This window comes from Saccostrea echinata, unplaced genomic scaffold, assembly GCF_033153115.1.
Source record: "Saccostrea echinata isolate AGI-Se365-2 ecotype Australia unplaced genomic scaffold, CSIRO_AGI_Sech_v1 ptg000019l, whole genome shotgun sequence".
NCBI lineage: Eukaryota > Metazoa > Mollusca > Bivalvia > Ostreida > Ostreidae > Saccostrea > Saccostrea echinata.
Genome location: NW_026889768.1, coordinates 650,496 through 722,584, shown reverse-complemented (window position 1 = coordinate 722,584; position 72,089 = coordinate 650,496). Strand labels below are relative to the sequence as shown.

The 72,089-nt window shown below is 33.5% G+C and overlaps 1 protein-coding gene across 1 annotated transcript; it reads left to right on the top strand.

The window, feature by feature from the left end:
* Nucleotides 1-40,577: 40,577 nt before the first annotated feature.
* Nucleotides 40,578-69,510, top strand: LOC133189527 (unconventional myosin-Ib-like). Its single transcript, XM_061324881.1, has 30 exons — nucleotides 40,578-40,732; nucleotides 41,734-41,849; nucleotides 41,946-42,040; nucleotides 42,339-42,443; nucleotides 42,859-42,905; nucleotides 44,001-44,064; nucleotides 44,198-44,211; nucleotides 44,608-44,692; nucleotides 44,782-44,888; nucleotides 45,030-45,177; nucleotides 45,598-45,716; nucleotides 45,859-46,011; nucleotides 46,204-46,308; nucleotides 46,607-46,669; nucleotides 48,498-48,692; nucleotides 49,173-49,287; nucleotides 54,156-54,211; nucleotides 54,833-54,898; nucleotides 55,363-55,430; nucleotides 55,748-55,964; nucleotides 56,133-56,282; nucleotides 57,331-57,399; nucleotides 57,546-57,632; nucleotides 59,525-59,686; nucleotides 59,838-59,969; nucleotides 60,253-60,359; nucleotides 64,729-64,867; nucleotides 65,364-65,516; nucleotides 66,205-66,341; nucleotides 66,502-69,510. The coding sequence occupies exons 1-30, from the start codon at nucleotides 40,598-40,600 to the stop codon at nucleotides 66,653-66,655; spliced, it is 3,363 nt and encodes a 1,120-aa protein (XP_061180865.1). The 5' UTR covers nucleotides 40,578-40,597; the 3' UTR covers nucleotides 66,656-69,510.
* The last annotated feature ends 2,579 nt before the right edge of the window (nucleotides 69,511-72,089 follow it).

Here is a 72,089-nt window from a genome sequence, read left to right as displayed (position 1 = left end):
AAACAAATCATACTGAGTGTCAGTTGCACAAAATGATTAAGATACGGAAGAATTAATTCTTGTTTTATAATACTTTTATTCCATGAATAACAACACAAAATGTTTTCTTCTGCAGACACACAGTTGTTTGGAATGTTTTATCTTCCACATCAAGTAAGAAAGATCTGAAAGAAAGACAAAAATCAGTCAAGATGAAGCACAACTGAAAATGACATATTTTTAAATGTTCTTAATCAGAAACATACTCTCAAGTTCATTGAAGCTGAGAAATATGCAAAACTAGAAATATGTCCATAGGACATGAATTCCTCTCCTAGGTTCATTAGTGATGTAACACAAAAATCTGTATTAGTGTAGGAGATTTGATAAAAATATCTTGAATTGTTTCTTTCAAACTGAGTTTAATACACAATAAATAGAAAAGTCATAGGTCATTGGGAAGTTCAAGGTAAAAAAATGGACAAAGTTGATAAATTCTCACCAAATAATGTATAAGTGCATAAGCTTACATAAAAAAAAAAATATATGGAATAGTTTCTTTGAGCAAAGAAACAAATTTGAGAAAAGTGAAGTCAAGATTAAAGGAAAAGTCAAGGTAAAAAATGTTGATGAAGTTGAATAGCTAACCTTATTATATATCAACATATGAAGTTTGATAAAAATATCTTTATTTACTTCTTTGAAACTGTAATAAACATAAATTTGAAGTCTCAAGATCAAAGAAAAGGTCAAGGTCAAAAATGTTGATGCAATTGAAAAGCTCTCATCAATATGTTTATGCATTTAAAGTTTGATAAAAATATCTTGATTTGTTTCTTTGAAACTATGCTAAACACAAATTTGAAGTCATGGTCAAAGAAAAGGCCAAGGTCAAAATATTGATGAAATTGAATAGCTCTCTTCAATATGTATAAGCATATAAAGTTTGATAAAAATATCTTAAATACTTTCTTTGAAATTTAGCTAAACACAAATTTGAAGTCAATGTCAAAGGAAAGGTCAAGGTCAAAAATCTTCAGGCAGTTGAATAGTTCTCACTAATATGTATCAGCAAATAGGTTTGATTAAAATATTTTGAATAGTTTATTTGAAACGAAGATTAATACCATTTTAAGACAAGTAAGGTCAAGGTCAAATGAAAGGCCAAGGTCAAAAATGTTGATGGAGCTAAATAACTCTCATCAGTATGTATCAGCATATGAAGTTTGATAATAATACCATGAATAGTTTCTTTGAATCATAGCTTAACACAAATCTAAGAAAAGTAAAGTCAAGGTCAAAGAAAGGTCAAGGTAAAAAAAAAATGATGTTGAATACTTCTTATCAGTATGTATCAGGATATAAGGTTTGATAAAAATATCTTTAACACTTTCTCTGAAATTGAGCTAATTAAGTGCAAATTTAAGAAAAGTAAGGTCAAGGTCAAAGGAAAGGTCAAGGTAAGAAAATATTGATGCACTTGAATAGCTCTCATCAGTATGTATCAGCATATGAAGTTTGATAAAAATACCTCGAATAGTTACTTTGAAATTGAGCTAAAAAAAAGTGTGATAGAAGGGGATAGAAGACAGACATGACAACACTATATGCACTGACAATACTCATGGTGGGGCATAAAAAGGCTATAAAAATCAATACATTATAGGACAATAGGAATATAAAACTTGACCTCTTCTTGATGAACTAAATCTAAGTCAAAGGCCATAATTATAACTTACATATTCATGTTACAAATTATAGTCTTGCTTGCTTTCTTAAGAAAAGTTCATACTTTCCTTCTGTGTCTCCACTTTAATCCTAGGGATCATGAATTGTCCTAGTTTGATGTCCACTATAAGAAGACGGTGATATATTCTAAAATTTGGCTATTCACAGATTTTGATTGCTTAAAAAATTCTTATATTTTAATACATGTATATAGAAAGTAACCTCAGTCTATTCTAAAAGTATCATGAATCTGCACTATATGGAGAAACTTGTATTTTTTATTTTTTACAAAATGTTGGACACGATGAACAGGAATGGGAAAAAATTTCACCCTCCTATATATACAGGTCAGGGTATGCTCAGTGGTTTCTAGTCTATAGGATCATAAAGTCAGAATTAACTGAGATCATAGTGTTTGTATGTACAAACAGGTGATTGATGAATGTCAATAATAACCTACAGTAAGTACTATTTATTATGCAAAGTTACATTTAGCAGCATACAGAAAGAGTAGACATTTGGAGTCCAAACATTCTTATTTAAGCAATTAATCATGTTACAATATTATAATCTCACTCTTTATGAGGAACAGGATGAGAAGGGAAAATAACAAGAGGCCCAGTGGCTACATCGCTCACCTGAGCACTATGGCCAGGAAAAGAAGAAAAATCAGTTTAGTATTGAAAAGCTTAAATGCATAAGTGGTCCCAACCTACCCCTAAAAGGGAGTGGGGGGTATGATTTGAACAAAATTAAATCTACACTAAGTAAGGATGCTTACATGATTTTTTGACTAACTGTGACTTTTTTCTCTACAAGTTTGAACTTTCATTGTGGCCCCACCCTACCCGGGGGGGTCATGATTTGAACAAACTTGAACCCACATCACCTGAGGATACTTCCATATAAATATTACCAATCATAGCTTTGCTGTTCTTTAGAAGAAGATTTTTGAAGATTTTTCCTATATACTCCTATGTTAAACTTTAATCTTCCATTGTGGCCCCACCCTACCCCCAGGGGTCATGATTTGAATAAACTTGAACCCACATCACCTAAGGATGCTTTCATATAAATATGACCAATCATAGCTTTGCTGTTCTTGAGAAGAAGATTTTTGAAGATTTTTCCTTTATACACCTATGTTAAACTTTGATCGTCCATTGTGGCCCCACCCTACCCCCGGGGGTCATGATTTAAACAAACTTGAATCTACACCACCTGAGGATGCTTCCATATAAATATGACCAATCATAGCTTTGCTGTTCTTGAGAAGAAGATTTTTGAAGATTTTTCCTATTATTCCTGTGTAAAACTTTGATTGTCCATTGTGGCCCAACCCTACCCACGGGGGTCAAGATTTGAACAAACTTGAATCTACACCACCTGAGGATGCTTCCATATAAATATGACGAATCAAAGCTTTGCTGTTCTTGAGAAGAAGATTTTTGAAGATTTTTCCTATATATCTCTATGTAAAACTTTGATCGTCCATTGTGGCCCAACCCTACCCCCTTGGGTCATGATTTGAACAAAATTGAATCTACACTACCTGACAATAATTCCACATGAGTTTCATCTTTCCTGGCCCATTGGTTCTTGAGAAGAAGATTTTTCAGTAATGCCATTAATTTTTTGTCATTTCGTAATTATCTCCCCTTGGAGGAGGGCGTGGCACTTCATTTGAAGAAACTTGAATCCCCTTCACCCAAGGATACTTTGTGCCAAGTTTGATTGAAATTGGCCCAGTAGTTCTGGAGAAGAAGATGAAAAGGTGAAAAGTTTACGACAACAACAACGCCGACGCCAACAACGCCGACGACGACAGACAACGGACAAATTTCAATCAGAAAAGCTCACTTGAGCCTTCTGCTCAGGTGAGCTAAAAAAAGAGGTTTATGTCATTCAAACCTCAACTAGATCACATGATCAAGTATTAAAAAAAACATACTTACTAGGTGTCTCTATTTTAAGGACTCTCTATAGACCAATGAAGTTTTTTGGACACTTGAGTAAATCATATGGTATAAAGGGTAAATATTGAGTTTTTCATTTTTGAAAGTAGGGTGCAAGCCATTTTACCCCACCCCATTAAGAGGAAGTGCATAATGGCACTATGTAACTAATAAAGATTCTGTGAGAGTCTCATTAAACAGGTCGAGGAATCTACCTTAAATGGATATTGTTGTCATTGCACACAGCGGTGCTTACAGCAAACAATTGTCCAATCCAATGAATGAGCTGAAAAGCATGATGGTCTACTATATGTTTACATGTGGGTCAGGCAAATTTAGGACACGATTTCAGAAGACTGCGGGAAAGTCAACTAATAATTATTTTTTAATGTTTTTGTGAAAAATATGAAGAATAAGTACTAATTAAGATTTCCCATGCTCACATTAACAAACAAAGCCAATTTTCCATGTTAAATAGTACGTTGAAATAACACTCATTAAAAGTCTTTACAAATAAATAATAATCCAGTTTTTATAACTTGATATTTGTAAATTTGCCATGCTACTGGTGTTATTTGTTGTTGCTTTATTATTCGTTTACTAGAAATTAAAAGTAAATGCATTTATAAAAAGAACGTTAAGTTTATTGCTGCACGGCATTTATTTTACACAGTAATTCTCATGTATTACACATTAATTCTCATGTACATTGATCATAGAACGTGTATTGAGTAGCAGATATGTCTTAGGAAACAATAACAATATGTGAGTACACCTCAGAGTCGATTGTTTTGGGCCAGGGAATAGTCACGTGAAATTCATATGCACGGGAAAAGCTGCCAGGCAATTGTCAACAAACGGTCTTGTACAATGGAGTGTAGAAAACCCAAATTTTACCATTGTAAAACATTTGTATGTAAATGTGAGCATAAAATTCGTAGATAATGATGTACATATTGTATTAAGTGTGTAAAATGTTTGGATAAATGCAACATGTCTTTCCGACTTTTGAAAACATACATGTATTTTTTGTAGTAACCCATAATGCAACTCATTTAGCCGATTGGTGGGTTTGTCAGTCACATTTGTGCCTCATTTAGCATGTAAATTTATTCTGACGTCACAGAAAATAGTTTCCTCGACCTGTTAAATTTTATTCAGTGGTGTATAACATTACATTTGTTACAGATTGCTGTAAAGTATATAATGAAAAAAAATAAGTATTTTCTTGATTTAACATTTTTTTAAATAAGGATACTGCAATACTCTTACATCTTTTGGGATTTTGTAATTTAAAAGTTAAAAGACATAGTTCTGTTTAAATTTCACTTAAATTAAAGGTCACAGTGACCTTGAAATAGGTCGCGACACACCTTCTACCTAAGATGCATATATTAGCCGAGTTTGATGATTCTAGGTCTAATAGTTTTCTAGTTATGAGCCGGACAGGATTTTTCCATATTTGGCCATAGCATCTTAATTAAAGGTCACAGCGACCTACTTCTAATGCGCGACACACCTTCTGACCAACATGTATCAGCTGACAAAGTTTGATAATTCTAGGTCTAATAGTATTAGAGTTATGAGCCAGACACAAAAAAGCTAATGGACAGACATGAACTCTGTAACATAATACGTCCCGTCTTAAGACGGGTGTATAAAAACCCATATGTAATAAAGATTCTGTGAAAGTCTCATCAAATTTTATTCATGGTATAGGAGGAATTGGGGATAAGAGATGGTTACCCCCCCCCCCCCCCCATATTATAGAAAGAAATTAGCAATGTCCATGTTTTGTTATGGAAAACCCCCACTATCTGTCCAATCAGGCCCAGTGGTTTTTGAGAAGTTTATTTAATTGTGTTATTAAATTTCTTGAATTTTCGCTAATTCTTAATTATCCCCCCCTTGAAAGAGGCCATGGCCCCATTTGAATCATCCCTTCAATCAAAAGATACTTTTGTGTCAAGTTTGGTTGAAATTGGCCCAGAAGAAGAAAAAGATGAAAACAAAGAACAAATTTTGATCAGAAATGCTCATTTGAGCCTTTAGCTCAAAGGAGCTAAAAAGAAATTAATAATTAAATTAATAATAATAAAACTACTACTGTTCAATGGAAACTTCTAAATCAATAACTTACACATCGAGTTTGGTGGAAAAATGTAAATCACACACCACAGAAAGCTTACCTTTCAGTGAGTTAAGTTTAACTGGTTGGTGAAAAGTATAAATCACACACCATGAAAAAGTTACCTTTGCAGAGTTAGCCAATTTAACCAACTGGTGCAAAAAGTGTAAATCCCACTCCATAATATGGAATCCAGATAAGACCACGTAGTTCACTATCACACTATTGCTCATTGACTATTGGGTTGATGGAGCAATGACATTAGATGATGCAATGACATGATACAGCAATTATGATGTGATGGTGCAATAACATAATGATAATGATGCAATGGCATGACAATGCATGATGATGGAACAAAATGCGATATAGTGATGGTAAACAAGGCTTCATTGTCAAGGCACAATGGCATCATAGTATCATCATGTTGTACCACAATTGCTCCTTCATCCCATATCACCATTGTCATTGCATTATTGTGCCATCTCTTTACTGTCTATTGCACCAATTGGCACTGTCATCACACTATGTGGTCATCTTCATTGCATTTTTGTGTCATCACACCATCAGCCAAAACCATGAAGATGAGATGGTGTGATATTGAACTATCCTATGGCCCTATCTGGGGTTCCATACCATGGAAAACTTATGTTTTAGTGAGCTGAATTTAACTTGGTGGAATGTAAATCACACACCACTGACACCTTACCGTTCAGTAAGGCTGAGTGAAGGGCTTAGTAAAATATTGTTAGTTAAGCGTTGTATAGCTTACCTTTAAGTGAAGCAGAGTTTAACCAATAATAGGTGCAATAGGACTGGTGGGTGGGCTACCCAGAGAGTTGGAGGTTCCCAGGAAGTAGTAAAACAGTGCAAGGGAAACTGTGTACAGAAAAAGTTGATATATACATCAGATCATCACTTTTTTACAACATGTATAAAGGTTACATCAATATTTATTACATGAAAATTTTCACGTATAGCAAAGCTTAGTATATGGGCTATTTGACCCCTCAGAAAATTTTCATTCAACTTTTAATGCCAATTTTGATTTCCTGCAATATGATTGGTTGTTGACTTCTCCAACATTGGAGAGTTCAAAAAATATATACCCCAGGGTATAAAATGTGCCATCCAATTCTCAGAAATTATATTTTATATCAGTATAATAAAACGCTTATCCACTGGCTGTGAATGTGATAGCTCTTTCATTAAACCCTTGACAGGAACTATCTCCTTAGGGCAGGCCCTCAGAGAATATAGTTCCTGATGCAGGTTTAATAAAAGAACTATCCCACTCAAAGCCATATAACCGTCATGGTAGCTCAGTCAGTAGAGCGCTCGCTCCATGATCGGAAGGTGGTGAGTTCCAATCTTGGTCGCAACAGACCCAAGTCCATAGAAAAAGGTAGCAACTGTTCCTTCGCCAAGCACTCGGCACGTTGAAGTGAAAGCTACAGGTCCTTTGGATGAGACCTTAAAAACCAAGGCCCGTGTCATGACAGGCGTTGGCACGATAAAGATCCCTCACTGCTCAATGGCCCCGAGTGCCAAGTAAAGGTCTAAATTTGAAGCCCTTCACAGGTATATGGTGATGTCTCTATATGAGTGAAAAGTTCTCGGATGGGACGTAAAACAACAATCAATCAAAGCCATATGCAGTGGATAGGTGTATACTATAACCTTCCAAAATATGCACTAATTTCCCTTTTTCCTATAAAATGTTATTAGAAATGGCCTAACAAATAAATTTATACTGAACCTGAATAACTTATAAGTATGTGTGTTATCATTATGTAAAAATTATAATAAAACATACCCTTTTCTTTAGTGTCAAAGGCTGATACAGAATGTAGTATGGAAAAGGGTATGTATTATTTTCTGTATATGTAATATTATTCATTCTGAATGGAATCAACTCTTGTCTCTTTTTATTTTCATTCTTTATTTCAGGAACTTTGCTCATTTTGATTAATTATAATGATCTTTGTGTGTTCCTATATTTAGGATACTACTACATTTGTGTTTCTCTCTTTCAAAGTTTAAATTATTCAGTCATCTTTTTCATTTAAAAGAGATTTTAAAATAATTTTTTAAAAAATTACTGTAAAATACTTACTGAGGCCAATGATCACAGTCTGTTTCAAATCTGTGATGGAATTAGACAGGCCATACAACTGTTCATTTGCAGCGTAACTGTTGTATAGAAGAGGATCATATCCAGCACCGCCAGCAACTCCACCAGGATAGATTGGCAAGGTCAGACTATTGCCTCCTCCAATCAGTGACTGACCACCGACCAAAGTGGACAAAATGGCAAACAGGCCAATGGTAATTCCCACGATCACCTCTGATTTCTTCATTGTACCCTCTTTCGACAGCTAAGACTGACTGTAGAGGGATATTATATTTAGGTCTGGTTATATATCACCTGTTATGTACTTCTCATGACCAGGTTCCTGAGGGCTTTAGGGTCCACTATAGAGCTTCATATACAGGGTTATTACAGAGGGAGACATAACTAAACATGAAAGTACAGCCATTAAGTGACACCCCTTTCATGGTCAAAGTTGTGGAAAGTCTGTTCAGAAATTATTATTTCTGCTGTTTAAAAAAGTTAAAATATTCATGGAAATTATTTTTTTTTTAAACAAGATCTGAAACTTTTTAAGAGCCCTCTATACACTGCATACTAAACAGTTCTGATTTTGTGGTATCTTTATATGCAGATAAAGTAATCTGCCCCTTGATCTAAATAAATTAAATTGAAATGTACAGTTTATTACTTAATTTGTGATCAAGCATTTATAAGATTGTAATAGGCCAAGATGAATGGATTGAACATTTCATTTTCATGTATTTTTTTTTTGGCCCACTTTAGTAAACAACAGTGATTTCTTCAATGTCTTTGAACATTTTTCCTGGGGGTAAATGCAAGGTACCCTATGTTGAAAATGTAAGGCCAGATAAAATTAAACTTAAGATTCTCATCCCTGCCCACCCCTCTCAAAGTGTCCTGCCCCGTTGTTTTTCATTTTGGTTTTTTTTGGGTATCAAAAGTATTTACATGTATTTTTACTCAGAAAGAATCACGATCAAAATTTAAGAGTTATCTCTCATCTGTATTAAAAGTCGTGTGGCGCTATTTACACCTTTATACAATAAACTTTTCTCAATGTTCAAAACATCATTTCTTTTAGTGTAAAAGATTTTTTTTTTTTTCAGAATCAAAATGAATCTATGCCAGGAGAGATAACTTTACTATATCTCATTCATAATTTTCATCTTGAACAAAGATTCATCTCCCATTTTTCTGCCCCTGGGATAACTTAATTAATTACCATGAATTTCATCTCCACTTTCTATTAGAAATTAGTCATTTTATTTCCAGAAAAATTCCATTACATGGGCAGAGGTTTGCCCCCCCCCCCCCAAAAAAAAACTTTAACATTTCAAGTTTGCACAAGGCATGGAACCATTCTCTCCAATACTCCCCTGACTTAACATTCAAACAAAAGACAATTCCATATACAAAATATACATGTACCTGAATTTATAAGAAATAACATGTAAATCATAAATCTAACGAAAGAATTTTTGAATGTCAAACATCTAAACAGAAAACATATATTTTCATTTTATATTCCATGTTATTGCAAGACTTTTATTTATAAATATTGGTTTCAATGTAAAATGAAGTAACCATTGATTAGTACATGTTACATTGCTTGTTTGAAACCTTCCCTCTGGCTTCCTAGTCTCAGACTAAAACAGGAAGTTACGAGACCCCAATGTAAGTCACACAGGAAAACAGTTAGGATAGTCAGATACCAAAGCTTATACTGACTACTGAGAATCAATCTCTTTAAAATCTAGCTCACTACAAATTTTCAGATAGTATTAGTTTTCAGATAGTCTAGTATAATTTAATTAATTGTACAATTTTTTTTTTATAGAATTTTTATTTTGGTTCGAATTCACAAAGAATGAAGGTTCAAGGCTTTGCAATAGTTTTCCTGGCATACTGGGACTCAAAATGAGTAAGTTTGTTATCACAATCTTACATCACCTAAATATGTCAAAAGATGATGTCTTGATTCCCCCCCCCCCCCATTTGTCATATTTCCTCCAGTTAAGATTTTTGGAAGATGTTACACATTTTTTTAGTTCATATTTTCCAATCATTAAAATAGTGAATGTTATACAGATGAAATAATGAAGAAAGTTTTGTCATGTGTCTCTCTTGTTGTCTTTGATTAACAGCATGATATTATTTTAAAACTGGAACAAGTATACAGCTAAAACAGGAAAATATGAGGGCAAAGTTGTATTACTTTAACAATATACATTTATTGACTGGGTTCGAGGGCAACATGAGTTTTGTCAGACCCCAAGAACCAAACTGTTTGCCTGAGGCCATTATGCAAAACACATTTTGCCTGAGAACACAGTCAATAAATGTTTTGTTACACCTTTTACATTTTATTTTGACATAACATGATGTAAATTTTGTTTACCCGCACTGTGGTTTCAACTTGGTCAATTCCGTAAAGTTCTATCAAACTCCAACGAATGCAAATAAGATACAGCTGACCCCACCCACACTGTGATGTAAGCGGTCCAACATTTCATCGACAGGTCCAATATCTCGATCTGCGGTCAAACATCGATTTTTTTATGACCGCACAGTAAAACATTGGAAATGTCAGACTTTTTTAGTATAGAGTTATATAGGAAACAAATTTTAAAGGTTTAACAAAACATTTTCTCCGAGACTAAATTATTATCAAATTTATGAACATTCAGCACCCACTGAAAAATCAGGGTTCTTCAAAATAAAGCAATAGAAACAGAAAAATGACATACCATCAACAGACAATATTTTCACATGTGTATATGTGCTTCAACTTCCTCACCCTATGATTGCTTTCCAGCACCTAATCAAGCTTAATCAAAACTGCACATATGCTAAAAGCATGCTGTACTCAGAATAGAAACTGGAAATTGCCAATTTCCAATAAATAATCTTCCCATTGGTGAATATCCCTTTCAAATACTGCCTCTGCACTGAAGCAGTTTACAGAGTGTCCTCACCCCCTGCTTCAGATCCCCACTGGCTATCTTATGACCTTGGGGGTTTTATGGCTTGGTCACTTGTAGCTTTATTATCAGGTGTCAAATTGGCGATTTATCACAGCAGGTAGCAATTAAATCGGAATATTTTCGGACAGTTTTCAATATAATACTAGAGTTGCGGAGATTCTCAAACGCTGGGTCAGAATTGGGAAAATTAATGTATCATCTGATATCAGGGAGTTATATGACTTTCATTATATGTTGGTTTATCATTCTTATTTATACAGAAGAAGAGTTAGGAAATCAAGTTAATTAACTATTAACAATTTAAGTCAATTTCATTTGTTAATTATAAAGTTGTTTATATCTTTCCTACAGAAATTCTAGCAAAAATGATACATGTAAATGTAACAAAAGAATTTTTTCTTGTTAAAATTAATGAATATATGCATACAACTGTTTAAAATCTATGCTACTTTAAGAATAGCTGAAAGATAACAGAGAGAAGGTGTTTGCCATGCAAACCACTCCAACACTGACAATGGTACTTACGTACAACAGTGACAATGGTATTTACAGAATGTACATTCTTTAAATTCAAAACTTTGACAGAAATTTGTAATTAAATTATAAAATTGATTTAAAATACCATCTTTTACTAGGGCCCATAATTCTATACCTCTTGCAAGTGATTTTCAGACCATACCCTTTAATTTTTTTTTTCTCCAGCATGATTAATGGTACTTCTCCACAAAAGTTTTCCATTTTGACTATGACAAACACTCCTAGGTAGATCTACCTGCCTGCATGTGCACACCCCATTACTACAGATATATGCTATTAATCAAGTTTGCTGCCGAGAACTGATAACATACCGACAGTTTATTCACCTCCATGTCCCGAGGTGCAGCTCCTTCAGGTAACTTTCATTCAGAAATCTGAGTCACACTTCCACAACGGAGACAGAGTAAACTTCCCTGAAAGTTTTCGTAGTCAATTGATCTTTATTTTAAGTTCTGAGTTTTCTGTCCACCCTTTGCATGGGGTTATTGTTATCTCATAACACTTTTCTTTTTAATGTACACTACTTATTCTTTAAATCAATATGAATCCAGCACAGTTTTTCTGAAGTAAAGTAAAATAAAATTTGTGTTCACAAGTTTATATCAATGTATTTAAAAAACCTACTGTATATATAGTTCCTTAATGCTTACAGTGATTGATGAAGCAGTTGTGTTAATGCATTGTTTATTTGGTACTTCCAATTAACCCTATGGAAACATGGCAGAGGTTTTTCTTTTTCATCTGATCTAAAATACCATATGTTTCATCTTTCCTTTTCATTGACTATCTGTTAGCATCCTGAATCTTTCATCCAATCTAATCAGTGCTTTACAAGTTTTTACCTCTGCCATTCCCTCTAAAGATATTGCAATTTCCGGGCTTTGAATTGGGAAGAGCATGGGGATGTAAATAAATTGTAATGACCCATAATTTGTCATTTAAAGGGTGAATCAGAGAGGGGGGAAAGTTAATTAGGATTCACTCAATCACTGTAGCAGGCATACAGCATTATATAGAAGAATGTCTATTATTCTAGCTCAATAATTAATAATCTCTGTCAAACTTCAACAGTTGCATTTTCTGTTTAATATATTATGTATAAACAAAAAAAACAAAAACAAAAACAAAAAACAAACAAACAAAGAATTGGAGATAAGAATCTCAGCTAGAGATTATACACAAATGGTGAAAACAGAATGCACTCATAGTATATCACCATAAATACCAAAACATCCCCTAAACTCTGAACAGGTGCTTGATAATAAATCTATTGCACATACTGCAAAACCTGCACTTTTGTATCTCTACTGCAATATAGACATAACATCATTCTATACTGCTGTATATTCATAGTCACAATTTTATTATGAATATATACGATCCAAGCTTGCAGCCTTACAGAGAAATTATTTTCATTCCCTGAAGTTTTAAATGATTACAAAATGTTCATCCCTGGCACTTCCCTATAGGTTTGTTTTACTGTATATCTGCATTAATTTGTTAGAAGCGAGCTTACCTGGAGAGGCCCCTCAGTATAAACTTCTCTTTCCTTGGATGACATGCTGACTAGTATGTACAGGAGCCTTGATTCAGTTGTTTGTATTACCTGTCAAACACATGGAGTAGACTTTTATCTCCTGAATCAGAGAGTGCCTCGTGTCTACAAGATCAATCTATTACATTTCCCAATCTCTATGTCACATTGCTGCACAATTAAAGTTGATGTAGTGTCAGGCAGCACAAAAGGATTTGGACATTTTAGGGGTCTTTTTCAGATCAAGTATTGGTGAACAATGTTTGATAGGGTTGTAGTTCTCTGATAGAATGACACAATCAATATAATTACTTTGGGAATGTCCATTCACTGGTCAAATATTTATCAAGATGTTTATCAATATTAATATATTATTTGCATTGCTATTAAAATCCTGATAGCTGTTTCTCTTATCGACAAAATAAATTCATACTTTGTCAGGCTTATATTAAATTGCTGTTAAATTGCAAATCTGTTTCCAAAACTACCAATCTTTAGTTGGTATGGTTTAAATCTATCAAATGGCATTCTACTAAATGACTTCAATGTCAATCTTAAAAGTATACATTTAATGATTTTGAAGTCCTACACCAGTAAAGAAGAGTCTTACACAAATATTTGGGGAAAAAAATCTGAAATTTTATTCTGTAAGCATGCTATTTTATTTTCCTGCATTAAGATGTTTAACACTTAATTAAAAAAGAATGTTTGGTGACAAGGAACATTATACAACATCAAAAGGAACACAGTTTTCATTTGATCACATTTATCAACCCAAATTTTTTGACAATTTTCTTTTTCTAGTGCTCCAACTCTTTGACATCACAAGCTTTGGAAAAATGCAAGCACATTATGCAATTTGTCCTTGATTTTGATAATATCATTTATTTGCAATGAAAGTCTTGACAACTAGAAATAAAATTTGAACAAGGATTTCCAAATTTGATATTGATTTGTTTTTAGAGGACACATAAAAATTCTGATAAATTTGCATTAAAATTTCTTTGTTGTATATTTACTATATGTAACTGCTTCATTTTAGATTTACTGTATGTTCATGTAACTGCTTTAGCTTCGATATAATATCACTATTAAAACTGGTATGTGACATCAACTTTTCTATCTCCTAAGAGAGAGAGCGAACTGTTCCTAGTTAATTAATTTGTTCTTTCAATGACAAAGTGACAACTTTTGACAGAATGTAATGAACAATCTTTTCAAGTTTCTCAAAGTTTGGCTGAGCAGCTTGTAACTTAGAAAAAGGAAATTTATTTTTAAACAAGAGGCCCAAGGTCCTTAACGGTCACCTGAGTATAATACAACAATTTAGAAGTTAAATACACTGACAGATGAAGCTTTATTGCCCTAAAGCAAGAGAAGTAGGAAGATCAGGATCAACAAAATAATTAGTCTAGTATTCAGTATCAACTCATAACTTAAGTTCTAATCTGTCCCCCACTTAATATTATCACCATGCAGACTATTAACAAACTATTAGTGCTTCTGTACTATTTTTAAACCCATATTAAGACCTCTAGCATTGACCTCTCTTATGGTCTTTGAAGAACTTTTAATAAGATAAGTTATTTTTGTCTCGTTTTTATTTATCTATTACTTACAGGTCTACCTGATTATTAAAACTAAGAAAGTACTTTTTGAATTATACAATAAACATTCTTGCATAATTATCTTATTCTATTAACCTTTCAAAAACATTATTTACAGTGATTAATTATCAAAGATGAATGGAAAAGGGGAATAACTTCTCTCAGTAGAATACAAATTAATAGAGCCCTGCCCAGGACCAGAATGCTTAGACGAATTGTCCAGATGTTCAAAAATCTGGTAGAAATACGCTTACTTATATCATTTAAACTTTTACTCAGTTTGCTTTCGATATGCCCAGAAGCAGAGAAGAATTTCACAGGTACAATGCATTTTCACTACAGATTCAACAAAGCCTTACCCTAACACCAGAACCCAAGACCAAAGGTCAAGAAATTTACAAATTTGGAAGAGTTACCCTCATCATCATAACTATGGACTTCAAAGAATTAACACTTTTCCACTATATTATCAAAAGCCCCCCCCCCCTTCCTCGTTATGCCAGAACCCCTGACCCTAGGACCACAAGATTTAAAAATTCTGTTCGAAGCTCCCATCTTCATCATAGCTAAGCAATTTATTTATCAGCTCAACACTAGGGAGCATACAGGATTAGTTAATGATTAATTAATAGAATTAATGCATTTTCACTATATAATCAATAGAGCCCCCCTCCCCCCCCCCCCCCTCCTCAAGAACCCCAAAAACTGAGGCCATGTATTTAAAAATTTTGGAAGAGGCATCCTTGCCTATCATAATCATGCACTTAGTTTGTTTAAATAATCTCCAGTAGCAAAGAAGAAGATTTTCATAGAATCAATGCATTTTCACTATATAATCAATAGAGCCCCGCCCTAACACTGGAACCCCTGACCCTGGGGCCATGAAATTCACAATTTTTAAAAAGGCATCCTTATGCATCATAACCATGCACTTAGTTTGTTTAAATAATACCCAGGAGCAGAGAAGAAGATTTTCAAAGAATTAATGCATTTTCACTATATAATCTATAGAGCCCCGCCCTAACACCAGAACCCCTAACCCTGGGGCCATGAATTTCACAATTTTGAAAGAGGCACTCTTCCTCATCATAACTATGTACTTAGTTACTTTATTTAATACCCAGGAGCAGAGAAGAAGATTTTCAAAGAATTAATGCATTTTCTTTAGATAGTTGATAGAGCCCCGCCCTAACACCAGAACCCCTGACCCTGGGGCCATGACATTCACAATTTTGGAAGAGGCACTCTTGCTCATCATAACTATGTACTTAGTTACTTTACTTAATACCCAGGGGCAGAGAAGAAGATTTTCAAAGAATTAATGCATTTTCACTATATAATCTATAGAGCCCCGCCCTAACACCAGAACCCCTAACCCTGGGGCCATGAATTTCACAATTTTGAAAGAGGCACTCTTCCTCATCATAACTATGTACTTAGTTACCTTATTTAATACCCAGGAGCAGAGAAGAAGATTTTCAAAGAAATAATGCACTTTCACTATATGATTTTTATAGCCCCACCCTGGGGCCAGAACCCCTGACCCTGGGGCCATGAATTTCACAATTTTGAAAGAGGCACTCTTGCTCATCATAACTATGTACTTAGTTACTTTATTTAATACCCAGGAGCAGAGAAGAAGATTTTCAAAGAATTAATGCATTTTCACTATATAATCAATAGAGCCCCGCCCTAACACCAGAACCCCTGACCCTGGGGCCATGAATTTCACAATTTTGGAAGAGGCTCTCTTGCTCATCATAACTATGTACTTAGTTACTTAATTTAATACCCAGGAGCAGAGAAGAAGATTTTCAAAGAAATAATGCACTTTCACTATATGATCTATATAGCCCCACCCTGGGGCCATGAATTTCACAATTTTGGAAGAGGCACTCTTCCTCATCATAACTATGTACTTAGTTACTTTATTTAATACCCAGGAGCAGAGAAGAAGATTTTCAAAGAATAAATGTATTTTCACTATATAATCTATAGAGCCCCGCCCTAACACCAGAACCCCTGACCCTGGGCCCATGAAATTCACAATTTTGGAAGAGGCACTCTTGTTCTTCATAACTATGTACTTAATTACCTTATTTAATACCCAGGAGCAGAGAAGATTTTCAAAGAAATAATGCTCTTTCACTATATGATCTATATAGCCCCACCCTGGGGCCAGAACCCCTGACCCTGGGGCCATGAATTTCACAATTTTGGTAGAGGGCTCAATGCTTATTACAATGATGCCAACAGTTTGACTGCTTGATGTCCAGGAGTAAAGAAGATTTTTAAAGATTGCATTATTTTTGGTGGTTTTAGCCCCACCCCTCAGGCCCCAGGGGGGCAGGGACCATGAAATTCACAATTTTTGTTCCCCTTCACCCATAGATGCTATATGCCAAATTTGGTTGAAATTGGTTAAGTGGTTTCAGAGAAGAAGCTAAAAATGTTCAAATGATAACGCACGACGCACGCCGACGGACGAGAACGGATAGCAATAGGTCACCTGAGTGACTCAGGTGACCTAAAAATGCATATATCATGTTTCCACAGAAACAGTGGCCATTTTAAAAATTTCATATGTAATTGCATGTCTAGATTATCATTTCTGTGAAGTTTCATTATGATTCTCCAAATCATCTGTGAGAACATCCACGGATTTGTCACCTATCATTTATATCCATGGCAGCAGTGCCATTTTGAAAAATTAAAATCTTTAATGCACAATTTGACAAGCGAAGTTGCTGATCATCATTTCTGAAAAAGTTTATTAAGATTGTGCAAAACATCTTCCAGAAAATTCTCTGAAAAAATTATAGGTTTAGCAATATCGGTATCATGTCATCCGACTTTGTTTGGGGTGACATAATGTAGATACAGGTGAGAGACCAGAACCCCAGGCCTTAGTATTAACAGTCATTCACCATGTAAAATCACTAAGAAATAAAACACTAGAATCACAGTTAAGATTGGACTTTGGTAATGTCACACACCATGTACTTCATGGTTATCAAATCATATGGGATAACATTACAACAGATGAACATATTACCAGTCAAAAAACATTAAAGAAACATTGTTAAAAATTTCTCAGTTTTTTACAACTTAAAAAAACTGAAGTCTTGCTTTATTGTTAAGCAGAAGAGGGAGGACTTTTAAATCTGGATTTAAAGAAATGTCAGCAGCTCATGAGCTGTCAAGTAAAATTGAAGTATACAAGTAAAATTGGAGAATACAAGTTATTAGGTTAACTGTATAATAAACAATAAATTTAACAGTTAAGACACTCACAGATAATAAATACATACAGTAGTACTTCATGGATCAGTTATTCCAGTAATCAACACGACTCAACTCATAAAACTTATTGTTAATTCTACACATCATAAAACAAATCTGAACGAGTCAACTTCATCAACTTATTTATTAAATTCTGATTAATGTGACTGCATAAATATAACTATTAAACAAAAGCCTACATGACCAACATAGACAGGTCCTCTAGATGTGGACACATGTAACATCAAAACAATATATAAACTTAATCACAGATAGGTATATATACTAGAACCTTAAAGAGTTATTTTTACCTTACAATCAGGATACGATCTGTTCATTCAGCAAACTGATTAGATCCAGTCACAACACAGTAAACCGCAAAATTGTCTTCATTGTTAAATTCCTGGGGAAGAAAATTGTTTGACCTTACGTCAACTGTGAAATCAGGTATTCTACAGAGGCCAGGTAAAGGAACACAGAACTCAGGTAAGTGGCCTGGATAACTTTAAACCTGTGAAATATGGATTAGATAAATAAGCATTACACATCAACTGCCAGAACAAATGTGGTTCTGTATTGCTTGTAACTCAATAGCAATGTTCATATATTAACAATTATGGATATTCAGGAATGTATTTATGGTAGTGCTAGTCTTCATTTGAAGGGGGGGGGGGGCTTTTTATGAGGGGAGCTGAATTGAACTTTGTAAAAAAATATTTTAGTTTGAAAGCAGGGGTGGTCCATTTCACAGCATTACAAGACTTCTATACTCAAGAAATTCTATTCCAAATCATTTCATCATCCGCCAGGATTACATTACTTTTAACAATCTGATCAATCATATTATATTTTGGGTTTAAAAATTTATAATGCACTTAAGTATTAGAAATTTGGAGAATTCCAACACTGAATCATCAAGCTACCTTACACTGTGTATATAACTTTTCTGACTCAGCTCTAACAGAGGTACCTGTTCATAGAGCATGTATGCTTGTAACAGTTTAAAAAAAATAAGTACATGTACATTAAATCATAATGTACAAGGAATCAACTTCATGAATATTAAATTTTTGAAAATACCTAAATGCCTGAATGTCTACAAATAATAACAATGAATGTATATAGCAAAAATGAATTTGATATATATTTCTCACTTGGGATAAATTCTTTGACCATCCTCCATGAAAACCTATTTACTGGTATGCGTGTAACAAATAAACAGGGATCCAAACCTCTGACATTCTACAGAAAAATTTCATAACAACACAATGCCTTGCATTTTCTTATCAAAGAGCAATAACTCTTTCATTTACTGGGGCTGTGTCAATATATATCGCTATGTACTGATATTCAAGAATGCATCATATAAAAAAAAAAATAACTTCTAATACGTATCAAGCAGGCAGTTTTTCTTACAATTCTATGAAAAAAATATAAAAGATTATATTTAACTGTTTTGAATTAAAACTGATCAGTAATGATAATTATAAACATTACGGAGAAAACACATAATAAATAATTATTACAAAATACATAGACAACAATATCTAAGCATGTTGGTTTTATAGTCGTTAAAAAGTTTAAATTTGAAGTTACTTTATATTATGACAGTGAGACAAGAACTTTGAAATGGCTTATAAAACACTCTGTTTTTATAAAATTTATGCATTAAATGATTTACAAGACTTTTTTTTGATAGACTTAATTGTTAAAGAATCCAATATATCGCATATTGCTTTATAAAATATCGTACCGTATCGAAATTTTTTTCTCAATACACAGCCCTATCATTTACACAAAATGTATTCAGTGAAGTTTGAAATGGAGCAGTGCCAGCTAGTACCTTAAATACTGTCTCTGTGTAACACTAACAAATAACCATATATCTTATATTTGCAAATGCATACAAATTAGCAAGAATTTGCTCTCAGTATACTGTGTTCTGGAACCATGCAGCTTCAAATATACTGTATATGAAACTAATAATAACTACTGATAGAAAGGGTTATCCCTCTTTTAAACATGCAGGCCGACTATCAAAAATTATAGACTAACATCACCACTGAGGAATTCAAACTGAAACCTGCACAATGGTCAAAAATTTTGTGTGTTCCAGTTTCCAGAATTCCCTAATTATTATATCAATAATACATGTAGTGGACACAAAGCTTTCATTCTTACAGAGAGCTGAAAGTAAAAATCTAAGAAAATAAAAATTCCTTCTATCCACTAAAAAATACCCTCCACTTCCTGAAATACTTTTATGGTTCCTTATACAGGATTATACCACTTTGCACTGATTTATTCTTGGTATGACATATCTACTTCTTAATATAGACCTGTTGATATTGTTTATGCCTTCTTAAATAAATGTGGCTGTTTTAAATTAAAAATGCATTTTGGATAGGGTTGCTTTTATAACTGTACAGTACATTTTTTGGTCTAGTTAGTATATAAATGTCATTGTTAATTCTTGTCTCACAATATCATTGCTAGAGCTCTCGAGTGCTAGCAACTACGTTAGTCTTTTTTACTGGAATACGCATGCTCGACTTCACAGTAGGGCATTCTGGGAATACAACTGTAGATAAACTGTATCATGTCATTTTCGTATCACCATCTGAAAATACATATGATCTGAAGTTTTGTGTTTTGTTGTCTAATATCTACATAAATGTACAAAAAGTAACAGTAACTTAGGTCTTTAATGCCAAGATTGTAGAGATCAGTTATTTCTAAAATTATAATAAACACCTAGCTTTTTTAACTATACCTTCCTTAATCTTCAAACTTCAGATGTGTTTTCCGAGCTTGCTGGAAAAGCCCAAAAAGATGTGATTGGTACAAAACAGTACCACACTGGAATATTTTAAACTAGATGCTCATTGGTATTACTGATCTCTTATTTTTCATCTCAGAATTATGGAACACTTCAGAATGCTTAATACATAGTTAATGAGAAATGTCATTGCCGATGTAAATCTCACTCTAGATTCAATATTCTGAATTGAGACCCACTCACCCACCCCCCTCCCCCAACACCATCCCAGTGCTCCACTGTGCCTTCCTATTAATAATTAATCAATTCAGCAAATTAAACCAATGGTTCAGATATATATACTTCTGTGTTTTATGATGGCTACAGCGCTAGCTCATCACCTTTTTAAAAAGATAATCTTGGTTATATTAAGCCTGCTCTTAATTAATAGCTGATTAACCCTCATTGTCACCAATGTCATGCACTTGAGACTCCAAAGGATGCACTTCTACATCATGTTTGTTTATCAATTAGCACTTTGTCTTCTCTTTCCTCAATTATAATCAATTTATTCTTGGAGGGTCTTTAATCTAAGTTACATAATGAGTCAAAATCAAGTGTTTCTTTTAAGATACAGTTGAACTTCAGTATCTTGAACACTGGTTATCTTGAATACCATGGATAATGACATTCCCAGACGAGTGATTGGATGTCCCAACTGCTTATTCCTTAAGTTACTGTATTTTACCCTGGATATCTCAAATCCTCCGATATCTTGAAGTATTTACCTTGGTCCCATTGAGTTCAAGATGATGAGGTTTGACTGTATTCGTATCATAAAGCAAAAAATTTATGAAAATTACAAGTATAGTGAAGTTTTGACAAACTCAACTGCACTGTAAAGCAGAAAAGACTAAAATTATATTAGTGCCAGATATACAAATGTCGTATCTACCATATTGTTATCATCCATGTCAAGGTAACACGACTTTTATTTTTAGTGTAAAACTTGTACACAACATTGAATCACAGCATGCAAAGATGATCTAAGGAATTTGTTCTGATAATCTGTTTTGAAAACTTTATCAAAATCCTTGGTCTACTAACACTCATTTCCTGGGTCTTCAACTTTTCTGCACAAGTGTGTACAATGAGGAGGAAGAAGCTAAGCAATATTTTTGTTTTGGGGCAGAAAAAAAAATCAAATTTTTTTTCTCCATAAAAGTAGCTTCTTTAGGTTCTGAAACTTGCAATTTTCTGAAACCTAATATTCTCAAGGACTGAACAGGTCTAGGTGGCCTCCATTTTCAGAGGATAGTTTTTATCCTCTGAAATCAGAAGATAGTGGTCTTGCTGAGAAAAAAGTGCCAGCTTTGAATAGATAGTAAAAGTGCCAACTTTGAAAATAAATAGTAAAAGATCTAGACATAGAATCTCAAATCGCCACATAAGATTGATAGGTTAATAAATGAATTTTTATTTAAATGTACTCTGGTCCATGCACTTTTCCACTAAGGGTAGGCAGGAGGCATTTGAAAATTACATTATCCTCCAAAATTGGAGGATAAGCTATCCCACAGTGCATTGCTATTTTCCATATATGGAAAGAAACTGGCTGCCATATTGAATTTGGGTTATCCTCCAAAAACAGAGGCCACCGAAACCTGTTGAAAAATTTAATGGGTCATGCAAAAATTCTATTCTAAATTTGTTAATTTCCTTTTTTTGCATCACAGAATCTCTTTAAATCATCCAGTTACTTTTTCTCAATTAATATCTTATTCAAGTCATAAATTGCATATATGTACAATATCTTTTCTAATGAACTTTTGCTTAACAGAGATCAATCAGTGTAAACACTACTTTCCCCCTATATTACTACTTAGTCTAGCTTTATGAGGAGTGTCTTACAAATTAAATCTATATGTGTAAATGTTCATTTTGTTTTCTATGACGCCCCAAATTATGGAAATACAGGAAGGGTACAAAATAGTCTGATGTCATTTGAAGGTTTTAAAATATTTACAGGTAAGTTACGAAGGATATAGTAAGAAAAATGAGTGTTACGCCGAAAAAGAGAGATAACTTTTAAAAATGTGAAAATCATCTATTGGGCCTAAAATGTGTTTGTGGGTCGAAGTGACATTGTGATACAAACCATCCCTCAGCTTGGAGTTATGATAATTACCTCGAATATTTGATACTCTGATAAATATTATTCAAATTATCTATACGAATATAAATCTATTAGATTAATTGCCGATTTCTGAGAAAAAAAAGTTTCTGTTATTTATCCTTAATAAATAATATTGCATAAACCTTCGATCCGTTTTCCCCCTAAAACTTCGATCTCCACATTGACATTCCCTCTCCTGAAACTTTTTAATAATTTGATCATGTCGCACCAAATGTCATTCATTCAATTTGCATTTCTTTTTCAGACTTTAAATAAAATACTAATGATTAAAAATGAAATATGACCTAGCATTTTTATGTCTTCGTAAATCATTTTCACTATCCGCAATTGTTTAAAAACGTATCAGATAAGTTGCTGCAACACTTGATTTTTTTGATCGAGATAACAAATATAACACACATGCGTAAATCAAATTTCCGGTTGATAGGAGACAATGTTGACAGTGGTGGCAACGAGAACCGAAGCGATATATCAGCTGATTTTTTAAAGACGACGACATTGAAAATTTGTGAGGTATGAGAAATATTCTTCTTGAGGAAAAAGGTAAACAGTTTTAAATGCAATTCAGGGTTTACAATGTTTCATCCATGCAGCTGCACTTGTCTTGGAACCGGTGCACTTTAAAATCCGATATCTAGGAATATGCAATCATTGATGCGTAAAAGCAGTCTTAGAATGAGTCATAATCCAGCTTTTTTTTTCCCAAAATAAAAATATTTCTTGTCTTGAAAATTTCGGAATTTATTATTTATTTTTACTTACAGAACGATTTAAGTTGCATATTAAACGGGTTGGGCACACCCCACCAAATGGTCATTTATCCCCCGTTTGGTGGACAATCTCCCATATCGGAGACGAATTTTACTGACCATTTGGGAGAGAAAAATGGTTGTGTTCAATTCCATAGAATGGCGTGGAATGGCGCATAATTTTAAACCATGTGGAATAAAATATAGATATTTATCGGTGTTTTGAGTGAAAAAAATCGGAAATTCAACGTGTAATTTTTTGCGCAGAGTCGTTCAAAAATTTGACAAAAAATGTCACGTATGTAAACAAGTGCAACGTTTCTCCGTTTTTACTTAAAAAAGAAAATTTCCTCCTTCTTCAACGATGCTGCACCTGTCAACCATGTTCTTTACTTTCTATTTCGATTATCCGGGCAACCGATCAAATAATGCAAACCAATAAAAACGATGATCTTTTTTAACCTGGTCAAAAGTCGGATAATACTACGGAGACACATTAGTGTCAATTTTCAATTAGAAAATCAAAAGAAAAATAAGTTTTCGCCTTTATTTCGTTTTATTTTGTACGCAATAGCTTTGTTCTCTATAAAAATAGTAAATGAAGTTAGATTATGATATAATTATTGTTTTAAAACGATGTACTTCGAACGAATACAAGAATAATTGCAAAAGTCACTTTGTAAATCTTTTATTGAAAATTATTTACCAAGTATATTAAATTCATCAGTAATATACATATTAAACCACAAAAGGTCGTATGGAATATGCAACTTCATCCTAAAAGAAAAATAACAACAGATATTACGTTCAAGTATAGAAAAAATTAACTTTATAGCAATAAGTGCCCACCATACCAGTAAAGTAATGGGGGGCTCGTGTTTAACGGGATTTTATGGAAATAAATATTGACGAAGATCCAAAAAGCGATTGAAACTTAATTTATCAAGAGTTCAACCACTGGATAAAATAGAATTTTTATCCTACTAGACACAATCAAATTTTTTTTGATCGAGTGATCAGGAAGTTCGGCTGTTACGGACAACTATGGGTATCGTTTTTAGGAAGTTATGGAGAAATTGCACATGGGAAATCGACCGAACTATGTTAATTGTGCGACGAATATGTTCACTAAAATTCCACAATGCCTAAGTAAATGCGCTTTTGCTTTATTTTAATAAAATTTGGAATAGAATAAAGAAATCCACCATTTGGTCAGTAAATTTCGTCTCCGATATGGGAGATTGTTCACCAAACGGGGGATAAATGACCATTTGGTGGGGTGTGCCCAACCTGTTAAAGATATGACAGATGTTATCTCTAGATTGTATAATAATATTTTAAAATGCAGATTAAAATAACACTAATTTAAGTGATTTTCATTCAGGGTTAGTTAGGGTCATTCATGAAAATTTGAACATGTTGATCAAGTATCAATGGAGCTAATAGCACTTTTCATTGAGATTAAACTTTATTTTCTTTCTGCTAATAACTTTCATGCTGTATGTCAGACATAAATCTTTATCATAGTTTTTTTTTTTCTGAAAATGCTTTAATTTATAAATTTAATGTATTGCACATACTTTTAAGAATTTATGCAGACAGGACCATTTAAAGTAGTGCAAATGAAACACCAAAATAATTAATATGTTGACGGGCTACCGTTAGGAGTAGGACAAGGGCAGATGTGTATTACTATATACCTATTCAGTTTTAACTTAGATCCTCCTCTTCAAACTGCATTAGGTACTTGGGACGTCTAAAATGTGACGTCACATGACATCCTATGTTAGTTGCATTACCCAAATCGAAGTCTGAAAATTGCCAATTTTTAATATAGATCGTTTAATCAACTATTCATCTGCAATATCAATTAAATACAGGTGAGTTTATGATTTGGTTAATTTTTATTGTTAGGCCAAACAAAAAAATATGTGTGGTTCCGGTTACACTTCCAAAAAAATTGGGGTAGGTAGGTAGGGATTTATTTATTTATTATTTTTTTTAACAAAATGATTTTCTTAATTTTTTCTAAATAATACCTATCACTGCTTTGCAAATGGCTTTAGATGAGGTGTGATAATATACTAGTCAATATTGGTAGGGGACACCTACATGCTAGCTTGCTTTGGATTTAACACTATTAAACACTTGCACTGTTTTGCAAGGAGGCTGTCATTGCTGAAACTAAATCTTGAACTGGAGCCATTAATGGAAAATTGGGGAAAATTCCGGAAAAAATATGAAAATTGCCCAAAAAAAGTTTAGGGTCGGGGATATAAAATAGGGAAGGTCGGGTAACCGGAACCACACATATTTTTTTATTTGGCCTTACCTTGAGAACCTATTTAGCAGCTAGATGCATTCACATTGCATTGGGTCTTGAGGTTACTGCAAAAAAAAAAATTCATTTGGATCAATGTGCACAGTCTGAATTTTCTCTTTGTCCAGGTGTTACTTTAAGGAGGAACTGGACCTTGAGCTGAAAAAAATCTAGTCAATGAATTTTTTTCATATTTTGTATATTTTTAATTTAGTATGTCCTACATATTTTAAAGCAATTTTGTCATCACTTTTCTTGACTTGTTTAAGAGATATCACCATACAAATATCGCTCCGTACAATGTCTGTATTAAGTTTTGGTTCTTCGTGTTTACGGGTCCAATATTGAGTCTATAATGGGAATTTTTAAGTACAAACGAAAAACATTAATAAGAACATGCAGCTCTTCAAATATTCAGAATATAAATAGTGTTTAGAATTCTTACGGCATTTTTTCTTATTCCACAATGTATATGGACTGGATAAATTACGCACTTTTCGAGACGGCTTCAACGACAAAAAACGCACTTGGGAAAAAATTCTGTCAATAAATATTTTAACATTTACGACTGAACTGAGGTCATTCTTCATAGAAATTAATTGTAGCAATATTGTAAGGTGAAGCTTACCTCTTTATCACACAGGACATATTTAAACAAGACATAAGCGTGGTAAAAACTCTTCATGTTTACATATTCCCAGCATGGGAAAACAACTGTGACGTCACATGAAACCTTGCACAAGCGAAATGGAATATTAATTCAGATATTCTCTGCTACCAAACACGTAAAAATTATTATTGTAATTCCTGCTTCAAAAAATTTATCACGATGCATTGACTGTAATCTGTTTTTAATGTTTTAAAACTGACCAGGTAATTAACGTGTACTTGATCTCACTGTACTGAGAGATCATATATTACATCACGGATATGTTAGACTGCAGCATAAAGAAACAGAGGGGTGGATCAATCGATTTCACAATTTTTAAATATTTACATGATCGTATAAAATTCTTAAATATTTTACATAAAACGTTTAAGCTCAACAAGTTGAACAAAAATTATACAAATACAGGTGATTATAACAACGTTTAACACCAACATTAATGGTGACTATGACGTAGTCGATTGAGTCATGTGACATGTGTCCTGTCTCCCCTTAAGAGCTTGCAGTGTCAAGCAAAGCACATACAACTTGCTGCTCTCACTTCTAATATGTTTTAGGGTGTGACTATTCCAAATTAGGGAGAGCGCATTTGTATACCATCAAAAACCATTTAATATAAGCTTATGTACGCTTTTAATACATAGCTTATGTACACTTTTAATACATAGCTTATGTACACTTTTAATACATAGCTTATGTACACTTTTAATACATAGCTTACGTACACTTTTAACTGTGATCCACCTTTTTAAACTTGCAACCACAGGAGACACAGTCTAGGTTGTGACCGCACATGACATTATATGTTAGTCGCATAAATAGTCTAAATATATAGTTCAATTAATTCTTTAATAAAAGCCTCAAAAAGCATTGTAGTATATCGTTTTTTTTTAAGCTCTCTGAAGAACTAAATCTTCCTGCGTTACCTTGTTACTGCAGGCCTGTTATATTCATCTTTATTGCATGGAATTGTGGTAGTGAAAGAATTACAGTAAGGTTTCACACAAAAATTTGATTGAAGAATGTACAGATTTAAGTTTGAATTTCCTGTGTTCTTACATGTAAGTTATTAGAGCTGGCTTTGCGAGTGGTGCAAAAGGCTGCTAGCTCACTCACTATAAAATAGAAAGTTCTGCCAGATTAACAAAGCTTTATTTATAAAAGAATTCACACTGTTTGACTTGTTTGTACTCTGTCATAAGTTTATGCAGAAAGCACAATCTGATATTTGATAAACACAGTAGAGGTTCTGGGTTTATCTGATTCTGTGACAGATAGGCAAAATTTTTTTCCTCAGAAGTGGCAATATCAAACATTGGCTTTTTAGAGGAGTTTTAGTTGTGACATAAAGTGGGTCTGCCAATATACCATAAAGTATTTATGAGCAGATTGTGTTTGCAAAGCTATCAATATTTTGGCAGAAAACTTCTTGCCCCTACATTTTTGTAAGTGTGAACACACAATTATTATATTTTACTTTCCCGAGGGTTTGTAGCTCACCTGAGCCGAAGGCTCAAGTGAGCTTTTCTGATCACATTTTGTCTGTAGTCTGTCTGTCTGTCTGTCCGCCCGTCCGTAAACTTTTCACATTTTCGACTTCTTCTCAAGAACCACTGGGCCAATTTCAACCAAACTTGCCACAAAGTATCCTTGGGTGGAGGGAATTCAAGTTTGTTCAAATGAAGGGCCACGCTCTCTTTCAAGGGGAGATAATAAAGAATTTGTGAAAAATTAATAGCATCTTTTAAAAATCTTCTTCTCAAGAACCACAAAGCCAGGGAATATGAAACTCATGTGGAAGCATCCTCAGGTAGTGTAGATTCAAGTTTGTTCAAATCATGACTCCCGGGGGTAGGGCAGGGCCACAGTGGAGGATCAAAGTTTTACATAGAAATATATAGGAAAAATCTTCTTCTCAAGAACAGCAAAGCCATGATGAGTCATATTTATATGGAAGCATCCTCAGGTAGTGTAGATTCAAGTTTGTTCAAATTATGACCCCCAGGGGTAGGGAGGGGCCACAATGGAGGATCAAAGTTTTACATAGAAATATATAGAAAAAATCTTTAAAAATCTTCTTCTCAATAACAACAAAGCCATGATAAGTCATATTTATATGGAAGCATCCTCAGGTAGTGTAGATTCAAGTTTGTTCAAATCATGACCCCCGGGGGTAGGGCGGGGCCACAATGGAGGATCAAAGTTTTACATAGAAATATATAGAAAAAATCTTTAAAAATCTTCTTCTCAATAACAGCAAAGCCCTAATTGGTCATATTTATATGGAAACATCCTCAGGTAGTGTAGATTCAAGTTTGTTCAAATCATGACCCCTGGGGGTATTGCGGGGCAACAATGGAGGATCAAAGTTTTACATAGAAATATATAGGAAAAATCTTTAAAAATCTTCTTCTCAACAACAGCAAAGCCCTTATTGATCATATTTATGTGGAAGTATCCTCTGGTAGTGTAGATTCAACTTTGTTCAAATCATGACCCCCTGGGGTAGGGTTGGGCCACAATGGAGGATAAAAGTCTGAAATAGAAATATATGGAAGATATCTTCTGATGAAGAACTGCAAAGCCATGATTAGTCATTTTGATATGGTAGCACCCTCAGGTAGTGTAGATTCAAGTTTGTTAAATGATGACCCCAGGGGATAGGGATGGGCCATAATGGGGGTTCGAAAATTTTACATAGGAACATATAGGAAAATATTTTCTTCTCAAGAAATGAAAATCATGTTTAGTCATTTTGATATGGAAGCATCCTCAGGTAGTGGAAATTCAATTTTGTTCAAATGATGACCCCCAAGGGTAGGGTGGGGCCCAATAGGGGGATCGAAAGTTTTACATAAGAACATATAGAAAAAATTTCTTCTCAAGAACAGAAAAGCTATGTTTAGTCATATTGATATGGAAGCATCCTTAGGTAGTGTAGATTCAAGTTTGTTCAAATGATGACCCCTGGGATAGGGAGGAGCCACAATGGGTGATCAAATTTTTACAAAGGAATATATGGGAAATTTTTTTAAAAAATCCTTTCAAGTACAACAAAGCCATTTGTTATATTGACATGGAAGCATCATCGGGTAGTTTAAAATTCAAGCCCCCCCCCCCCCTCCCCCTGTAATCTTTTCAATACTGAACTGATTTGTGCTTTTGCCTTGCTAATGTGCTCAGGTGAGCGATGTGGCCCATGGGCCTCTTGTTTTTCTTCCTTTTTTCCCTTACAAGACAGAGACTGAAATTAATTTGACTTGTTTATTATTTTTATTTTCCATGTTAATTATGACGACCAACACATGAAAATTACAAACATTAATTCTCTTAGCAAAAATGGCATGTATTTCATAGATGGTTCACATTGTTTTCATTCTGAGTTAGCACTGGTTCCCTGCCCTTGATTCTAGCTGCTGCTGCTAGGAGGTACACATCTATATTCATAGTCTCGTTCAACCAGACTTAGCTCTCTCCGTAAACTCTGACGAGCAGAGAGTCTGGTAAAGAACCTCCACAATATGAAACAAATACATGATAAATCGACAGAAGAACAACTTAAAGATTTAAAACTAAAAATATCTAAAAGTTATAGCAGTAAGAAAGAAATTGTTTATGGAATTGCCCACTAGTTATGTTACGACTTACAGCTTTATGTTTAGCGGCGTAACATTGTGGGGCTCCTTAATCTGAATGTTGAACGAAAGACAACAGGATATAATTTGTTTTTAATATTTTATTAGATTTTATTCAATAAACATACAAAAATATTCTTCTTTGGCTCTGCTGTCCTCACCTGAAATAAAAGCAAACCAACCACCCTTTCCAACAAATGTTAATTTATAAACCACCCTTAAACAAACCCTTTAATGAGTGTAAATAGACCTAATGCCTTTAGGTCTTGAATAAAGTTCCAACTAGTGATTTCTTCACTTAGTGAGTATAAATATAAAATGTCAGGTTATAGCAAACAACTAATTGTATAGGGACAAAAAGTTATGCTAACATCTCAACAAAACTCAATACAATGCACCATGCATTTGTTAGTTTGTTGTTAATAATAATGTCAGGAGTTATAAATATCACGTTCAGGTCACTTCTTGTGCCTTAGTAAATATTATTCAACAATAAACAATAACGAGTCCAGATCACTACTTGTGTCTGAATAAAACTCATTAAACTAATAAAGCCATCAAGTGTTGCTAACAAGTCAATACAAATTGAGGGATAATTACCCATCTAAACTCTTCTGAGCCTTGTTCTTGTATGGTCATCGTTATCTGACAGATTTGGCGACCGCACAGTGAGTGAGACAGCAGACGTCTGACTGTCAGAGCCCGGGGAGCTCGTATATAAAGCCTTTTACACCCATTATGACGTATATTGCATGAGATTTGGCGCCATAACTTCAAATAGCCGGAAAGCTTCGGATACATTTAACTATTATACGCATCCGAGGTGTTCCGAATGTACTTTACATCTTTTGCCGCTTAGTATGAAAAAGCAGAGTGTAATTGTCAGGTTTTTACTCTAATTATCAGTGAATGGATTTATTAATTACCCCAATTATCAAAGGTAAGAATATTTAGTACTATATAAAAGCATTTGTAGACCAGTGAATGGTTTATTTACGTTCCGTATTCCTCAAAACGTGGAGGAAATTCGGTACCTGGTGAACAATTTGCACCTAGCACATCATTAATTTCAAATAACTCTAATAAATAATAACAGGTAAGCAAGAATAAATATCAATACATCTCATTCATTCAATTATCCATCGAATCATCATTTTAATGACTCATATAACAAGAAACATCTTGTTTACTTATGCATAACAATAGTGGAGAATGTCAAATTCGTAACAGTTATAAGTGTGTTTTACAATGTCTAGCTAAAATTATTTTCGGAAGCAAAAGCGAAAGTAGTGAAGTCTACCTGTGTAATACTCATTTCTGCGATTGATATAATTGTTATTACAGTGCGGACTCGTTATTACGGTGACGGTTTTATAAGATAGAACGCTTATTACGTTGTAAATTCAAAGCACAAAACCATTTCTTAACCAATCTATACAAAATAGAACTGTTTATTACGATGTCCTAAAATGCAGAGACTCGGTATTACGATGTAAAAATTCTGTCCAAAATTTTTTTTCACCCTATGTTTATTCAGTGTTGATCGACTGTAGACACTTAAGGAGACGCTAAATAAACATTGATACACCTGTGCTCTGACAGAGTGTTAACTTGCAGGGCCGTTAGGTGATTAGTGACGCTTGACTGCACACACCTTGACTGTTCTAGCGATGTCAGCAGAATTGGGCGTGCCAAAGCCATTGTTAAACAATTAAACTGTTTATTTATAAATGTAGTCTCTAGTTTATCTATCTCTGCAAAGTTATTTCATTTTTTTTTTTACTATGGATAGTAAGTAAAATTTATTTTTTAAATAAAGGGTTACATTTAATTGTATGCATGTATGTTAAATACCAATGTGTAATTTCGTTTGCAGTTAAACAGCGGGAATTGTCTGCTTGGGTATCAAACATAATTTTGGCAAAATTTGAACTCCACTAACGTTTTAACAGCTTGGATAGTGGCTTGGACTACCTCACAGGTGTCAGCAGAAATACAAATTGATAATTGCTGAACTGCTAATTGAACTCTGTTCAGTAATTTAGAAATTCAAATTTATTTTGACATTTAGCTTGTGTGTTCTCAAATCCTGTCCAGGAATATGCCTATCACACTGCCCACTTTCATCAGTTGTTCACTGCAGCTCTAAGCTCATTGAACACCCAAAACCGCCCAGTGATGTATTAATTGTTGTTATTTATGTAGTAACGATACGAAGACATTGAAAATTTTACGAACGCATTATCTAGACAGAAACAAAAGTAATAGTAAAAGGAAATGGCGGCAGATAAATGAAGATTGCCAAAGTTTTTAGCTCATCTGAGCTGAAAGCTCAAGTGAGCTTTTCTGATCACCCGTTGTCCGTCCTCCATCCGTCCGTCCGTCTGTCTGTCCGTCCGTCCGTATGTAAACTTTTCACATTTTCAACTTCTTCTCAAGAACCACTGGGCCAATTTTAACCAAACTTGGTACAAAACATCCTTGGGTGAAGGGGAGTTTAAATTGAAAAAATGAAGGGCCAAGCTCCCTTCAAAGGGGAGATAATCAAGAAAAGACAAAAATTGGGTGGGGTCATTAAAAAAATCTTCTTCTCAAGAACCACTGGGCCAGAAAAGCTGAAACTTATGTGGAATCATCCTAGGGTAGTGTAGATTCTAAATTGTTCAAATCATGACCCCCAGGGGAAGGGCGGGGCCACAATAGGGAATCCAAGTTTTACATTGAAATATGAAGAAAATATCTTTAAAAATCTTCTTCTCAAAAACCACTGGGCCAGAAAAGCTGAAACTTATGTGGAATCATCCTGGGGTAGTGTAGATTCTAAATTGTTCAAATCATGACCCCCAGGGGAAGGGCGGGGCCACAATAGGGAATCCAAGTTTTACATTGAAATATGTAGAAAATATCTTTAAAAATCTTCTTCTCAAGAACCACTGGGCCAGAAAAGCTGAAACTTATGTGGAATCATCCTGGGGTAGTGTAGATTCTAAATTGTTCAAATCATGACCCCCAGGGGTAGGGCGGGGCAACAATAGGGAATCCAAGTTTTACATTGAAATGTATAGTAAAAATCTTTAAAAATCTTCTTCTCAAGAACCACTGGGCCAGAAAAGCTGAAACTTACGTGGAAGCATCCTGGGGTAGTGTGGATTCTAAATTGTTCAAATCATGACCCCAGGGGGTAGGGCGGGGCCACAATAGGGAATCCAAGTTTTACATTGAAATCTTTAAAAATCTTCTTCTCAAGAACCACTGGGTCAGAAAAGCTGAAACTTATGTGGAATCATCCTGGGGTAGTGTAGATTCTAAATTGTTCAAACATGACCCCCAGGGATAGGGCGGGGCCACAATAGGGAATCCAAGTTTTACATTGAAATATATAGTAAAAATCTTTAAAAATCTTCTTCTCAAAAACCACTGGGCCAGAAAAGCTGAAACTTACGTGGAATCATCCTGGGGTAGTGTAGATTCTAAATTGTTCATATCATGACCACCGGGGTAGGGCCACAAAAGGTATAACAACGTAGGAAATCAGGTGAAGAACAGCAGGGCCAAAGTTACTCAGGTGAGAGTTGTGGCCCATGGGCCTCTTGTTATAAAAAATGTGCACATTTCTTTTAAAATGAAGGAAATAGAAGAATTAGCATCATGAAGATATCTATTCAAGATAAGTTATTAATAAATCATATGTATATAGCGTTTTAATGAAGAATTTGAACAGAAGAAGGAAACAAAAGGAGAAGAATACACCTCCTAATACAACAACAAGCTTTCAAAACGATGTTTTATGGATTTTATTGGGAACTTTTATTACGTTGCCCTCGGTATTACGATATTTTACCGTGACAAAATGAACATTGTAATAACGAGTCCGCACTGTACTCGTTTGGTAATTAATTAGCACCCTCTAACGGTTACAAACACTAGCGTGCTTCTTTACCAGACTCTCTGCTGGTCGGAGTTTACGGAGACAGCCGAGCATCTGGTTGAACGAGACTGCTATATTCAGAGTCAACTACGCCAATGAATTTAGGTCATTCTGTAAAGCATTTAAGTGCACAAGACAAAGTTTGTATAAAATATAAAACCAAAGAGAAAAAAAACCCCAGCAAATTCTGAAAAAGATCGTTGTTTGTTTTACTTGCTAAATTTTGCAGCAAATCTTTTAGCTCAGCTCACAGTTTTGATTCACTCACATTTAGCGAGTATTTCTTTTTAATTTTGACCCCTTCTTGGTCGTCATTGACATTAATGGATTTGCAGATGTCTCCTTTAGATTTATCATTCTTAAACAATGAATCATTATATGTACTTTCAAAGACTGCTGTGCATTAGTCAATTCTTTTTCTCCATTTGTTAAAAGCCTTTGATTTTAAAGTATAGACTTAATATACAGAGTAATTATTGATTTGTATAAGAGGTAAAGTTGAAGTATTTCCCAGATTTTGGCACAGGTTTACCTGTATTGACATTACGGGGATATCCTTTCCTACAGGTAGGTATTGAATGACATCTTTGTTTAGAAGCTGAGGCAGTGTTTCCTGTGATTAGCCTGAATTTAGAGCCCCTCAAAATAGCCTGCTATGTATACACTACATTAAGATAAGGCCTGTCTTGTCTGCCGCAGGTGTATTTTCCGTGTTTGATGTTTGCAAAATGGATAAAGCATTAATTATTACTCATTTATGATTTCTTTATCAAGGTTTTGTCAGAAAAATCAAGTGTAAACAAGTTAATGCCCATAGAAATCCTATCACTTTTGGTTTCTAGAGGTGGATGATGTAGATTACTCAGGACTCTATCTGAATTCTTGATTGATATTAAATTAATAGTCTTCAAAGATTGCTTGTAAGATTTGTTTTAGAAGAGTAAGTGGGTGGGGTTTTTGTTCATTTTTTATTTTTGGATCCTTAGAGCCAGTTGTTTTTTGAGAGATCTTTAGTCTTGAATTTAACTAAAAATATAATAACATGATGTACGACCTTCATGTTTTGTAAAAGTCAAGGTCAATATGTGTCAGGTTAGAAATTTTGTTCGTTTATTTGTTAGTTTTCTGGACTTTTTTGGTTGTGCTTTGAGATTGGGATCACTCGGATTATTTTTAGTAGTTTTTTAAAAGTTTTAGGAGATGTTTGAATTTTTTGAATTTTTTTTTTTTTAATTTGACCCAATTTTTACAAAGTAACAGCCTTTAACCTAAATAAATTATTTGGTAAATAATGGTATAATGGCAGTACTCTTCAGAATTCATAAGGGATTTTTCTTTTGTTATCCCCTTGACCAACAAGTCGCAGAGGGGATACAGCTTATTGCAAATGTATGTGGGTGTGTGTGGTGTGTTTGTGTATAAGCTTATGGGCTAGATTGAAAGAGAACCCTGTACTTAAGATCACCAAACTTTGCACAATTCTTTTGCATTGTAATAGGTCTAACGTACTCTATTAATTTTTAAAGTTAGCCAATTATTTCTCTGGATATTGTAAAATTACAACTCAAATTCTGTGTGCAAGTTTACAAAACAGAATAATAAATGAACAAGTTAAAAAGTATGACTTTCTCATAAGGAAATATTTGTTTTGTGAAGGAATGCTCCACTTGGTGATGATGCTCTTGTTATACCCGGTATTTAGATTTCCAAGATGGCTGTCAATCCTGTCATGATTTCTAATTGGCTGAGCTATTATAAATAAAGTTTTTCCCAGAAACAGTGGGTACCATGTAATTATACTTGGCAAAAATTGTTATCTCTGATGATTTGTAGAAATTCTTATTACATTTTTTCAGTATATGATGATTGGATTTTTCTTAGGTTGAAGATATAAAAGGGCTAAGCTAGGTTCCTCAGATAGTTGTTTCAATATTATTTCTGTATTTTTGTCTGTAGATGTAACTTGCTAATTAGAACCCTAAAATGATCAATTTCTTCATGTAATACATACTGTATACCAACTTTTATTCACATGAAATAAAAAAACCATGAGTTTTGCTCCCTTCTTGAATATTTATTGCGCAGACTATTCATGTAATTGTTATTTATGTAGAACATTTCCTAAATTGCAAAAAATTGCAAACAGAAGAATCATGAATCAAAATTGTCTTGAATAATAGTTGGTTTATCTGGCAGCACTATGATTGCTGTATTGTTAAATATTATCTATTCTTCTTTGCTCTGTTTTATTTCTGTGATCTGTACAAATTGAAATCACCCATGAAATCTGTTGTCAGTTCGATCTACATTGATACAGCTCTGCAAACTTTTACCATAAAGATCAGTTTCAGTAAACAATGATTTTCCTTGTTACAGCCAGAAGCTTCCTGACCTTGAATTCCTTTAATGCTGCAGATATGGTGCATTGCTCTTCAGAGCTGCAAATCAGATTACAGGGTTGACGAAGTCGGAAGCTACTTTTTTCCCCCTTCAGAAAAAAACACACCTTTTAATGCATGTCATGTAAAAATGGATTTATAATCTGCAGACTATTGAGGAAACCTAATTTACAACTCTTTTTTATATACATGGATTTTGAAGTGGTATTGCATGGTGTTGATAAAGTGTTGATATTTCTGGGGCTCTCTATCCCTCTACCTGTTAAATGCTTTTATCATTTTAACAAACTGTACTAGACTAACATATAGCACACAGTGACAGGGTATAGGTAAACCTCAGAAGTTTTCTTGTGGATCCCCAGAAAATGTCTGTTTGCTTGGAGAGATTAGCCATTCATGACTTGATGTAAGGGAGAGCTAAACTTAACTTTAAAGAAGAAAGGTAAGACTGGCTTTTGAAGTTCCGTCTTTAGTTATTTAATGGAAGAGTTTTAACCCATTTGTAAAAAGCTTTATTCTAATAATGAATTCATTAATTTTCTTTACCTTTCACCTTTGTGAAAGTTTTCTAGATTTGATCAGGTGTGTATTGATCGTTTGGGGGTATTTCATTCATGCATACCCTGTATTATGATATGGATATTACAGACTACACTTATACTTTAAATATCATTTTACAATTTGGACTAAATTTCATTACAAGTTTCTTATGCAATTGGATATTTATAATATTGAAACATTAATTATAATACCCTTTTGTTAAAGTAACTTGTCTATTTAATACTACAAATGTTGCCTACAAGTTAATACCTGCTTTTAATTTGAATATAAGCTTTTTGTGTATTTGGAGATCTATGCAATGTAAATGTTGTTCAAATCATTATTTTTGATTTCAATTATTTAATCCTATAAAAAATCGCTGTCAAAGACAGTTTTCTTTGTAAAATGAATTCTTTATTTCACAAAAATGTTTTTAGAAATGTTGTTTTTTTTATGAGGAGTTATACGGCCTACCATGGTTTATTTTCGGTTTTAAGTCTGGTTTATTTTTGGATTTAGGAGACTATCTGACTGGTTTACATCGTTACCACTTATGGCTACAGATGAAAATTAAATGCTGGAATGAGAAATAGATCTGTTTTCATATTGTTTTCTCAAGATGTCATGTTTATATCATGCTGTAATGTATAAATAACAGTGTGATGGTTTTAAGTGAAGTTAATGGCCTGAAGTGGAAAACACTTTATCTCTTTTTGTGATACAGTGGAAAGCTAGCCTTTTCTGCCAGACAAAAATACTATCTTGTGTATCTCCCTGTTTTCTATTTCATCAGGAACACTCAGGAATTTTCACAGATAAAACTTAATTTTGTATGAAGCTGGAGAAATCAAGTAAGTATGTCCAAGTCTGTCAGAAGATTAGGCTTATATGTGTTAACAAATGAAAGTCATGGAATTGATCTTAAATTCTTGCAAAAGAGAGACTGTATGTGATCATATCTTTTTGCACACACCATTCAAGGGGAATTAATCTCATTCTAAGCTGTGGATTCAATAGTTCTAGTATTACTGTCTTGAAGGATTATCGTTTTAGTATTACTGTAGGATAGGACAAGAGTTTTAGTAGTACTGTCTTGAAAGACTGTAGGTCCAGTGGTATTGTAGGAAAGGACTATAGTTCTAGTGGTATTGTAGGGAAGGACTTTACATGTAAAATGGGTGTCACATTGCTTAGGATATGACTTGGATTTTATAGTAACATATTTGACATTTATCATTTTGTTTCAGCAGTAAGAGATTTTGTTGTTTATTGTGAATATATGAAAGTATATTTAAGTATTCAATTTAGTAGATATGCAATGTATTAGTATTCATGTATTTCATAAAAGATCTATATAACACATGATTGCACAGTGTCCTCTTTCAAGGTCAAATTTTTGGTAAATATGTGCTGATGACATGACCCAAATTGAATCAGACAATTAGCATTCAATTAAGATACGAACAATTATGTATGCCTGTTAATTTATTTATATAGTATTTCAAGGTTGCCTTATGCTGCCATATATAAATGCATCCCATTGGATAATAAAGATCACAATGAGTTTAGTTACAGTCAAACAGACTGTGAACAATGGATATTAGTCCTCATTCTAAAATCATGTTCATGATTTGGGGGGGGTGGGGGGGGGGGGGGGGCTAATGTTCATGGATTTCATGTTTCACATTTACCCACAAATTAACATTCACACGAACAATATCTCTGTCATCCACAATTTCACAACCCCAAGAACCAGCAAAATTTTGGTCGTCCATGAACGTAGCCCTCCACAAATTTAATCGAGAATGATTCCACAGTAGTATGCTTTACATTGCTAAAATATTGCAGGAATGTCTCTCTCGCTCTGACTTGATCTTTGATGAAGCTGCACTGTTGCCTTGACGATGCTGAAAATAAAAATGTTCTGCAATTTGATATAAAAAGGATTCATGTATTTTGAGAATTAAAAAGATAATGAGGAAATCACAAATCTTTCAAGTTTGTCTATAGTCTGTATCACAGAGTGCTTATTCACCTGCTGTTATTGATTTACTCCTAGCTGTCTATAATAACTGTATGACACTACTTTATATTTTAGTGACACCACAATAATGGTCGTGTATAATGATAATCAGCTTAATGAATTGTGTCAATGTGTCCAGTTTCTGATTATTTGATTCTGGTCCAGATTATCTATTGTTGTTTGACTGGAAATATTGATACAGGGTATCATTAGGAATATTAGAACTGTGAGCTTTGTCTTTGGAAATTGAGATTTTCTCTGATGCTGCAATTATAGGGTGTGGCATTTAGTGTCATCTGACTTAAAATTATCTCATGTTTTATTGGAATCTTGATGGATTTTGAGTTTCCTTTGGTAATCATTGCAGTATCCATTGACAGTTATTTCTTTGTGGATATGTAGCTACCAGTAATTTACTTTGGATTTACTTGCAAAACTTTATCATGTGGACCGCATTCTTTGAGTGAATTATTTTAATGGAATATGGTTCTCCATCAAACTGGTGATGTTGGGTGTGATGCAGAAAGATAACAAAGTTGGAGGAATATGGAAATAGAAATGGGAAGAAAGTGATAAAGTATATTCCTCTACTTCCTATATTTATGTGTGACACGGTTGTCTGATACTGGAGTAGACTAAGTGTATTAGATGACTTAGTGTATTCTTATTTTCTGTGTCGCTTTGATTTTCACAGAATACACAGAATTATTTGGCTTCTTAGTATCCTAGGTATGTACCTTTGAACTGGACTTGATTTTAGTAAAAAAAGAGTGTTTATCAGGATGCTTCCTAGTCAACAGGTGTCCTGTGAAAGTATTTGATTTAAGGACCTATATGTATCAAAAATCTGCACCTTATAACTTGTGGTTCAGACGTTGTAATCAGGCCATTTTTTCCAAGCTTTAGTATGTAGAAGATAAACTGTAAACTTTTGCATTTTTAACAGTTCCCAAAAACGCAGTACTTTGAAGTAAATGACTTGGAAAATCAATTTATATCTTTAAGAGTGGCAGATCTGTAGAAATTAAAATTTAATCTCTAATTCTTTTGTTATATTTAACATATGCATTGAAAATTGCTGTTTGCAAAGGATTGGTTTAAACATCTGGTAACTTGAGTTTTAAAACAAAGTCTGCAATAGTTAAGGAGTTAATTAAATCTGATGACTGTGTCATTTGAAGTGGGTGAGTCAGGGAGGCAGAAGAAGAATTGTTTACAGAGCTTATGTAGGAGGCTGTCAGGTCATGACAGACAGACTTTAGAACATTGCTTATAAGACATACATTCTGGACAGTCTGACAGTGGTAGTGGATATTCTATTAACCTAGGAAAAAGTGTATTAATTACCATTTAATTACTATAAGTTTCAAGAAAGAATGAAAATTGGGATACAAGAATTTTTATGGTTTGGCATCTAAGTGTTCAACAAGGAAGTAATATTGCATGTATAAGTATGCAAATCTTCAGAGTCTGTGACTAATTTGAAGTTTTCTTCATTCTAACAGAGTGAAGTGTGACCGTGACAGCCAGCATGGCGCTACACCAGGGTTCACTGGCTATTCTGGAAAACAATGTGGGGGTCAGTGATGCTGTGCTGCTGGACCCCATGACAGAGGATGCCTTCATTGAAAACCTCAGGCTTCGATACCAGCACAACCAGATCTATGTAAGTATACAAAACCAACATAACCAGATCTATGTAAGTACAAAACCAGATCTATGCAAGTATAAAAACCAGCATAACCATGCAGTTCTAAGTAAGTAGACACCAACATTACCAGATCTATGTAAGTACTAAACCAGCATAACCAGATCTATGTAAGTATTAAACCAGCATTTTTCAAATATGATGCCAGCATATTACCAGATTATGACCAAAACCAGGTCTATGTAAATATGATAATCTTGTACACATAATTCTGTCTACAGTTTTTGTCCAATTTCAATGAAATGTTGAGGTAGTATCAAGATACTTAATTGTACACAACAATATCTAATTTCACTTAAGGGTGTTGCCATGCATGGTTACTAAAAGTTGAGTATACTGTTGAATTATTTTCATAATGGTACTAATTATTCTTCATTGCATTTGAAGAAAACCTGGTTAAAAATGTTTACATTGAGATGCATTTATCTAAGCACTACTTTCATATGTTGAAATAGAATATGAAAACTTTTTCAATAATATGTATCCTCTACAGTACCTCCCTGTCTAATATCTGCCATATGATTGTGTAGAAGAGGTTATTGTTAAATTATTCTGTTATTCAAGCTTTGCTACGAAGGAACCATATATTTATTCTATTACTGTTAAGACTAAGGGGAAAAAAAAAACTCTGAAATTTAATACTTAGAAATCATTACAAAATGCAGCATCTTTATGAATGATTTAAAACAGGAGGTGTTATCACTGTTGAAATGCATGACAATTATTATGTATTTTATTAAGGAGAAGAACTAGTAAGTTAATAGAAATTGTTTCTGATCCGATTGTCAATAAAATATGTTCAAAACAAAACTGTTGAAAAATGTGAGACTCAAAAGAGAATTCCTATTGCATCTCCATGTCTAGTTCATTATAAAGTCCAATCGAAGAGAGCTGTAGTCTCATCAGAGACTTCTGGTTTTTCCTAATTGTTAATTATGTATTATGAAACTATTTTTCAGACTTACATAGGAACAGTGGTGGTTTCTGTCAACCCTTACAAGACAATCCCTCTGTATACACCAAGCATCATTGAGGAATATCGCTCCAGGAACATCTATGAACTCCCACCCCACATGTATATAAAATACTCTTTTTAATTCATAAGTCTAGAATTCAGATCAGGATTAAAATTCTTTCTATAAATAATATATTGGTATGTCTTTGTATTCAGATATGCCATCACAGATGAGGCGTATAGATCCATGCGAGACCGACATTTAGATCAGTGTATTATCATCTCCGGGGAAAGTGGCGCTGGCAAGACAGGTGAGTATGGTCATGTCTGCAGTCAAAGTTAATATAATGAAATACAGGGGACACTTGTACAAAAAATTTTACTTTTGAAAATAGTTTGAAACCATGTTAAGGTCAAATATCAAAATTAAATCATTTTACCAAAATGTTTCCCAAACATATCATAGCAAAAATGATTGAGATCGAGTCATCTGTCTGTAATTATTCTCCAGATTTTTGATTTTTACAGTAATATTGAAGAAAGATACTGAGGTTGAATTGTGAGTATACTCTGAGCTTAAATATATAAAGATTTATTGTTAATTTTCAGAGGCCAGTAAAGTAATAATGCAGTATGTAGCTGAAGTATCAGGGAAAGGAGAAAATATTGACACAGTCAAAGAACAACTGCTGCAATCCAACCCCGTACTCGAAGGTAATCTGATAGGTGTAGGGTTAAAGGTCACTTAGCTCCCTAGTATCAGTGACAGAAATGTGAGCACTCAAGGGAGAGTGGATATCAAAATTAAAAATATGTACAGTTTGTACACTGTGGACCTTGAAGACTATAGGTGTCTTTATTGAGGTCATGACTAAGCCATCTATTTCAATTATGAATCTGTTAATTCACTTTTAAACTATCCATTTCAATAATGAGACTGAGAAAATGAATCTATTTACACACTACATGTATAAGCTATCCATTTCAATAATGAACTATTAACACTCTCTTAACTATCCATTTCAATAATGAGACCAGGAAAATGGATCTATTAACGCACTCTTAACTATTCTTTTCAATAATGAGACAGGGAAAATGAATCTATTAACACACTCCTAATTTATTGCAGCATTTGGGAATGCAAAGACTAACAAGAATGACAACTCTTCCAGATTTGTAAGTACCTTCATGTTAACCAATGGCCATCATATTTTATCTGTCCAGAGACCATGAAAATAAAGTAATATTTACAAATCTGTTCAAAGATACATTTGTTTGTTTTTCTAAGCAATTAAATCAATATGATTTTATTCTTTGATTACAGTACACAAGGTAGTTATTTTAGGCCTAATAAAATTAATAACTTGGTTCTCAGGTCAGTTTTCTCAAAAATAAATGCGAGAGGGAGGCTTTTTTTTTCTTTTTATCTCATAAAAACAGATGCGGGATTTTTTTTTTTAAGGATAATTTATTTCCTGCTTCTTTCTCTTTTCTCTTGCATTTTCTACATTCCGATGATTCATGTAATGAAACGACAGCATCCTAACAACCAGACGTGTTAAAATTACAGAACCCAATACTTTTAGTGATGCAACTGGTCAACTGCTTATGTATCACAACTAATCTAATAGTGTTTCAGCACTATAAAAAATGCTTATGATTTTATTAAGCACTGTCAAATTTATCAGTCTTTGGTTTACCCACACTAAATGAAATCAGCAAATTTTGCTGAAGCTTTTCTGGAAACATCCAAGTTACGAGGTTGAGGGAGGAGTCCTCTTTGATAGCGTTATGGAGTTCTAGGATGGAACAACCTTCAGAAACCCCTACTATGTGCCATGGAAGTATTACAGTCATTCCCTTATGAATTTGCTCTGAAATCAATGCCGTCATGACCAGATTTAACCTTGACACCTTAATCTGTTAACTCGACAGCCATATTTGCGATTTTAAACTAGGCCAAAAGTCTGGATCATCTTTATGTTTGTCAAATGTTTTACTGAAAGGAGTATCTTAACTGTGGTCAAAATGCGGTTGGGGATTCCGGATTTTTTTAGGCAACTTACGAGCGCATGAGAGAAATTTGATTTTATTCATTTGAGAATAAAAATGGGTAATGTGCATTGTTAAATGAGATGTGGGCAGGCCTTAAAACCAAGTTAATTTTTTTAGGCCTTATGTCTACCAGTGTAAGATTTTGTTTCTTATCAATGGCACTGCTTTTGTAGATATGTTGTGTTCACAGTCCTGGCTTTTTCTTTTTGATTTCAGGGAAAATACATGGATATAGAGTTTGATTACAAGGGGGATCCTATTGGAGGAGTTATAACAAACTGTAAGCACTTAATAAAATCTTCCTATTTGTATTTCCTATAGCATATCCTTTTTTGATGGAGAAAAAAAACTTGAAATTTAAAGATGGCAATTGAATATCCCGAGAACTACAAGTTAATTTATTTTTTTTTCAGATTTATTAGAGAAGGTATGTCAATAATTCTTCTTCTCTAAAACTGAAAGGAGGATAGGATTTCATAACTAAAACAAGAAGCTTAAACAAAATTATGTTTACATCTTTTTGTCAGTTAAAATGGAAGAAGTAAAATCATTTTTTTAACCAGATTTCTTCTGATACTAGTTCTGTGATCTAAAATCTTTGATTTGAATGAGTCAGAATTTATTGATCTTGGAAAAAGCATAAAAAGAAATAGAAGAAAATAATTTATTGAAGCATTAAAAAAATTCAAGTGGAAAAAAATTCTAGAAGTTGACAGGAAATGGCAAAAAAAAAAAAAAAAAAAAAACATTTTAGTGAGACATCCAGGATGAAGAACTTTTTCTTGAGAGCCTATACTATAACAGGATGTTATATGTATTTCAGTCCCGAGTAGCAGTTCAGATGCCTGGAGAAAGGAACTTCCACATATTTTATCAGCTGCTACAGGGAGCAAAACTAAACACACTTGGTAGACATCATTTATAAATCTCTAATTAAATGACCTTCAAGTTGATATATTTACTGATAAAAATACGCAGTTTTGATATTTCTTTTTAGAGTCTCTAAAATTAACACGGGAGATAGATGATTACAATATATTGAAAGGGACTGTTGATGCTGATGTTGCTACTATGAATGATCAGAAGAATTTTGACACTGTAATGGTAAGGCTTTGTTGTAATGTTCTGCTACAGGTCATTACATACCTCAGTAATGGGGTGAATTTAACAACTAAGATGCACAAGACACACTATAAAGATATTATACAATGATTATATTCTATGAGTTTTAAATTCTAAATTCAGCATGGTATGGAAGTGATAGGGTTTTCATCTGAGGAAGTGACATCATTGTTCCAACTGATTGCCAGCATCCTTAAGTTAGGAAACGTGGAGTTCTCTCACAGAAGTAATGAGGATGGTACAGACGGATGTGATCTAAGTAACATGGCAGGTTAGTGTCTCATGTCCATCACTTCCACTGTAAATCAAACAAATGAAAGTATGGTGAAATCACATTGTAAAATAGGTCTTTTTTTTTTTTGCTGCCAATTTTAGCTAAGTTTTTATGTTTAATAGGACTGTAAAAATATGCGTGTAAAAATGAACAGCATTGATGAACTATGTACAGATGTCATGCATTACAGTCTACAGCAGTGGAAGGACTTCATAAAGAATTTATTTTTCATAAATTCATTATCATGTTTGTCAGCTCCTTAATCATTAAAACCATTACCTCTTGGGAGCATTTTTGTAAAATCTGCAGCAGTAAAAATGACCCATGATATGGTACATGTATGTCACTAAAATGTGAGATAATTAGATATTGTTGAGGATATATGTATCTCTGATTTGTGCAGTTTATTCTTTGTAGCACTGGATGATGCAGCAGCCTTACTGGGCTGTCCATCAGCTGATCTAAGTGTGGCCTTGACCCAGAGGAAAGTAGAGGTCAGGGGTGAAAAGGTGAAAAGAGATCTGAGTGCAAATGATGTAAGTGATTTTGTGTATGTTATGTGTCACTCAGCAAATATGGCATAATTATATAACATGTACTCCTTGTCACATTTCTCTGTTGATAAATTAGGAGCTGATAAACATGATAAAAGTGTTTAAAGACTTTATTTGTTTACAGGGAATGTATGCGAGAGATGCTCTGTGTAAAGCTATCTACAGCCGCATGTTTTCCTGGCTGGTAGCTCGTATCAATGATAGCATCAAGGTGACCTCTGGAATTAGGACAGAGGTCATGGGTGTCCTTGACATTTATGGATTTGAAGTGTTTGAAGTGAGTTGTCCAAACTACTTTTGCAAACCCTCAATATATTTTAACACCTGACTATTTTGATGTAAAGTTATGTGTATGTACATTATGTAAATACTACATGTAGCTTATTCTAGTACATGTACTAATTCACAGTAGTAAATTATTCAGAGAAGGATAGTTAAATAAAATTTTTATAAATGCACTCCATTGTAGGAAAACAGCTTTGAACAGTTTATCATCAATTATTGCAATGAGAAGCTCCAACAGATATTTATAGAGCTTACCCTGAAAGAAGAACAGGAGGAATATATAAAGGAGGTAGTACCCTAGTAGATTTAGTAGATTATTCAGTCAACATTAGCTTTAAGAATACTTAAAGGAGATATGCTAGTATGTTATTCAATTTACCTAGCTAAAAGGAGGTACACTAGTGTGTTATTATTTAACTTTGCTAGGAGGAAAAATAAGGAGATTTGAGAATCGTTGAGTTCACAGAAAATCATTAATCTGAAGATTTATTTTCTTTGCTGGTGTATAAAGGACACAATAATACTTTGCTATTTGAGTTGGCAGAGCAGGTGCTTTATTATGACTCTGTATTTTTTCTCTGTTTTAGGGAATTGAATGGATTCATATAGAGTACTTCAACAATGCAGTCATCTGTGACTTGGTTGAGAAGGTGAGGTGTTCTCTTACCACACATACATAGACATGTAAATGTATATCTAATTTTAGTCAGCAATAAATAAACCTCAAATCATGCATGGATTAATTTGGCATGACAGTAACAGTAGATAAAATTTCATTGTAACTGAATGTCTGTTGTACTTAAAATTGTTATTACCAGTAAATAATATGCTATATATGTATGTGTGAAACTTTTTATTGCATGAGAAAGTCATTTTCTCATACATCAGTTTCTTTACACTTGAGTTGTTATTGAATTGTGATTAATGCCTGTATATTGTATAGGTAATTGCTTGATGCTGTAACCTTGCATGATTTATTTTCAGCCCCCTGAAAAAAATAGTGTAAGTCAGTAGTTTGCACCTTTTGTTTAATGTATGTGTCCAACTAGATCATAGCTTTATAAGACTTAACAGAATTAATATGTTTCTTATTAGTAGTTAATACTTGTGTATACAATCTATACATACAGATATAACACAATTATAATTAGATTCTTTGATGCATTCATATTAGGTTGCTACACAAAGAATTCAACAACATCCCATGGGTTCAACTCAGATTGATTTTTTACCTAGATTTAGATGCCAATGAAAATTTCAGTGACAAGATAAATTTGCAAATGAATATCAGTCTTACACAAGCTGTTTTCATTTTGAAGCAGCCATTCAGCATGCTGAGGATTCTTTTGATGACCATTTGATTGTGTTCAAAGTCTTGAAGACAGGAGGAATTGATTGGCATTACTTACAATTAATGGGTTTTGTCAGTTAGGTCAGTTGTTCTGAATGAGTTCCCTTAGTCTTACCAACAGCGTGGAATGTGACATGCTGATTGGTCAGATGAAAGGTCAATCTGAGATGAACCCAAAGGGATATGGTTACCTCCATTGTGTAGTGATGTATGCCAGTAGATCAAAGGTCTAATATAAGTTAAATTGAACTTTTATAAAGAATTGTCTATAAAAAGGATTAATTAATTTACTTACGTAAACAGTTTCTAACAGTAACCCATTTGCAGTCTTATACCTTGTGGTGGGTTTGCTTTTAGTGTTAATAAAATTTGAATTTGCCATGAATGGAAAATTATGGGAGAATTTTGCTTTTTTGTACTGTCTATTTCTTGTGGCATTTTTACATTTATATTGTTAAAATGAATGGGAATACTGTAAATAGTATTAATTCAAGGGATGTCTTGTGTGCAGTATCAACCAAGAAATGTACATAAATATAATATTGATGACATGGAAACAATTTATACTTTTTCATTATTTTGCACAGCCATAACAATAATATAGGTTAGAATCATTCTAATTTGCACAGAACAAGATATTTTAACATTTTGAAAGTTTTATATGAAGTTTGACTTAATACCAGTTTCTACAAGGTATAGGAATGAACCTAGAAAATAGTTTTATAATACAAGTGTATTGCAAATCAAGGTCGAAATTTTTTATCTCTATTTGAAAACTGATGCACCTTGCTTTGCAATGGTTATGTTATATATTGACATGTAATGCTTGGTAGCTATAACTGATTAGTGAAGGATAGGTAGTGTGTGAATAGGGGAAATAACCCTGGATCATGGTGGTTATAGCTACATCAAGTACCTGTCATTATATTATGTGTACAGTGAAATATTTTAAAGTAAACATGGATACTGTAAAAATGAAATCCTTATGATGAGTTAAGTATCTGTTCTCTTAAAGCAATTTCTGATCCTTGGAGTTTTTTTTCATACCTTTAAAAGTTTTGTTGTATTTTAAGTTCAGATTTATTTTAAATCTTTAAATAAGAAAATTGCTTGTATTGTTATTACAGTCTAATGTTGGGATCCTGGCCCTTCTGGATGAGGAGTGTATGCGACCGGGAAACCCCACCGACTTGACATTCCTAGAGAAGTTAAACCAAGCGTGTAATAATCACCCTCACTACGAAAGTAAAGCACTGAAGAAGTGTCAGAACGACAAAACACTGACCCATGGCACATTCCGACTCAAACATTACGCAGGCAATGTAGGTATTTACTGCCACAACAACAGGAGTACAATGTCAACATCTCAAATTCAAGTTTTCCTCTGTAAATAAGTAACAGTAATAATTTATGACAAAGAACTATATGCTAAAGGCATATCCCTGCCCCCATAAAAGTAAAATTTGCAAATCTCTTGAAATGAGCACAATTTTATACACATGTATATTGTATAAAGTAAATCAAAATTAACAAAATGTAAGATTCATTTATTATATAGTGCAAAAATATTGGCATGTTTGTTGCTGTGGTGTCACGAATTATTGAGATTTCATGTTGTTTTTTTTAAAGTTAGAAAATGCATAAATTTTGTTCAATTTTGACTTTAGTTTCTATAAAGTGCAAACTTGCTCAGGAACTATTTTCATGTAATTCATTTATATTATTGTTTTACACATAGCAAAAGATGGAGTTTGGGCAGAGCTGCTCTCAATATTTTTCAATATTTTCCATTATTTGTGTAGGTAACATACAAAGTGGATGGCTTTCTGGATAAGAATAATGACCTACTGTTCCGACATCTGTCTCAGGCTATGTACCAGTGTAAACACTGCCTCATGAAAGGTCTTTTTCCAGAGGGTAAGCTTAAAATGTTTCCTATCCTTTCACAGTTAAAAAATGGTAACTACTGTATAGGGGTAAAAACAACTCACGGTGTTATATTCGCTATATTCACAGTGTTAATAAATCCGTGAATTCAAGAAACAATGAATATGTTTTCAATAACTTCCATGTTTTATTTGGGAATTTGAGAATATACTACGATAGGTATATATACGTGCAGTACATGGTCCTTCAGTAATTATGAGTAGTACTTGTCATTCAATGATTTTAATTTTCACGCTTTACTTTAATTCAAATCAGAAAATAATAACCTGTATTTGTTAAAAAGCTGTTTTAATAGCGAAGTTCAATGCTACATGTTTCATCAATTAAAACACGTGGGTCATGGGTTTCGATTATCCATGCATAACTAATGTTACCACATGTATGTGTTACCTGCATTATCATACGTATTAGTTTTTAGCTCTTCTGAGCCAAAGGCTCAAAGAGCTAATGCTATTGCCATTTGTGCGGTGTGCGTAAACTTTTTAGAATATGGGCCGTAACTCAAGAACCCCTTGGCCAATTATTGTCAAATTTGTCACAGGGTATCCTTGTCCCAAGGGCTTCCGTTTTTACCAAAACTGGGGTTGTGACCCTTAAACAAGGGGAGATAATTAGGAAAATAGAAACAAAAGTACTGGTTGCTAAAAAATCTTCTTGTCAAGAACCACTGGGCAGAATCACCAAACTTACACAAAAGGATGAGGATATATTGTAGATTAAAATTGTTCAAGGCATCACCCTGGGGCAAAGGGTGTGGTCTCAAGGTCACTTCAAAGTTAACCAAAAATTATATTTTATTAAAATGTTGATATTTTGCTTACTATAAGGACTAGGATCATCAAATCTTGTCAGTTGATGCATCTAAGGACCTCATATCATGTTGACTTAAAAGTAGGTCACGGTGACCTACTTTTTAAATTTTGCCGCCATTCTTTATCAAAATGATTTAGAGGCATATTTTGAACAATTTAAGGCCTATGATCATCAAACTTTGTCAGTTGATGTATCTTGGGTCATCAAAGTACGTCAACTAAAAAGTAGGTCATCTTGACCTACTTTTTGAATTTTATGGCTAATCTTTTATGAAACAATTAAGGTCAATAATTTGAATACTGAGAGGTTTAGAATCATGAAATCTTGCAAGATTATGCATCTTGGGGCCATAAAGCATATGTTTAAAAAGTAACAGTGACCTATTTTTTGAACTTTGCAGGCATTCGATTTCAAAGCGTTTTAGATGCATAATTTGGACATTTTAAGGCCTATGATCATAAAACTTTGTAAGTTGATGCATCTTGGGTCATCGCAGTAGGTCAACTGAAAAGTAGGTCACTGTGACCTACTTTTCAATTTAAATGACTATAATTTATACCCCCCGCAAATGAAGTTTAGAGGGGGTATATTGGAATCAGCATGTCTGTCCGTCTGTCTGTAGACGAGATGTTGTCCGAACCATTTCTTGGAAACTGTTGCAAGGATTTGTCTGAAAATTTGTACACTTATTATTCGCCATATGAAGGTGTGCACCTGGTATTTTCATCATGATTGGATAATTTTTTTTGCATTTTACAGGTGTTTTTTCATTTTTGTTATGTGGTTTTGTCAGGATCTGTTCCCAGAGACTATTGCATAGATTTGTATGAAAATTTGTACACTTATTATTTACCATATGAAGATGTGCACCTGGTATTTTCAACATTATTTGATAATTTTTCTGCATTTTACAGGTGTTTTTTTTTTTTTCATTTTTATTGACTTAGTCATTTTGGGTTCATGTCTAAGATTTGAGACATAGAATCTAGAACATCTGTACAAAAATGTGAACTAATATAGCTTAAAACTACTCATTAGAACTGAAAAAAATCACAAAGTATTAAAAACAGTTTTTACATTACACAGCAGATATTGTAAATCCATTTGTCCCTTGGGAGTAATGAGTGGACATGCATCCAGTTAAAGATTAATTAATGAGTTCAGTGTGGGAAGCTTTTAGGGCATCTCTGATCAAGCAGGTCTTATCTATATCTCCTGGGAATTGGACAGAAAGAAATAAAGATCTCTTTGTTTAAGTCTCTTAATTGTAATTTATGTCTGTCAAAATACATAGTTACTGGAACCAGCCTTTTATTTTTAAAGTGAGTTTGCTTTATTAAGATCAATTTGATTTTGTGTAATTAATTATGATATTTTTTTGCAATTTGCAGAGTGTCATGTCTCACAAAGATGACAGATAGTTGCAAACTATTTTTTCAATGTAATAATAAACATTGTAATTATTAGTATTGATGTTTTATTAGGCTGCACCTTAGTTTCATTCATTAAAAAAATATAATGAGTAATTAAATTTTCACTCTGAATTTTTAAGCAAATTGTGAACACCTCTCACATCTAGAAAACATTAGTGATTTGGTACCTTCTCTGAAAAACCCAGTGGGGGGTATTTGTCCCTTTTGGACAGTTCTAGTTAAATATTTCAGGTACGAATTGGCTTAGAATCATCAAACTTTGTCAGTGGTTGATGCATCTTGGGTCTTCGGAGTAAGTCGACTAAAAAGTAGGTCACCATGACCTACTTTTGAAAATTTATGGCTTTAATTATACAGTGCAGGAAACTAATTTTGTTACAGCATCGATGCTGATTTGAATGCTTCCTTTGCTTGCTGATTTGAATGCTTCCTTTGCTTGCTGATTAATGCTAGTAATCCTTATCCTGATGCTGTTTTATAATTAAGTCAATGCTACCGGAAGTAGCATCATGCTACCGGAAATAGATAATGAATTTCAGCATTGCCGTTTAGAGCAATAAAAGTGCCTTTTACAATTATTTGATCATAATATCTCACTATGTATCAATAATGTGAATACTTTAACCAATATTCTTTCTTTCTTTTTTAATTTTTTACTGAATTAAAACTCATTGATTTTCTGATGCTAGTAGGATAATGCTGATTTTATGTAGGTCAATGCTGGTTTTATCCTTTGCTTGCTGATGTTGATCCTGGTAATGCTGTTTTTTAAATGCTGAAGCTGATGCTAGCTCGATCCTGATGCTACTAATGCTTATGCTGATGCTGGTTTATGTAACAAAATTAGTTCCCTGCACTGTATATTTCAGGAACCAATTTGCTTAGAATCATCAAACTTTGTCAGTTGATGCATCTTGGGTCCTTGGAGTACGCCAACTGAAAAGTAGGTCACCCTGACCTACTTTTGAAATTTGATGGCTGTATTTAATATTTGCGGGTACTATTTGGCTAAGAATCATCAAACTTTGTCAGTTGATGCATCTTGGGTCCTCGCAGTAAATCGACTGAAAAGTAGGTCACCGTGACCTACTTTTCAATTTATATGACTATAATTAAATATTTCAGGTACTAATCGGCTTAGAATCATCAAACTTTGTCAGTTGATGCATCTTGGGTCTTCGGAGTAAGTCGACTGAAAAGTAGGTCACCCTGACCTACTTTTGAAAATTTATGGCTTTAATTAAATATTTCAGGAACTAATTGGCTTAGAATCATCAAACTTTGTCAGTTGATGCATTCTTGGTCCTTGGAGTACGACAACTGAAAAGTAGGTCACCCTGACCTACTTTTGAAATTTTTTGGCTGTATTTAATATTTTTGGGGTACTATTTGGATTAGAATCATCAAATAGAAGTGATAGGTTTTACAGTTTATCAGAAGAGCGATTCAAGGCCCTTCGGCCTCTTGTTATGGACATTTTGGTTAAAAAAAATCATTTAAATAACTATCGATCTTACTGAAGATGTGGAAGGATATTATTTCGTCGACCTACAATAACACATTTATTACCGTCCAGTGTTTTTTCACTGCGATGTGATATCCCTACAGAAAGAAGATCTTGGGGTGTATGTATGCACTCATCATAATAGCATATAGGAAAGTCATTCAATGTTTATAGTCAGGGACTTTTAATCACTGCACTTGTTTTATTTAATCATCAATTAATTATTAAATTTAACTATTTAATATAAATCTATCCTGTTGTTCGTGAACTAAATACATAACACTGATTAATATCATTCTATCTATGCTATGGATTAAACGGATATAGACAAGGGAGGTAACTTTTGTTATATAAAATATGAAATATTATATAATTCCGCGAATTCAACAAACCGCGATCGTGTCAGAAGAGAAAAACGTGAAAATTACAACCCGTGAAATTAATCCCCTATAAAGCATCCCCTTAATTTTTGAGGGGGAGGAAGGGAAGAAAGTTCATTGTGAAGGATTGCTATAGATTCCTAAATATACAGGAAGAATTAATTATCACGTAATTTCACGAGAAACACCACTCGCAAAATAAAATTACTCGCTTTTATTTTTATGGTGCTAAAATCCATGCAAAATCCCTTGATCAACCATCCACTCACGAATTCTTGTTCTCGCGATTTAATGTTAAAGAGCCATTTCACGATGATAAGTACTCTCAAAAAATAAGGAAACTACAGTATTTGACTAGTGTAAAGAATATACATGTGTTGGAAAAATCTTTCAGTATAACACTTTTTTCCTGAATGATACTTTTTGGCCCATCAATGAGATGTGATACAACTCTTTGAATAAGTTACTGTTAATATATATTTATCAAGTAGTATAGAACTTATATTCTCAGAGCCTTGATGAGACCACAATAAGGGGCCAATGTTTTACATGAAGAAAAGTATAATTTTCTTCTCAAGAACATGATCTACAATATCCAGATAACCACAGTGTAGAAGCAAGCAGAATATTAAGTTTTATAATATATCTTTTTGTAAGGTCAACTTGAGAATTCATCATTGTTTAAGAATCAAGTGTTTATTTTTACAGGAAATCCATCTCAGAAGTCCTTGAAAAGGCCAGCAACAGCAGGCTCACAATTTAAGGTGACAATTTATAATAGCTAAAGTGGGCTCACAATTTATTGTAAAAATTTATCTGATCATGTACGTATAAAAAAAAATAGCTACAGCAGGCTCACAGTTTAAGATAACAATTTATCTGATCATGTACGTAAAAAATAGCTAAAGTGGGTTCACAATTTAAAGTAACAGTTGTATAAATGGAAAACCATGATTATGTTCTTTATTTTACCTTGTTGTTTGCATTTACAGTCAAACCTAGTGATTGAGTGAAATTGAATTAAGGCTATATCATGTTTACAGTCAAACCTAGTGATTGAGTGAAATTGAATTAAAGCTATATCATGTTTACAGTCAAACCTAGTGATTGAGTGAAATTGAATTAAGGCTCTATCATGTTTACAGTCAAACTTAGTGATTGAGTGAAATTGAATTAAGGCTCTATCATGTTTACAGTCAAACTTAGTGCTTGAGTGAAATTGAATTAAGGCTATATCATGTTTACAGTCAAACCTAGTGATTTAGTGAAATTGAAGTAAGGTTATATCATGTATGACACTCGTGTCTGACAGGACACAGGTTAATGGAGAGGTGATGAGAATTAGATAGTTTTGTCATGTCTTTTGTTTTGGTTTGTACTTACAGATATCTGTGACAGAACTCATGAAGAATTTGTCATCAAAGAATCCAAACTACATTAGGTGCATTAAAGTATGTTTTTATTTTGTTATTCAATATAATAATTAATTAAAAGTGAAAGTAATTATAACAAAGGAATAAGTGATTTAGATTATAGCACTACTGTGAAATCACTAATTTCTTGAGGGATCAGTGGGGGTCACTCCCGGGTGGGTTAATTTTCATCGTTTTTGTGGTATGAAAACACTCACAGATTAATGTCCTCCACTAAATGTTGATTTCCAATGTATCACAGCTCATTACTTCTTCAAACACAAAATCAAATCCCCATGAACAAGCAATTTTTCCCTGAAAACCACGGAAATTAGACCCCACCAAAATTGAGAACTTTTTAAAATTATTGAATTAAAACATAAAACACTACAATCCACTGTAACATTTATTTTATCAAGTGTTAAATACACCAACATATATTTTATCAAGTGCTGTATACTTTGTATCTCATTTCATCAAATTCAATTGTATCTAATTTTCAGCCGAACAATTCAAAAGCAGCCAACAACTTTGATGAGGGTTTGGTTAGACATCAAGTGAGATATTTGGGGTAAGGTCATTATGCAACATCAAACAGTGTATCTTATTGACCATATCAATGAAATCATCATTTTATATTATTGACATCTGCAATAATATAAGTATATGTAAACTAAAATTACATGGTACTGCATTTATTCTGCCTTCTTATTTTGATGCTGTATCTGACCTACATTTTCTAGATCATAAGTTGTGTCTCTTAAACACTGTAATTAAAAATGAACTAATATTTCTTGTCAAACATTCATTTGTTGTGACTGTCTCCCTTGCAGGTAACATTTGTCAAATTGAGCAAGGTAATCTGTGATTACGATGTTTTCATTACAGTCTGATGGAGAATGTGCGAGTGAAGCGAGCTGGCTATGCCTTCAGACAGATCTATCTTCAGTTTTTGTATCGTTACAAAATGTTGGCAGGTCCTACCTGGCCAAGGTGGGCTGGGAAACCCCAGGAAGGGGTCAGAATTCTTCTGGAAGCTCAGGGGGTTCCAGAGGATGAATATGCATTTGGCAAAACAAAATTATTTATTAGGAATCCCAAAACAGTAAGTTTAACATCCAGAAAAAAAGGAAAAAACCTTATGTTAGTTTTTTGTGTCTAGATTTGACAGACATATTGAAATCACAGTAAAATGCTTTTTCTTGGCAGCTGGCAAGTTAGTTTGAGAATATTCATGTAGACAAACAACCTGTACGATTGACTGTAATTTTAGTTGTTTGACATGGAGGAAAAACGCAGACAGCACATGCATGTTTTGGCGACAAAGATTCAGTGTGTGTTCAAGGGCTGGAGACAGAGAACTCTGTATCTACTGATGAAGAGAAGCCAGGTCATCATCAGTGCTCGCTTCAGAGGATACTGGGTAAGTAAACAAAGAATGCTGGGTAATATCAGTGCTACTTCAGAGGATACTGGGTAAGTAAACAAAGAATGCTAGGTAATATCAGTGCTACTTCAGAGGAGACTGGGTAAGTAAACAAGGAATGCTCGGTAATATCAGCGCTATTTCAGAAGATACTGTTAAAGTAAACAAGGGATGTTGGGTTATATCAGCCCTCAATTCAGAGGCTACTGGGTAAGAAAACAAGAATGCTGGGTAATATCAGCACTCACTTCAGAGGAGATTGGTAAGTAAACAAGGAATGCTGGGTAATATCAGACCTCACATTAGAGAATACTGGGTAAGTAAACAAAGAATGCTGGGTATTATCAGTCCTCGCTTTAAAGGATACTGGGTAAGGAAGCAAAGAATTCTGGGTAATATCAGTCCTTGCTTTAGAGGATACTGGGTAAGGAAACAAAGAATGCTGGGTAATATCAGTTCTTGCTTTAGAGGATACTGGGTAAGGAAACAAAGAATGCTGGGTAATATCAGTCCTTGCTTTAGAGGATACTGGGTATGTAAACAAAGAATGCTGGGTAATATCAGTCCTTGCTTTAGAGGATACTGGGTAAGAAAACAAAGAATGCTTGGTAATGTCAGCACTCATTTTAGAGGATACTGGGTATGTAAACAAAGAATGCTGGGTAATATCAGCAAGGAGAAAAGTTGCAAAGAATGCAGCCATGTCCCCCAAACATGATTGCTATTGTTCCAAAGAATACCCATTTGTAAATTATTTCTTGCACAGTCTGTTGTGAAAAATAAGTGGTCTTTTTCCTTGAATAAGTTTTTTAACAACAGTTATAATAATTGAATCATGGAATATCTTTAATTATACTTGTCATTAAGATTTGCTTAACTTTTTCATTACTTGTGCATTTATTCCATATATCAATACATGCTTGTAGCTGTTTTTACAACATAAGAAATTTTGAAAAACTTGATCATTTTTTTCCCCATCATTTAAAACTGAAATGTGCTTTTTCTAAAAATACACTATAACAAAACCTCTTCTCAATCATTTTAGGGACAGAAAATGTACAAAAGGACGAAACAAGCTACCCTTGTGTTGCAATGTTTTGCCAGAGGTTGGAAGGTATGTAAACAGAACAGAATAGTTATAGGATAACTCATCATGAACCTTTAAATATAGGAAGGACGTAACACATACCTTTTAAACTTCACTGAAGTAATTATGGAATACATAAGAACAGAATTTATGGAGTATCATTATTTCTTCAGGCAAGAGCTTTGCTCAGGAAATTGAAACGAGAGAAGCTTGAGATAGAATCGGCTAATGTGATCAGGAAATTCTACTTGGGTTACAAAGTAAGGAAGGAATACTAGCCCGTGGGATTGCTGGGCCAAATATATCCAGATTCTTATATATAGTCTTGAACACCAAATATATATGCACATGTTGTCACCACTAATTCTAACAAAAACTAACTCCCAGACTGAAGAGTTCTACAAAATAATATAAGAATTATCATACTTAGAACCAATTAGATTGACACTCTTTATGCAATTCTTTTTTCTTGTTTCATATCAAAAGTTTAAGTTTTATTGCATTTATACCTGAAGAAAATTAAGTAATTACATTTATTGGTTTATAATTGATTAAGATTTAAAAGTGTTTTATCCCCTACAAATATATTAACAGAAAAACTTCAATGATTCATGGTTTAAAAAAACATTCAGTGTTTATGTAATTATCCATGTTGTATTATTTCCAACAATTCTGCTTTACAGACTAGATGCACCTGTTTTTGTTCTACAGTTAGATAGTTGGTTCCTTACAAACACCCTTTAACTTCCATCATCTTGTCATTGTATTTAGTTTCATTTATAGCTTCAATCCTGAGAAGTCTTCTATCAATAGGTTCTTTAAGAGAGTAATAAAAACACTTTTGATGAGTTACTGCATAGGCACTTGACAATTGAAATATTTTTTTTTATTGATAAAAAAATTTCCATATGGAAAATTTTCATCAATAGAAAAATATTCCAAATGTCAAGTGTCTGTGAGTTACTGGTAACAGTTGACTGATTATTTCTTCAAACAGTTATCAACCCTCTTATAGACTAACTGCCTCCAAGTAATAGTAGATATGTGTACATGTATGTCATCCCATTTTAACTTGCTGTCAAGCTGTATGAGATTCCAAGTCAACAATCCTCATTCCAAATCCCATACTCTGTTGCTTTCTATCTCTTTCAACTAGCATTTTTCTTGTTGCCAAATTTGTCTTAAGTTTGTGAAGGGTTACAATCGTTTTTATGTTTATCAATCCACTGGCAGATTTAATTGATCGTATCACATGCCTCATCTATTATTGCCAAAATTCATCTGCAGGTGTACCAGTCCACCTTTTCAAATTTATTGCTACATTTTTCATTAAAATCTGGGGTTTTCACAAGTGCAGCGAGTGTCTGCAACCATGCAGACAGAAAATATTCTTTTACTTTGTAAATTCAATAACACTTTTGCAGCAATTGTTGAAAGATATTACAAGCAACAATTTTGCTTATATCTGAGAGGAAGTGAGATTCAATCATGCTTAAACATTACAGCAGTCACCAGTTGCTATTTTGAAAATGTGTATTCCATTTTTTAAAAAAAAAAGCATGTTTGCATTATTAAATGAATGGGCAGAAAATTTCCTAAAATTCATAACATATGTTAGCATGCTAATTATTCTTCATTTTTATACCCACAGTGACTAGCTTGCACCTTAAACAGCATGTTATTTAATTAACTCTACAGCAATATCAGTATAATATTGATATACCACTATTACAGCAGATTTGTTTCCTCCTGAACCCTTTTAATACATGTACTGGCCTCATCATAAAATCTCAAGACAGCAACCAGCAATGGATCAGCACTCAGTTGTCTTTCTTTTAGTTTGAATTATAATTACTGATAATTGACATTCCCAGTGCTTTCACTCACAGATTGTAACAACTGTATTTGCACACTGTTTAATTGTCTCCATGATTTGTTTGTTTTAGCTTTCATATGTTTTAGTTACTAAAAATGCAAGTTCATAATCAAATGGTGCCACCATTTTTTCTTAAACAAAACTAACTTCTAAACTGAAGAGTTCTACATAATTTAAGTTACAGATATCTCTGTCTCTATCTCTCTTTCTTTCGCTCTGGTAAATAGCTATTGGCTTGTAAAATTTTAAAAATTCACAGAAATTTCATTTCTTCAGGCAAGAGCTTTGCTCAGGAAGTTGAAACGGGAGAAGCTTGAGATAGAATCAGCTATTATGATCCAGAAATTCTACATGGGATATAAAGTAAGGAAAGAATACCAACCAAGGTTCCGTCGGATTGCTGGTCCAAAGATTGCAAGATTCTTTGTTATAGCCCTGGTATGTGTCTTAAGTTTGGAATGTTTACGGTATATGTACATGTATTCTATTACAAATGTATTAATTTGAATGTTTAGGATATGTTCATATATTCTTTTATTAATGCTTAAACTCATTTCTTAGTTGTAGTATATATTAAATCTCTCTTTAGCGAAAGAAATTCCTTCTTGATTTGAAAGGCAAGTTGCCGAGTTTATCTCCTATTGACAAAGAGTGGCCAGACTATCCAAAAAGATTTAAGGCAGCATCAGATCAGCTTAGAGAAATGTACCATGCCTGGAGAGTAAGCCATTTTTGCCTTTCTCTGGAGTTTTATGTTTTGCAACTTGATTCTACCAAGATGGCATTGAATATTTTTTTGCAGTTCCCTTCATTTGACTACATGTAGGGAGTTGGATTATTTTGTTTTTGCCATAAGTTTGCTAAAATTACTTGGTATCAAAAAGTATACATTTAAATAAATATAACTATACATAATAAAATATATGTACTTAATATTAATTTTCATATTAATTAGAAATTGCAAATGATTATACAATGTACTACATTTTTCAATTTGTTTTCAGTGTCGAAAGTACAGAAGAAAATTCAATGAGGCAGAGAAATATAAAATGAAGGAGAAATTGATGGCCAGTGAACTTTTCAAGGACAAAAAGGAGGGTTATTCAAAAACGTAAGAGTATTAAAAAATTACTGGTCATACATGTGTATCTTGTAAAAGACTAAATAACTACTTGTCAAATATATTGAAGAAGACTAAATAACTACTGGACATATATAATGAAGAAGACTAAATAACTACAGATCATATATATTGAAGAAGTTGGTTGTATATATTAAAGAAGACTAAATAACTGCTGGTCATATATGTTGAAGAATACTTAATAACTTCTGGTCATATATATTAAAGAAGACTAAATAACTGCTAGTCATAAATATTGAAGAAGACTAAATAAATACTGGTCAGATATATTGAAGAAGACTAAATAACCACTGGTTGGTATATTGAAGAAGGCTAAATAATTATTGGTCCTATATATTAAGAAGACTATATACAGGTAAACTTCGGTATCTCGACATCGGATATGTCGACAACCTGGGATATGTCGACATTCTTCCGCGGTCCCGGCAGTATTTACTATATAAATGATTTGCAAAAACTCTGATATGTCGACCTTGGTAATGTCAACAACCCGGGTTATCTCGACGTATATTCACAGTCCCAATAGCAAAATTTACCTGGCATATGTCGACATCGGCAATTTTCTGCTCTACTGAACCTAACTGTTTGTCAGATAGGGTCGCTCGTCACGCACAGACGACTCCGGGTATCTCGACGTCGTCAAAGTTTCACACCTTTCACACCCATGTTTTGACTGCACGCAGCTTAATTAATTCTGTAGACTGTGTTTGTAGGTGAATCCCAAGCCCCTTCGGCGTCTTTGAGAACTTAATTGAGCTTGGGTAATATCATTGCTAAATCTACACGATTCTACGTAAATGTACAGAATGTTATTTATATCGAAATGTAACATAACTTTTAAATTTGAAAAAGATAACTAAATTACAATGAAAAACAAACACATTGAAAAATTCAAACTAAGGAATTAAAAAAATGTTTTAATGATATTTTGTAGTTAAATTGTATTCAACAGGAAACAATCCAATTAACGACACGATTGACCGAATCAGCCGTAATTCGTGCATCTGTAACTTCACTACGTTAGTTTAGATACACAAATCTCTTTAAAAAAAAAAATTTTGATGTACATTCTTCCTGAATGAAATAAGAAAAAAAAAATCCGCATTTAATTTTTTTTTTACTGTATATCAGATGTCGACTTTATACGGTTCGAAGTTTATAGAGCGCATTTCATATCCTGTTCTGACGAAAATGCAAGTTACACGCGAATGGAGCTCAATGCTGTAACTTTGTGCTGAAACTTTGTGAATTTAGAAAGATTTCGATAAAGAACGTGTTTTATGAACAAGAGTTTTAAAATAACTTCTTAGATTTTTAATAAAAATGGAGGGAATTCTGAAATATGTTGAGCTACAGTCTATATTAAAGTCATGTACATATAATAAGCTTGTCTGTTTTGCTATGCAATGAAATCTTGGACGTCAAGTCTCAACTCTGATATCTCAACACCTCGGATATCTCGACATTTTCCGATGGTCCCGTCGATGTTGAGATAACGAAGTTTACCTGTAATTACTGGTCGTATATATTGAAGAAGACGAAATTACTTCTATACAGTATATTGAAGATTTCTTTGAAAAGAGGTTAAGAGATCTTGGAAATACACATATTATTACTGGTGTAGCATAATATTTTGATACCACGATATATTGAACCCGGGTTCAATATATCGCATAATATTTTGAACCCGGGTTCATTTTTTGCTGCGATATAATGAACCCCCTTATAAAATATTGAACCCGGTGGGTTCAAGATATTATGACCATAAAATATTGAGTCCCCTACCCTTTTAATTTAAGAGGGAGGGGGTTCAAGATATTATGACCATAAAATATTGAGTCCCCTACCCTTTTATTTTAAGAGGGAGGGGGTTCAAGATATTATGACCATAAAATATTGAGTCCCCTACCCTTTCATTTTAAGAGGGAGGGGGTTCAAGATATTATGACCATAAAATATTGAGTCCCCTACCCTTTCATTTTAAGAGGGAGGGGGTTCAAGATATTATGACCATAAAATATCGAGTCCCCCTACCCTTATAATTTAAGAGGGAGGGGGGTTCAAGATATTATGACCATAAAATATTGAGTCCCCTACCCTTTTAATTTAAGAGGGAGGGGGTTCAAGATATTATGACCATAAAATATTGAGTCCCCTAGCCTTTCAATTTAAGAGGGAGGGGGGGTGCAAGATATTATGACCATAAAATATTGAGTCCCCTACCCTTTCAATTTAAGATGGAGGGGGGTTCAAGATATTATGACCATAAATTATTGAGTCCCCTACCCTTTCATTTTAAGAGGGAGGGGGTTCAAGATATTATGACCATAAAATATCGAGTCCCTTACTCTTTCAATTTTAGAGGGAGGGGGTTCAAGATATTATGACCATAAAATATCGAGTCCCCCTACCCTTTTAATCTAAAAGGGAGGGGGTTCAAGATATTATGACCATAAAATATTGAGTCCCCCTACCCTTATAATTTAAGTGGGAGGGGGTTCAAAATATTGTGACCATAAAATATTGAGTCCCCTACCCTTTCAATTTAAGAGGGAGGGGGGTTCAAAATATTATGACCTTAAAATATTGAGTCCCCCTACCCTTTTAATTTGAGAGGGAGGGGGTTCAAGATATTATGACCATAAAATATTGAGTCCCCCTACCCTTTTAATTTAAGAGAGAGGAGGTTCAAGATATTATGACCATAAAATATTGAGTCCCCTACCCCTTAGATTTAAGAGGGAGGGGGTTCAAGATATTATGACCATAAAATATTGAGTCCCCCTAGCCTTTCAATTTAAGATGGAGGGGATTCAAGATATTATGACCATAAAATATTGAGTCCCCTACCCTTTCAATTTAATGGGGGGGGGGGGGGGTGTCAAGATATTATGACCATAAAATATTGAGTCCCCTACCCTTTTAATTTATGAGGGACTACTCAATTTGTACACTCTCTAAACACTGTATAGTGATAATACAGAAACCATCAAAGGGAAACAATAGACAGTGGGTATTGCTGACCTCCAATGACACCTCCTTGTGTACACATAATACACAGGTACTATATCCCTGTTACCTCCTCAATGGAGAGATACTACATTGCTCCTTGAATTTTCTTTTTTCAAATTGTAAATTATACAAAAATAATAAAATTAAAGAAAATAAATAAATACCTTTTGGGATGGGATAAAAGACATAGAAATAAATATCTCATAATTGTTTTTCCATCAGACATATCAAGTTATTTTAGTTATTTGATGTAGAATATTTGGGGTTTGATGATAAAAGACAATTATTTTTAATTTCCTGGTGACAATTTCAGACTTCAATATTTTGGCTATATTATTTTACTCTCACTTCTTTAGGTATTGCACAGTTATTAGAAAAAAAATAATTTTAATATAGAGATACCCAACCCTCAAGATCTAACAATTAAATCAAGGTGAGTGTGTGGGAGACGGGTGTTAAATACTTTCACTTCCTTTTCCATAGTAGTCTTTAAATGGAGGTTCAATACTTCACATCCACAATATTTTCAACCCCTTATAAAATGTGGTGGGGTTGAAGATTTCACTGCCATAATATCTTGAATCCCCTCTTACCATTCAAAAATTATTTTAAGTCAATAATTTTTAAACACCCTCCTATACACATATATGTCTAATAGGGGGTACAACATTTTACAGCCATAAATTCTAGCTTAAACCTCCACCCCAACCTACCAAAAAAAAAATTAAAATTAGGAGGTACAACATTTCAACGCCATAATCTCAGGAACCCCTATGCTTGAAACAGAGAATGTCTGTAATGGGGGTTCAAAATATTATGGCCATAATGCTATAATTTAATGAACCCGGGGTTCAAAATATTATGGCCACAAGGCCATAATATATTGAACCCTGGGTTCAAAAAATTATGGCCCTATGGCCATAATATATTGAACCTCGGGTTCAAAATATTATGGCCCTAAGGCTATAATATTTTGAACCCCAGGTTCAAAATATTATGGCCATAATATTTTGAACCCCAGGATCAATATTTTATAGGGGGGTTCAATATTTCGCAGCAATATTTTGAACCCGGGTTTAAAATATCGCGGGGTTCAATATATTATATGACACCGGTACTTGTGTGAAAAATATATGAGGATGTTAGATTAAAGAAAATAGGTGTGATCAAATATTCGTGCGTTTGTTACATGATTGTACAAAAAAACAATCAACATTGAAGCTAAATACTTCTGGATTCATAGTAAATGTAATTATACAAAAACAATTTCTTTGCTTGAAATTGCCAGAGAAATCAAGAAGGGTGAAGTTACAGTTCTCTATTTCAGTGTGCCCAAACCTTTCAAGGGAGATTATCAGAATATCCTGGCTAATGAAAAATGGAAGAAATTACAACGACAAAACCCTGAAGACAATCATATTGTGTTTGCAGATGTTGTGCAAAAAGTTCATCGAGCTAATGGAAAAGTAAGTGCACGAGGGGGGGGGTTGACATGCAAACATTGTCACATTTAATTACGAATTATGTGTAGCCAGCAGGATTGGCTTGGAGTTTATGAATTTGTCTGGAGATCCTTCATCCAAAATTTTTATGTGCGACTTTTTTTGATCGACATTCACTGAACAGAAAGCGATATTTGGATAATTTATATATATTATCATTCACATACATGCATATGAAAAATACATGTACTAGTGGTACTTCCTGAGTTTTCAAATAATATTAATTGAATGGAATTTTGGTTGGGAGGCTAAAGGTTATAAGTTCAAAGAAATTGATTCTTCTGTCCTGAACGTTTTGTCACAAACTTCATTGTGGATCATTATTTTAACAAAATAAAAGTTGACATCTGTTTTTTTTTCATGTATAACATTGTTATGGAAAAAGAACTTCTTGAGTATTTTCTTCTCTTATTAGATATAACATAAAATACTGTACATATATCAATATTTTTGATTTCAGTCAGTGGAACGGCTGTTAGTGATAAGTTCTCAGAACTTGATTCTGATTGAGCACCATAGTATGATGATGAAGTATCGGATCCCAATCACCGACATCTCCGCCATGTCCGTCAGTCCGCACCCTGACAATACCATTGTGTTCCATATACAGAGGGTAGGTAGTTATTATAAACTGGGACTCACAGTCTGATTTATAGAGATTTATAGAGATGCCTGTCCAACGAACACAAGATCACAGTGTACTCTTATGATGTTTATTTTACAAAAATGACTGTAAAGCTGTGATATTTTGACCATTTATATAAATCATTCAAAGATTAAAGGTACATGTAATAAGACAGAGTGATACACACAGATGAAATTTAACAGTGCATGTTTTATAGCTAATTACTTTGCACCTCTACTGGGTGGCAGAATTAAATTATAGAAGTTTATTTATCAATTAATTAAGCTTTTAAAACACCAACAGCTATGTGATAGTAATTGATCCATACACCAGCATAATTAGAAAGACAGTCTATATCTCTGGTAAAAGCAGTAATATTTTCAATTTATCCTTATCAGTTTTCAAAGAATTGCTTACTGTATGTTGAATTTGTGGAATTTTTATTTCCGTGAATATAGTGAATATTAAAACTCCACAAGTTAATTTACCAATGTACAGATGTTCATGTACTAGGTTCCTGAATAGAATTAGTTTGGTATTTATAGTAGTGTTACTACTTAAAGAATGATTCTCAATGGTCAGAGTAGAAGTTAGACATATTTTTTCACAAAATCATTCAGGTTTTTTTTTTTTCGATATAGTGTTTGTTTATTATAAATTTTCGTATCTGTTTCAGCATGAAAATGGAGACGGATTGTCCAAGAAAGGTGACTTTGTATTTTTATGTGAGCATACTATTGAACTTGTGTCCAAAGTCTGCCTGCTCATCAAAAATCTGACAGAGAAATTACCCGAGCTTCATATAGCTCCCTTGTAAGTAAAAGACACTTTGTCAAGCTCAAAATTGAAATTAAGTCAAAGTAATGATGATTCCTAACAATGAAGTGAATTGTAACTGGTGTATAAAATCAATTGCACCCTTTTGAAGTACTCCTTTTTTCAAAGAGGTGAAATTTTCTCTGCTTTGCTTCAGGTTGAAAGCCCGGTTTGGAAAATCAGAAGTGCAATTGTCATTTAAAAATGGACTTACAGAGAGTGTTCCAGGGGGTGTAAAAATTGTTCGCAAGAAACACACAATGGATATTTTGTACAACTCGCCAACTCAAAAAACAAGTTCAGGATCATGATGGGGTTTCAGAAATTTCCGCTGATCCATTACAAGTTCTGCTCCCTTCAAAGACTTGTATAAAAGACCACTTCCACTAAAGCCATGCTTCAAACAACATCATCAGAGAGAAAACTCAGTAGTGTAATGATTTATAACCAAAGAATGAGGGCTGTGAGAGGTGGAAATAGTGGGAATTTTATTGTACATCTATTTTTATTATATGTACATGTATGTAGGAGTCAGTATTTGTTGTCATTTTTATTTCTTCTTTGTAAATGTTACTGAATTGATACCAATATTTGTATACACATTCATGTAATTACACTTTATTATGTTTTGATTTGTTTTCATTTTGTGAGAATGGTTTCAGTGTTTTTGTGATGTTGCAATGACTTTAAGGATTTTAAGAATTCAAGTCATCCATTGTAGTCAGTATTACATATTACATGTATATTTACTGGATCAAGTTTAATTTCAGAGTGGAGAGATACTTTTTGTTTTGTAAACTACCTGTGACAGATATTGTCCATTATTTTTGGTTTACAGTAATGATTTTACATATTATATATTTGAAGTCATGATAATAATATGAGTATGATCTCTAGAAGATTTCACTTTTAATAATTATTGAATGACAATGAAAAAGTCGTAGCACACTGGTCATACCAGACTTTTATAATTACATTTTTTTGTCTTTGACGTGTTATTTTAATATACTTTTATTATTTTTTTAAGTCCCGGTTTCTACAAAGGGTACTTTTTACAAATCTACAATGACCATGAGTTAGAAACAATTTAGAAATAGACTTTGGTGCTGTATGTTAAGTTTCACAGTTATGTTTTTTATTTAATCTTTCTAAGATATAGATCTGTATTAAATGGAGATGTGTCTCATGTTTTAGTGCTTTCATTTTTTTTTCTGATTTAAATTTCAAGAATCAGTATTTTATTTTACGTTGTAGCTTTTACAGACAAATTAAGGTTAATCTCTGTCTTTTTATATTATAATGGTTGATTGATGTCAATTGTTTGGCCTATCTCCATACCTGTTCCTGAATTTATTATGTTAGTCTGCATGATAGTGAAAGTTATTTCCAATAACTGTTTTGCTGGCTGAGTCCTTTATGTTTATTATTATGGTTTATGTTGTTGCTTACCTTTAAGTGTGTTTAACATGCACAAGCATCTACATGTTCAAACAACAGGGTTTCAGAAAATTCAACTTTAAGACATTTATGTTTAGCAAATTAATAATTTTCACCCTGTGGTGCTGAAGTATAATGAATATTGCTCAAACTTGGGACTGGTTTGAGTTGACATTCATTTCAGTTTCTTAACAGTACATTTATATGTTGAATAAAAGTATTAGGCACAGAATTAGTCTTTGAACTTGTCCACAGTTTGTGCTGTGTATAAGAGTGGCTCAAGTATAATGATTTTGCATGAGTAAGATCTGACTTTCTACTCTATTGACAGAATATTTATTTATCCAGAGTTAGTGTTACAGTATGCAGTATTTTGTTTTTGTTTTTTTTTGTTGAATGATTATACAGAAATTTTCTACATAAATTGTAAGTTGTTCAACACCATTATGTTGTATGGGAGAGGAAGAGGTGCCATTTAAGTTCTAATATTTATTTGGAAATCCATTGCCTTGATGATCTTAATCATGATCTCTTTAGATGTACATACATGTATTTATAAATTTCTCTAGTCTTTAAATACACATACGTATACAACTATACATCTAGCATAGGTGTAGGCCATAGTGCCAAAACCAACAAATGCCTTGGAGGATAAACAAATAATTTTACAACTTCTGTGTTTGTAAACTTCACTTACAAACTTGTTCTGACTGTTGGCAGTGTTACAGAGGAAGGCAATGTTATCTTACATGTTAGCTCAGATTCATGTCTTATTTTGGGAAAATCAAGAAGTTTTCCATAAAACATGCCAATATTTTACACTCCAGAATTCATGCCATATTAACCAGTGCATTTAAAGGACATGTACTTACTCATTTATATCAGATTTGTCTGTGTTGTTCATCTAGAATTATATGTCATATTTGTGTCTTATTTACAACATAATACATGGACACTGATAGTCATTTTTTGAAACCAAGTCTTTTTACTTAATGGTTTTTGTGATATAACTGTATTGTGATTTTTGTGTTGTATTAGGTCAAGCACTTCCCTTTTCTAAACTTCCATCAACTTTTATACAAAGACAACCCCATACCTTTCACCCCACAAGGTATTTTAAAAAAATTGTATGTTTAAGAGAACTGCATAGGAGAATCAATTACTGAGCTATAATTGAGATAGAGAATGGGAAGCTTGACATTCATATTTGACAGTATATTCTCATTCATACGATCTTAAATATTCTGTTGTCTCTGAGCTAAATCAAATATTTCAATTCATGGTAAATATGTCGTCTATATTAATATGTTCATCAAGTACTTAAACTTTTAGATAAAAACGATGACATTTGAGGTGCTGGATTGTGTAGATTCTGGTTGTAAACTGTTTTTCTGTACTTTAAACATCAGATTGTCCTGTTTAATTTATCCATGTATTTTGAAGTTAAGTGAGAAATGCAATCGTAAACATAACTTTTATGTTTTACTTTGGTGTGAAACCATTTTCCCCTTTTTCTTCGTGTAATAATATGTCAATTTTTAATCTTTTTAATGTGATCTTACTGAATGTTTTTATATACATTGTGATTTTTCAATGGGACCTATATTTTAAATTGGTTGCTTGGACCATTTTTACTTACATTCGTACTGTTGTATTCTTAATAAACAGTGGTATAACCAGACAAGATGTGATAGTGTCAATAAACTTTGTAGTTTAAAAGACAAAATAATTCTTTTTCTTTCTATTACACTCTGTGTGATGCGACTGATGCCCCATATTTAATGAGAGTCCTGCAGGATTGAAAAAGAAACCTTAGCTTCCTGAATTCCCTGTTATGGAATGACAAGTATAGGTAAACCTTTTACAAGTAACATTAGATTTGGTACCCAAGCAAAGTGAGTGAACCGAGTGGAAGGTTTAGGGACCCTCTTTACACTACTGAAATATGTTTTATAGGACATTGACTATTTCATTTACAACATAAGATACCTTAGGTATTGTAGAATCAAGTTTATTTATTATGAATCCCAGGGGATGGGAGCACAACAGAGGGTCAACCTTTTACATAAGAATATATAGGAATATCTTGGAAAAATCTGCTCAAGGACAGCAAAACCATGATTAGTCATATTGTTATAAAAGCATCCACAGGTAGTGTAGATTCAGATTTGTTCAAATTGAGGGTGGGTAGGGAGGGGCCACAATGAGCGATCAGTTTTACATGGGAATCATAGGAGAAAAAAATCTTTAAAATTCTTCTGCTCAAGAACAGCAAAGTTATGATTGGTAAATTGATAGGTAGTGTAAATTTAAGTTTGCCCCATCCCCCTGCCATCCTGTAAATTTGCCCCTCCCCTCTCCCATCCTGTAAACTTTTCAATACTAAACTGATTTCTGCTTTTTTCTTAGACAATTTGCTCAGGTGAGCAAGGTGGCCCATGGGCCTCTTGTTCAAGCTAAGGAAGAAAGTTATTATTCCCCTTTTCACGCATACTTGGGAAAAGTTTGTATAAGTATATGATATTATTACTTATTATAAAATATTTGATCATTAAGCTTTTTATTTAACAAGTTTGAACATTATTTGGATTTAATTGAGTGTCATAAATGTATAATATGTTATCATAGGTAAATAGCAAAAGGAAATAAAGTCTCTCAATAGAGTACCAATCTCCCTACAAAATTAATACAGCCCTGTCCAGCACTAGAACACTTGACCCATGGTCCAGAATTTCACAAATCTGATAAAAAACACTCTTGCTTATAACAACTTTGTACTCTTTTCGCCTCCTAGCTATAGATGCCCAGGATAGAAGAGAAGAAGAGTGTCAAAGAATAAATGTATTTTTATCACATAATCAATAGAGCCCCTCCTTAACACCAAAACCCTGACCAAAGGACTATGAAATCCTCAGTTTTGGATGAGGCATAATTGCTCGTCATAACCATGCACTTTGTTTACTAAATACACAGGGACAGAGAATATTTTTAAAGAATATCAAATGCATTTTACTCAGGTCAACAGAGATCCACCCTAACACCAGATCCTCTGACCCTAGGGCCATACATTTCACAATTACTAAAGAGGTACACTTGCTTATTATAACCATGCACTTAGTTTATCTGTTTAATACGCAGGGGTGGTGAAGAAGATTTTCAAAGAATTAATGCATATTCACTATATGGTCTGCATACCAGGGGCCCGTTTTACAAAAGAGCTTACGACTAAGACCAAAATTTAATTCTGCTTATAACTTTTTAATTTACCTTTCATTGAAAATAGTTTTAATCTTTTAAAAAGGAACGTCGTAAGAGATTTTTACGCTAGCAATTTCAAACAGAATCATTAATTTTGCAAAATTTTACAATCAACTTAAGATTTTGGTCTTAGTCGTAAGTTCTTTTGTAAAACGGGCCCCTGACCCCTGACCCAGGTGCCATAAATTTCACAATGTTGTAAGAGGCACCCTTGTTCATAATGAGGTAATAACCATGCACTTAGTTTGTCGTCTAAATATACAGGGGTAGAGAAGAAGCTTCTTAAAGAATTCAGTATCAATTCAAAAATTAGCAGTTGATAAACTAAAGCTAGGTTTATCGATTGTAAGCTATAGTTTATGAACCGTAAACGGTAGTAAACGATCCGTTAACTATAGTTTTCACCGGTAAGACTATACTTAAGGTTTTAAACTATATGTTACGAATGCTAATCTAAGTTTATCTGTCTGTAAGTAAATGTTAACTAGCAATAGATTTTACATTCGTTAACCATAGTTGAGAGTTGTTGATCATCGTTTCACAAATCTTGAAACCATAAATAATCAGATAAACTGCGTTAAGTATAGATTTCAGTCGTAAGCTATAGTTAACTGTCAATTTTGTTCCCATTAATGATAGTTTCCAATTCAAAATCTCGCGGAACTTAATTCGCACTACATGTATAAAATGCGTGTTATTGTCGTAAGTTCTGTTTTTTAAAAAAGAAAAAAAAAATCTTGCATCATATAACAAGAAAATAATTTCTCATGTTGAAGGGTTTAAAGAAAAAAAAGCCTCGAAATCTTAAATTAGTAAAATTTTCTGTGACTTGTTTGATACCAGCGAATCATCTTTGCCCGATAAACGACGCAAAAGGTTGGAAGAATGGCAGGGATAAATACCGGTGGTTTACTCCATTGCTTATATGAAGGAAAAATTGATTACAATTAAACCATCCGCATTTTTAGGTCACCGAGTAACTCAGGTGGCCTATTGCTATCTGTTTTCGTCCGTCGTCGTCCGTCGTGCGTAAACTTTTGATAATTTTTA

What these genes read in the sequence shown, in the direction of transcription:
- LOC133189527 (XM_061324881.1), top strand. Translation starts at nt 40,598, where the DNA reads ATGGCGCTACACCAGGGTTCACTGGCTATTCTGGAAAACAATGTGGGG. An exon ending in AGCAAAACTAAACACACTTG is followed by an intron (nt 44,693 to 44,781) that starts GTAGACATCATT and finishes ATTTCTTTTTAG; the next exon opens with AGTCTCTAAAATTAACACGG. An exon ending in TCTGTGACTTGGTTGAGAAG is followed by an intron (nt 46,670 to 48,497) that starts GTGAGGTGTTCT and finishes TTGTTATTACAG; the next exon opens with TCTAATGTTGGGATCCTGGC.